The 72089-nt window shown below is 35.5% G+C and overlaps 2 protein-coding genes across 2 annotated transcripts in view; one reads left to right on the forward strand and one right to left on the reverse strand.

Annotated features, from left to right (window-relative positions):
• Positions 1-20894: 20894 nt before the first annotated feature.
• Positions 20895-42676, forward strand: ercc6l2 (excision repair cross-complementation group 6-like 2). The gene is made up of 18 exons (XM_073818918.1): positions 20895-21030; positions 21440-21855; positions 21934-22044; positions 22142-22335; positions 23247-23408; positions 23971-24178; positions 24274-24531; positions 24625-24744; positions 26216-26287; positions 26773-26918; positions 27034-27129; positions 28708-28807; positions 29784-29936; positions 30776-30847; positions 33248-33977; positions 34277-34428; positions 36661-36827; positions 39698-42676. Exons 2-18 carry the CDS (start codon positions 21583-21585, stop codon positions 40587-40589), a joined length of 3906 nt encoding a protein of 1301 aa, XP_073675019.1. The 5' UTR covers positions 20895-21030; positions 21440-21582; the 3' UTR covers positions 40590-42676.
• Positions 42677-58001: 15325 nt separating this feature from the next.
• The window catches only part of hsd17b3 (hydroxysteroid (17-beta) dehydrogenase 3), a 16597-nt gene continuing 2509 nt past the window's right edge, over positions 58002-72089 (reverse strand). The window contains exons 2-11 of the mRNA XM_073819440.1: positions 67711-67757; positions 67562-67637; positions 67371-67478; positions 67208-67275; positions 62857-62901; positions 60871-60905; positions 60701-60782; positions 60557-60622; positions 60248-60397; positions 58002-60155 (exon numbers count right to left, since the gene is read on the reverse strand). Coding sequence (XP_073675541.1) covers positions 60060-60155; positions 60248-60397; positions 60557-60622; positions 60701-60782; positions 60871-60905; positions 62857-62901; positions 67208-67275; positions 67371-67478; positions 67562-67637; positions 67711-67757 — 773 coding nt within the window. The 3' untranslated portion in view covers positions 58002-60059. The remainder of the gene's footprint in view (positions 60156-60247; positions 60398-60556; positions 60623-60700; positions 60783-60870; positions 60906-62856; positions 62902-67207; positions 67276-67370; positions 67479-67561; positions 67638-67710; positions 67758-72089) is intronic.

The following is a 72089-nucleotide window of genomic DNA, read 5'->3' on the forward strand; positions in this document are numbered from 1 at the left end:
AATGCCTGATCTGCTCTCCCTGTTGAAAAAAACAGCATATGCTGGATAGGTATGTTTTGATGCTGGGGTGCTGGTTTTAGCTGGTTTATGCTGGTCCTTTGCTGGTTTATGTTAATCCTTAGCTGGTCAAGGACCAGCATAAACCAGCAAAGGACCAGCTTAAACCAGCGTACCAGCATCAAAACATACCTAACCAGCATATGCTATTTTTTTCAACAGGGCTTCTTGCTTTGTTGATGTTCAGTAAATGCTCCATTACCATTCTTTGCCTAATTTTCACAGGTAAGTTCTAGTCATTTCAATAGGTATTCACATGATAAGGAGTTTCACAGCCTTGGCTGCTTAGCTGGTTTTAGCTGGATAACCAGGCTGGTTTTAGCTGGTCAGTAGGCTGGTTTTAGAGGGGTTTTGGCCACTTTCCCAGCCTGGTCTTAGCTGATCAGGCTGGGAGACCAGCTAAAACCAGCTACTTCCAGCTTAAACCGGCTAAGACCCGCCAACCAGCCTAGGCTGGTTTTAGCTGTCTTTTTTCAGCTGGGTTGATAGTGATTTCTGTGAGAGCAGTGCATGATATATCGCTACACTATTGAAAATAGTTTTAAAAACTCTGTTGTTAATTAATCAACCTGTCGTTCCAAACCTGAAAGACCTTTGTTGATCTTTGGAACACAAAAGATGATATTTTTGATGAACTCCAATAGCTTTCTGACCTTGCATAGACAAGAAGGCAACTGACACACAAAAATAATGTCTAATGACTCAAAATGTTATTCACTTTGATGTACTATGATCGCAATACTGGTGTGAATGCACTGACACGGAAGAGAAGAAATTGTCAAATAAAGTTGTTATTTTTGTTTTCTTTGCGCACAAAAAGTATTCTCGTAGCTTAATACAATTAAGGTTGAGCCACTGATGTGACATGCACTATTTTATGTCCTTACTACCTTTCTAGGCCTTGAACTTGGTAGTTGCATTGCTGTCTGTGCAGTGTCAGAAAGCTCTCAGATTTCATCAAATATGTCTTAATTTGTGTTCTGAAGATGAACAAAGGTCTTATGGGTTTGGAACGACATAAGAGTGAGTAATAGGCCCTTGTCTCACTTCCTGCTTCCGGAACGCGGAGTAGGGAAATAGAACTTCCGGTCATAGTTTCTAGCTTAACTTAACTACATTTCTCAGTAGCGTGGTGGTAGCTTCGCTGTTTTCTGAATCAAATAGCTTTTCAGTAGCTAAGCTATTTTTTTGATCAAGTAGCGTCAACAAAAGCTAAAAGCTATATATTTTTCTATACTTTAAGATCAAATCGGAAATATAACTGCTACGGATCACTGATCCTGGGTCAGTAAGCGACGCCACCGCCACTAAACCTCGTGACGCCATTGGCTCGTTAAACTGTCAGTCAAACCGTATTATTCCTCCCGCCTCTCTCGTGAATGAAGTGCGGCGCGCAGTTTGAAGCATTTCAGCTTGTCTGCAGACTTAAGGTAAATAAAGAACATTTATATTTTGGCTAAATGTCAAAAAAAAAACAAAAAAACTGAGCGCCCACGTAGCAACATAAAACTGCATAATCTGCAATGCAAATTAGTATTTCAGAATATAATACATGTGATTTATAGGCCTAGCCGCTGTGACCTGTGGGTTTAATTTTCTTCTCAAAGACTTACTTATGTTAGCGTGTTTTTTTTAAAACCTTCGGCAAACTATTCCTAAGTTTGGACGTTTCTACTTGAGAGTGTTCATTTACAATCCGAACCACGTCGTTGTAGGTGACTTCAGGCAAGTTACGGAGAGACTTGGTCCAGCGGTATTTATCGGCCTCCGCCATTGTAAAAAGCTAACCGGAACTGCCGTCTCCCCACTCAGGGCCTGTCCACACGGAGATGCGTTTCGCTGTATACGTATAAATTTTTTATCGTATTGGCGTTTCATCCACACGGATCCGGCGTTTTAGGAGACTGAATCCGCTATTTTTTTAAACCGGGTCCCAAAGTGGATAAATCTGAAAACGACACCCTCGCGGTTTCGTGTGTTCTTCGATATTCAATTGTTGCGTGACATAGGCCTATTGATGACAGAAGTTTCATTTTTGGGTGAACTATCCCCTTCAAGTCAGCCACACTGAATGTCATTCATCAGGAAATTCACACATTTTCTCAGCATTGTCATTCACATGATTCCCAGCATTAGGATTAGCTCATTCTTAACCTCCACTGTCATTTCTTATCATGGTGGGAGTGAAATGTGAGAAAATCTGATTGGTCTTTTTGATGTAGCAGTAAATAAAGCACTGTAGGATGAGCTATAATGAATGTTGAAAAAAGCACTGGAATAAACAGAAATAAAAATATGTTTCTTTTCAAACTATGTTTAAAATCAACACCAGGTGCTAATCATAAAAACATAATGATGATAATGAGCATTAGGACAGCCCAGAATAAATGAACTTCTTTTCATGTGCTTCAGGCCGGGTTTATCTTCAATATGGGGTGTGGGACTGACACAGATTCAGCGGAACACCTGGAAAGCTTCACTGACGTACCTTTTGTCTTTTGGTCAGATAGCTTACACAGAGAAGGCCGGTGCCAGAACTTGTTTGTATTATGAAAGTGATTATTCCTGACTGTCAAACACAGCATTCAGGAAGACGTATGGCCACATGTGCTGCAGGGGTGTTTGCACGTGGCAATGACCGAGAGGAAAATCTTGGGAAAATAAACACTTCATACATTTGTATTTGTTAAGCAGATGCCTGTCTTCTTTCAATCTGTAAGCACAATGAAAATCCTGATGGGGCCCCACAAAAAGAGTGCTGGCACTAAGTTTTAGACGCCTTTCATGAGATTTTTGATAGCTAAGTTCATATGTTACTTTTATAATTTAATTTACTTTGTAATTGTTTTCAATTTAAGGATTACGTCTTGGAAAACTTTAAAACTGATTGTTTCTGCAGTGGATTTCCAATTTTATCACTGTGATAACTAAGATTGTACTTTGTTATTTGTCTGAGTGCAGTCAACCAAAAGTCACCCTGAGTTAGCGTGTGTCTTCTTACGTGTTTAGTTCACGTCTGTGGCAAGCAGGTCTTTCCTGAAATTACAAGGATTGTTACTGACAGGCAGTTTAAACAAACACAACTCAGAATTACAGTCAGACTCTCTTGATTAACACAGACATGACCCAAGCGTGTGTTTGCATGTGTATGTATTTTATACATCCAGTTAAAATGCAACCTTTTCATAGCATGGATATAGTCTCTAGAGTCAGATATATATGACAAAATTCAAGGTTTGAATATAACACCATTTAACAGTGTTTACAAAGTTCTTAACAGTTCAAATATATACAAATGTGAATATTTATGTGCTTATTAAAGGGATAATTCCTCTAAAAATAACAATTCTGTCATCATTTCTGTTAATCCAAAACGGCACTGAACAAATTTGGTGATGATAAAACAATTTTCACCAAAGTGGCTAGTAAATGTGACCCAAGACCACAAAAGCTGAATAAATAAGATTTCCATTGATGTATGACAGGACAATATTTGGCAGAGATACAATTATCTGAAAATCTGGAATCTGAGGATGCAAAAAAAATCAAGATTTTGAGAAAATCGCCTTTAAAGTGGTCCAGAAATGCATATTACTAATCAAAAATTAAGTTTTGATATATTTACGGTAGGAAATGTACAAAATATCTTCATGGAACATGATGATTACTCAATATCCTAATGATTTTTGGCATAAAAGAAAAATTGATCATTTTGACCCATACATTGCATTTTTGGCTATTGCTACAAATATACCCATGCTACTTAAGATATTAAGATAATATTTTGAAGTAGAAAGTCTAAAGTAGTATTTTCTTGTAACATACTTCCAGAATCTTTTGAAAATCACCACTTTTTAAAGAATGAACAACAATCAAAATATCTTCTTTTGTGTTTCACAGAAAAAAGAGATGCAAACAGGTTTGAAATGAGGGTGAGTACACTTTTTACATTGTGATACTGCTTAAAGCAAGTATAATGTTTATTATACCATTTTCAGTGTGCGTACGTCTTGAGTATAATGGGTTAAAGACCCTTAATAACTGCTGTCAAACATAAAACCTCAACTGTTTCCCCGAAATCATTTCTTATGTTCAAAATTATAGACATGTCTGTGTTTGCATCCTCATTTGACACAAAAGAGACACGTGGTTTCTTTGGTAAAGACGAACATTCCTTTTATTGTGCTGGACTTTTTCCCCCTTCTTGGAGCCCAGGAGGAGTGCAAGCTCCCCGGAACAAGCCTGGGAGGTACGAGACCACACACCAAGCGGTATTTAGTTTACCGCTCATAGGCAGAACGCCTCTGCGCTCAGCTTGATATCTGGTATCAGTGCTTAAACGTGACCCGAAACATGAAATGAACTTCTGAAAGTCAGTAACAAAGTATAATATTTGTTGCTTTATGACCACCCACATGAGTGTATTTATGTAGCTGCAGGTCACTGACGCTGTCTTCTGTGGCGTTTATGAATGTGGAACCACAATGCCAGTCACTGTGTGACTCTGTACTGAAGTACTATTTGAGTTGGGTCATATAAAGGCGACTATGTTGGATGTGGTGAACTGTAGGACAGTGTGAACAACATAAAGAGGACACAGTTGATTGCTTGTTGTTTGCATTCCCCCTAGTGGCCAAACAGGATAAAAAATACAAAATGTGGTATCCCTCAGACTTATTTTTTGAGTGTATTGGTGGGCAGTTTTGGGTCATTGGAAGTTTTATAGTTCTTTGTTGCTACTTATTGTCTGTATTTTTGTGGAAATCAGAAAGTTTGGGGTAAGTACATTTTTTTAAAGAATACTTTTATAAATTGATGAAAAGTTACAGACATTAAAAATGTTACAAAAGACTTATAAATAAATGCTGCTCTTTTCAACTTTCTATTCATCAAAGAATCTTGAAAAAAAAGTGTAGGTTTCCACCAGAAATAATAAGCGGCATTATTGTTTTCAACATTAATAATAAGAACAATTGTTAATAATTAAGCACCAATAATATATAATAAGTGAGCACCAAATCATTAAAATGATTTCTTAAAGATCATGTAACACTGAAAACTTGAGTAATAGCTGCTGGAAATTCAGTTTTGCCATCGCAGGAATAAATTACTTACTTACATTAAAGGAGAAGTTCACTTCCAGAACAAAAATGTACAGATAATGTACTTCGTCACCTTGTCATCCAAGATGTTCATGTCTTTCTTTCTTCAGTCGTAAAGAAAATTAGTTTTTTGAGGAAAACATTTCAGGATTTTTCTCCATATAGTGGACTTCTATGGTGCCCCGAGTTTGAACTTCCAAAATGCAGTTTAAATGCGACTTCAAACTATCCCAAATCCAGTTTAAATGATCCCAGCCGAGGAAGAAAGGTCTTATCTAGCAAAACGATCATTTTTGTTTGTTTTATTACAATTTATATACGTTTTAACCTCAAATGCTTGTCCTGTCTTGCTCTGCATAAAAGAAAACATTTCAGGATTTTTCTCCATATAGTGGACTTCTATGGTGCCCCGAGTTTGAACTTCCAAAATGCAGTTTACTGTAAATGTGACTTCAAACTATCCCAAATGTGGTTGTAAATGATCATAGCCAAGGAAGAAGGGTCTTATCTAGCGAAACGATCTTTTTTTTTTGTTTAGTACAATTTATATACGTTTTATCCTCGTCTTGTCTTGCTCTGCCTAAACTCAGTTTTTTCCAGTTCAAGACTGTTAAAACAATTTTATCATCATTTATGTTGTTCCAAAACTGCACTGAAAAAAAATTTGGTGACAAGTTTTACCAAAATGGCTAGTAAATGTGACCCTGGGCCACAAAAGCTGAATAAATAAGCTTTCTATTGATGTATGATAGGACAATATTTGGCAGAGATACAACTATCTGAAAATCTGAAATCTGAGGGTGCAAAAAAAATCAAGATTCTGAGAAAATCGCTTTTAAAGTTGTCCAAATAAAGGTCTTAGCAATGCATATTACTGATCAAAAATAAAATTTTGATATATTTACAATAGGAAATTTAGGGTATGTCGAAAAACTCCCATTTCATTTTCTTCTTCTACTTCTAAACAGTCCTACATCGCTGTTTTACCTTTTTTGTTAAGGGTGTTGGATGTTCTTTGTATGTTCACTTTGCAAACACTGGGTTGGTACTTCTGCAGCGATGTAGGATGATTTTTGAAGTTGAGGGAGAAAACTTGATGACAAACTACAGTCAGGTCCATATATATTTGGACACTGACACACTTTTCATAATTTCGGCTCTGTATGCCACTAGAATAGTTTTAAAATGATACAACCAAGATGAAATTGAAGTGCAGACTTTAAGCTTTAATTCAAGGGGTTGAACAAAAATATTACATAAAATGCTAAGGAATTACAACCATTTTTATACACAGACCCCCCATTTTGAGGGGCTCAAAAGTAATTGGACAAATAAATATAATCATAAATAAAATGTTCAATTAATATTTTGTTGAGAATCCTTTGCAGGCAATGAGTCTTAAGTCTGGAACTCATGGACATCACCATAGACTGGGTTTCCTCCTTTGTGGTGCTTTGCCAGGCCTTTACTGCAGCTGACTTCAGTTGTTGTTGGTTTGTGGGTCTTTCTGCCTTTAGTTTTGTCTTCAGCAGGTGAAATGCATGCTCAATCAATTTGAAATCAGAAGATTGACTTGGCCATTGCAGAATATTCCACTTTTTTTACCTTTAAAAACTCCTGGGTTGCTTTTGCTGTATGTTTTAGGTCATCGTCCATTTGTACTATGAAGAGCCGCCCAAACAACTTTGCTCCATTTAACTGAATCTGGGCAGACAGTTTATCCCTATACACTTCAGAATTCTTACGGCTGCATCTGTCTTCTGTCAAATCATCACTAAACACCGGTAACCCAGTGCCACTGGAAGCCATGCATGCTCATGCCATTACACTGCTCCACCATGTTTCACAGATGATGATGATGTTGTAGGCTTTGGATCATGAGCTGTTCCAAGCCTTCTACATACTTTTTTCTTCCCGTCATTCTGGTGCACGTTGATTTTAATTTCAACAGTCCAAAAAATGCTTTTCCAGAAGTGGTCTGGCTTTTTTAAATATTTTTTGACAAAGTCTAATCTGGTCTTGTTTGCACCTTGTGGTAAACCCTCTCTATTTTGCTCTGGTGAAGTCTTCTCTTGATTGTAGACTTGACAGTGACACGCCTACCTCCTGGAGAGTATTCTTCACTTGGCTGGATGTTGTAAAATGTTTTATTACCATGAGAGGATCATCCAATCATCCACCATACTGTCGTCTTTTGTGAACATCCAGGCTTTTTTATGTTGCTGAGCTCACCAGTGTGTTCTTTTTCTTCTCAGAATTCACCAAACTGTTGATTTGGCCACTCCTAATGTTCCTGCTATCTCTCTGATGCATTTCTTTTGTTTTTGAAGCCTAACAATTGTCTGTTTTACTTGCATGCAGAGCTCCTTTGACCGCATGATGGGTTCAGAGCAACAGCTTCCAAATACAAATGGCACACTCAGAATCAACTCCAAACCTTTTACCTGGTTAATTGATGTATAGAAAAAATGAAGGAATAGCCCACAACTGTCCATGAAACAGCTTTTAAGTCAACTGTCCAATTACTTATGGTCCTTTGAAAAAGGGGGGAGGTACATATTAAAGAGCTGTAATTCCTTAACCTTTCTACCAATTTGATGAGACTGCCCTAAAAATTAAAGCTCAGAGTGTGCACTTTAAGCCCATATTCATTGTATAACTGTAACTGGAATATGTTTTGGTCAACAGCTAAAATAATAAAAAATTGTGTCAGTGTCCAAATATACAGTATATGGACCTGACTGTATATGTGATGTCTCCATGGCATTTTGTAAAAAAAAAAAAAACTTTTGCCAAAACTACAGCTTGCTTACAGAATAATGCACAATAAAAATCTTTATTTTGTGGAAATATTGTTGATGCGGTGGAAATAATATGGTCCTAAACAGTGTTGTGGGTAACGCATTATAAGTAATGTGAGTAAAGTAATCAGAGTTTTTCAACATACCCTAACTGTCTTGAACCGAAAAAATGTGACTTCAAACTATCCCAAATGTGGTTGTAAATGATCATAGCCAAGGAAGAAGGGTCTTATCTAGCGAAACGATCTTTTTTTTTTGTTTAGTACAATTTATATACGTTTTATCCTCGTCTTGTCTTGCTCTGCCTAAACTCAGTTTTTTCCAGTTCAAGACTGTTAAAACAATTTTATCATCATTTATGTTGTTCCAAAACTGCACTGAAAAAAATTTGGTGACAAGTTTTACCAAAATGGCTAGTAAATGTGACCCTGGGCCACAAAAGCTGAATAAATAAGCTTTCTATTGATGTATGATAGGACAATATTTGGCAGAGATACAACTATCTGAAAATCTGAAATCTGAGGGTGCAAAAAAAATCAAGATTCTGAGAAAATCGCTTTTAAAGTTGTCCAAATAAAGGTCTTAGCAATGCATATTACTGATCAAAAATAAAATTTTGATATATTTACAATAGGAAATTTAGGGTATGTCGAAAAACTCCCATTTCATTTTCTTCTTCTACTTCTAAACAGTCCTACATCGCTGTTTTACCTTTTTTGTTAAGGGTGTTGGATGTTCTTTGTATGTTCACTTTGCAAACACTGGGTTGGTACTTCTGCAGCGATGTAGGATGATTTTTGAAGTTGAGGGAGAAAACTTGATGACAAACTACAGTCAGGTCCATATATATTTGGACACTGACACACTTTTCATAATTTCGGCTCTGTATGCCACTAGAATAGTTTTAAAATGATACAACCAAGATGAAATTGAAGTGCAGACTTTAAGCTTTAATTCAAGGGGTTGAACAAAAATATTACATAAAATGCTAAGGAATTACAACCATTTTTATACACAGACCCCCCATTTTGAGGGGCTCAAAAGTAATTGGACAAATAAATATAATCATAAATAAAATGTTCAATTAATATTTTGTTGAGAATCCTTTGCAGGCAATGAGTCTTAAGTCTGGAACTCATGGACATCACCATAGACTGGGTTTCCTCCTTTGTGGTGCTTTGCCAGGCCTTTACTGCAGCTGACTTCAGTTGTTGTTGGTTTGTGGGTCTTTCTGCCTTTAGTTTTGTCTTCAGCAGGTGAAATGCATGCTCAATCAATTTGAAATCAGAAGATTGACTTGGCCATTGCAGAATATTCCACTTTTTTTACCTTTAAAAACTCCTGGGTTGCTTTTGCTGTATGTTTTAGGTCATCGTCCATTTGTACTATGAAGAGCCGCCCAAACAACTTTGCTCCATTTAACTGAATCTGGGCAGACAGTTTATCCCTATACACTTCAGAATTCTTACGGCTGCATCTGTCTTCTGTCAAATCATCACTAAACACCGGTAACCCAGTGCCACTGGAAGCCATGCATGCTCATGCCATTACACTGCTCCACCATGTTTCACAGATGATGATGATGTTGTAGGCTTTGGATCATGAGCTGTTCCAAGCCTTCTACATACTTTTTTCTTCCCGTCATTCTGGTGCACGTTGATTTTAATTTCAACAGTCCAAAAAATGCTTTTCCAGAAGTGGTCTGGCTTTTTTAAATATTTTTTGACAAAGTCTAATCTGGTCTTGTTTGCACCTTGTGGTAAACCCTCTCTATTTTGCTCTGGTGAAGTCTTCTCTTGATTGTAGACTTGACAGTGACACGCCTACCTCCTGGAGAGTATTCTTCACTTGGCTGGATGTTGTAAAATGTTTTATTACCATGAGAGGATCATCCAATCATCCACCATACTGTCGTCTTTTGTGAACATCCAGGCTTTTTTATGTTGCTGAGCTCACCAGTGTGTTCTTTTTCTTCTCAGAATTCACCAAACTGTTGATTTGGCCACTCCTAATGTTCCTGCTATCTCTCTGATGCATTTCTTTTGTTTTTGAAGCCTAACAATTGTCTGTTTTACTTGCATGCAGAGCTCCTTTGACCGCATGATGGGTTCAGAGCAACAGCTTCCAAATACAAATGGCACACTCAGAATCAACTCCAAACCTTTTACCTGGTTAATTGATGTATAGAAAAAATGAAGGAATAGCCCACAACTGTCCATGAAACAGCTTTTAAGTCAACTGTCCAATTACTTATGGTCCTTTGAAAAAGGGGGGAGGTACATATTAAAGAGCTGTAATTCCTTAACCTTTCTACCAATTTGATGAGACTGCCCTAAAAATTAAAGCTCAGAGTGTGCACTTTAAGCCCATATTCATTGTATAACTGTAACTGGAATATGTTTTGGTCAACAGCTAAAATAATAAAAAATTGTGTCAGTGTCCAAATATACAGTATATGGACCTGACTGTATATGTGATGTCTCCATGGCATTTTGTAAAAAAAAAAAAAAAACTTTTGCCAAAACTACAGCTTGCTTACAGAATAATGCACAATAAAAATCTTTATTTTGTGGAAATATTGTTGATGCGGTGGAAATAATATGGTCCTAAACAGTGTTGTGGGTAACGCATTATAAGTAATGTGAGTAAAGTAATCAGAGTTTTTCAACATACCCTAACTGTCTTGAACCGAAAAAACAGAGGCAGAGCAAGACAAGACGAGCGTTCAAGGTTAAAAAGTATATAAATTGCAATAAAAAACAAAAACAAAAAAACAATCGTTTCGCTTGATAAGACCCTTCTTCCCCGCCAGGGATCGTTTACAACCACATTTGGGATCATTTGAAGCCTCATTTAAACTGCATTTTGGAAGTTTAAACTCGGGGCACCAGAAGTCCAGTATATAGAGAAAAATCCTGAAATGTTTTCTTTACGACTGAAGAAAAAAAAGACATGAACATCTTGGATGACAAGGGGGTGAGTACATTATCTGTAAATTGTTTGTTCTGAAAGTGAACTTTTCCTTTAAACTAGAAATTGTAAAAATGTTCAACAAATTACTGCTCTTAAAGCAACTTTTTTGAAACATTAACAAATCTTAGTTATTAACCTTTTAACCAACAGTGTAGCATATACACTTTATCTCATACATTAACTTAAATCACAAAAAATATTTGTTACGTGCTCATTTGCATAATGTTCATTTGATTTTTCTTTACCCTTTTTTTTAAATTTTGCAATCATGTTTGATTATAGGCTGCGTAGGAAAATGATTTATTTGTAGATGGGCCACACACAAAGACGAAAAACAGAGCGAGCAAGAGAAAGGAGAGGGAGTATCATACCGTGAGGTACAAACAGTTCCCTTATGTGGCAATGATGTGAGAATGGGCTCTGAGAGGTCACTGAGGATGGTTATGTGTTGTGTAGTCTGATGCCAACGACTCTCAGTGACTCTCCTAAAACATCTCATGAACCTGTTTAGAATCTACAGCGTCACAGCACTTCTCTAACTAGACACTAAAGGTTATGTAGACTTTAAAATTATGTAGAAGTTAAACTCCCTGATTGGTTGAATGTCATAAGCATTTCCACCACAATGTCATTTACAAGGCCAAATACGCTATTGTGTTTCATAACATTCTGTGGTGGAAATTACATTTTTGAAATAAAATGTCTGACTCCTTTGTTTTGAGCAGGCAATATCTACTGTTTTGTAAATAAACAGAATTAAAAACCTTTTTTCATTTTTTCCCATAATTTGTCAAATTTACAGCTTGATGACAAACTACATGTGATGCTTCCATGGCATTTTGTAAAAAAAAAAATGCTTTATTTTTAAAAGTAACTTTGCCCAACAATGGTCCTAAATATATGTGTAAAATAGAATATAAATAATTTTCACCCCCCCAAAAAAAAACATTGGTTTATGCTCATTTTCTGTTTAGACTATCATAGTTTGTTTGTTTTGTTTAATTATTTATTTACTAACTAACTAATATTTTTAGGATTTTCCTTTTATGATTTTAAGCTTGCGTCTTAAAGGATTAGTTCACTTCCGGAATAAAAATTTCCTGATAATTTACTCACCCCCATATCATCCAAGATGTTCATGTCTTTTTTTCTTCAGTCGAAAAGAAATGAAGGTTTTCGAAGAAAACATTCCAGGATTTTTTTTCCCATATAGCGGACTTCAATGGGAACCAATGGGTTGAAGGTCTAAATTGCCGTTTCAATGCAGCTTCAAAGGGCTAATGATCCCAGCAGAGGAGTAAGGGTCTTATGTCATTTTCTAAAAACAAAAAATGGATATAATTTTTAACCACGAATGATCGTCTTGCACTAGCTCTGTGATGTGCATGATCGACTTCACACATTATGTAATCACATAGGAAAGGTCACGCGTGGTCACTTCGGTTCAAAAAGGTAGGGTAAGGTGAAAAACTCTGGGACATTTTCAGGAAATTTGAAAAATAGGTTGAATGTCAATTATTATTATTTAGACATTTAGCAGACGCTTTTATCCAAAGCGACTTACACCTTAAATGCACACTATATACACACTATACTCATTATATGCACATTATACTCGTTATATATACACACACACTACTTTTTATATGCACACACACACTCACACACACACTATACTCCTTATATCCCCACTCTAGCCCTTATATGCAAACTATATACACATTTTACTTGACATATCCACATTATACTCATATAATAATGATGCAGTATAGTGCTCCTGACTTGACAGACAGCTCTCGTTAAACCCGTGAAGTGAAAGTAAAACCCGTCTCACTTCCTCATTCCTGAAAATCATAGCTATTAGCCAACTTACGATAGCCATAACTTTCGTTACGTTCCAGCTATGGACAAAATAAAGGGCTTGAACCCAGCTTTCATATGGTATCAAAACCTAAAAAGGTAAAATTTCAACATGTGTTGGGTTTTTCTAGATCGCATCACATTTGGTTTTCTTTGCACGTTCGCTTTGTAAACACTGGGTCGGTACTTCTGCCTACGTCATGCGTTACCTTTCCAACATGATTACATAATGCGTGAAGTCAAGCTAGTCCAAGACGAGCATTTGTGGTTAAAAAGTATATAAATTTCCATTCTTTTTTAGAAAATGATAGATCGTTTCGCTAGACAAGACCCTTATTCCTTGACTAGATTTGTGCAGAGCCCTTCGAAGCTGCTTTGTAGTCCAAATGTAGTTCCTCAAAAACCTTAATTTCTTTTCGACTGAAGAAAGAAAGACATGGATCTTGGATGACAAGGGGGTGAGTAAATGACCAGGAATTTTAAATTCTGGAAGTGAACTAATCCTTTGATACTTATTCATATTTGTATAAAACCCACTAAAAAAATGTTCAATGAAGGACAAGGTTTCCACCCAACAACAATGTTATACAAAATTTGAAAGAAGTTATGATACAATATTTAGTTTAAATATCGTATTTTGCCAAGCGTAATTATCTTTTCCATCAGTTTAAATACTTGAGAGAATAATTCCCCTGCACTGAAGTCGAATGGTTTGTGTAACTAGTGGCCATATGTGCCAGGGCCGTGGACATTGGGTTCTGCTGAGCTGGTGCATTTCAGAAAGCCTTTGTTGTTCCGTTCAGTAATGCATCACTGTTGGTCCGATGTGCCACACAAAACCCAAGCCACCGTGCCAGTGCCCAACAGTGGCGGGAGAACGTCTAACTGCAAGCATGAATAGCCCATTCCTACCAACTGTATCAGAGCACTCCAAAAATGCCAACACCAGCAGGTTTTTCCACTGTTCTGGCATTTTGTTTGCTTATCAAATCAGTCTCAGACCAGTAAGAGGCCCATCGAGGCTTTTGATGATGGAGGATAAAGAACAGGGAGAGTTATATTGAATGCTTGATGTGTTTATTGTAGCTCAAGTCAACAAACAAAAGGGCCCTCTATGGGGTCCTGGCATAATGAGCGCCGCTTCAGTTGTAAATATGTTTTTTTTTTTTTCTGTCCAGTCTTTCCATCTCAATGCAGGACAAAAGAGACCAGCCCATCCAATTCAGGTCACTCTTGAATTTGGCGATGTAGCTCACTGAGCTAAATCATTTGTTGAGAGCTGATGGGAACGACGATAAATGAATAAATAATGTACTTTGTCAAGTAATTCTGTTATTCGCACTCGTTCTGCAACTAGTTTCTGTGCCTGTCCATAATAGACCCCACTTCAAGACGATCAGTGTGTGCTTTTCAAGTGTGTGCTTGTGGTTGTATAATTGCCTGCGAGAGAGACAAAGAAAGAGGGATAAAGGGGCTGGATTTAGTTCAAGAAGCTTGGAGAATGTTCAAGTATTGTACAACTACATTGAAACGCATGGCAGCACTCTATTTGTCGCTGTCTTGGATGTGGGCAACATCTTTGATAGCAAGTATATTCAAATAACCGCTGTTGACGTGTGGACTTTATATACAAATGAAAACAGGTAGAAGGAAGGAAAACGAAAGAAAAGAGAAGCCCTTTCCACCCAAAATGCATTAATATTCTAAGCCATGTGACATTTTAAATTAACAGCGAGAGTAAATAGCTGACAGAATGCGGCGTGCATTGCCAAAGTCGGGTCCAAAGAAATCACAAAAAGTTCTATGTAGTGGTTCCAGAAATGTAGAATTATTTTGCAAGCATGAGGCGCTGGTGAATTGGACCACAAATCAGCCGCTTATGTCTGTCTGAGACACGCTAGTAGTTTACATGAAAGTTTTAATTGTGTGCATCCTTACGGTTTTAATAGTAAGCAGCCCTAGACGCAGTCGCAGATCCTGACAAATCTGGATGGAAAAGAAGACTTATGCCTATGTGGATGAGGGGCCGGGAAAAAATATTACACTTCTATCAGACACCTCATTCAGACTGTTTGAAAGATTCAGTGGTGTGTCTGTGATGTTGACCACACAAACAGAGACGTGGGGAAATGACGCAAATCTTCTGGAATCTGCGAGAGACAGACCTCACACACAGCTGAAATTTCCAGCTCGGCAGAAAGGAGATTTTGTAACTCCTTACTGCTAATATGAGGAAACGCATCGCTGAGGAGCAGAGTGGGATAAGACTAAGAATGTACGCTTACAGTCACTCTGTTCATAGGATTTGAAAGAAAAAACTGGTTGTAGTAGTTATTTGTGATGGATTTTTCAGGGTAGACCGCATATTTGATTTTTTTATGAATGGAAACGAGGTTAGGAGGGATAAACATACAGTCTGTTTAATATGTTGCACTGTTGTTAACACTAAAACTAGTCTAGCCAAAAAATCCTTGTGTCAAAAAAGTCAGGAAAATGTACTAAAGAGATTACAACCTATTGAACATCTAGCCCTCACAAATTTTTTAATTCACTGAAAAGTAACACTGTCTATTCTGACTCTTGAGTTGATGGTCAGATGAAGACACATTCAGTAAATAGTGAAGGTAAATGTATTTATTTATACAGTTTACCCATTTATCTATTTATACAGGTTTACCCTCTTTATTTATTTAGTTTTACACTTATTTATTTATTTAGGTATGTATACAGTTTTACCCTATTTATTTATTTTGTTATTTATTTATACATACGTAAATGTATGTGTTCATTTTTTACATTTTTACCTGAAAAGCCTGTTTTATTCTGAAAGCCTATGTTTGTTTGTTTGTTTTTACAGGTTTACCGTCTGTATGTATGTATGTATTTATTTATTTATTTATTTATTTATACAGGTTTACCCTTTTAGTTTGTTTATTCATTTATTAATTTGTTCATTCAGTTTTTATTTATATTTATTTATTTATTTATACATTTCATTTTTACATTTTTAACTGAAAACCCTGTTTTATTATGAAAGCCTATGTTTGTTTGTTTGTTTGTTTGTTTTTACAGGTTTACCACCTGTATTTATTTATTTATACAGGTTTACCCTCTTAGTTTGTTTGTTTGTTTATTTATTTATTCGTTAGCCAGTTTTACCCTTATTTATATTTATTTATTTATACAGTTATACCATCTTTATTTATTTATTTACACATGTATTCATACATACATAAATGTATGTATTTATGTAATCGTTTTTAAGTTTTTACTTGACATCCTATGTTTGTTTGTTTGTTTATTCAGTTTAACTCTATTGTTATATTTATACGTTTCCTGCTTTATTTATTTATACAAGTTTACCCGATTTATTTATTTATGTATTTATTTTACATACCTACATTCATTTTACATACATAAATGTATTTATGTATTCATTTTACATTCATTTTTACCTTAATCTGAAATCCTATATTTTTTTACATTTTCCTACATTCATTCATTCATTCATTCATTCATTCATTCAGCTTTACCTTATTTATTTATACCGTTTTACTTATTATTTATATGTTCACCCTTTATTTATTTGTTTACTCTGTTTGTTTGTACGTTTACCCTCTTTATTTTTATGTATCTATGCAGTTTTACCCTATTTATTTACGCAGCTTTACTTTAATTTTTTAGTTTCAGTCTTTTTAATTGTATTTATTTATTTATATAGGTTTCCCCTCTTCATTCATTCATTCATTCATTCATTCATTCATTCATTCATTCAGTTTTACCCTCTTATTTTTTTGTTTATACAGCTTTACCCCATTAAGTAATACAACTTTTTTTTTAAAAATGTATTTATACAGTTTTACCCCCTTTTATTTATTTATTTATTTATTTATTTATTTATTTATCTGGTCTGAAATGTTACAGCTATAGTTTTTGTTTTTTGAATGCATTTTTTTCAGTTAAGATTTTTTATATATTTATAATGTTTGTAATGAGTGGAAACTGTATTTTATACGTTAAATATATACACTACTGTTCAAAAGTTTGGGATCAGTAAGATTTTTACTGTTTTTTTTTTAAAGAAATTTCTAATGCTCATCAAGGGTGCATCTATTTGATCAAAAATATGGAAAAAATTTAATATTGTGAAATTATGATGTAAAACAACATTTTTCTATTTTAATATACATAGCTGAATTTTCAGCATCATTTCTTCAGTGTCACATGATTCTTCAGAAATCAGTCTAATATGCTGATTTATTATCAATGTTGGAAACAGATTTGCTGCTTACTATTTTTTTTTTGGAACGTGTGATACTGTTATAGGATTCTTTGATAAATAAAACATTAAAAAGAACAGCATTTATTTAAAATAGAAAACTGTTCTAACAATATACACTCCTGTCAGTACATTTTTATTCTTTCGGGGTTTTTTTTTTCAAGAATGTGTTAAATTGGTAAAAAAGTGATAGCAAAGACTTATATTGTTAGAAAATATTTACATTTGAAATAAATGCTGTTCTTTTCAACTTTGTATTTTATTCATTCAAAAGTATCAGTGATTGTTGCCAACATCGATAATTCCAATAATAAATCAGCATATTAGAATGATACACTTAAGATGACACGGTAACACTTTACAATAAGGTTCATTAGTTAACATTAGTTAACCACATTAGTTAACATGAACTAATAATGAACTGCACTTATACAGCATTTATTAATCTTTGTTAATGTTAATTTCAACATTTACTAATGCATTATTAAAATGTTGTTAACATTAGTTAATGCAGCGTGAACTAACATGAACAAACAATGAACAACTGTATTTCCGTTAACTAACGTTAATAAAGATTAGTAAATACAGTAACAAATGTATTGCTCATGGTTAGTTCATGTTAGTTAATACATTAACTAATGTTTAACTAATGAACCTTATTGTAAAGTGTTACCGATGACACTTAAGACTGGAGTAATGGCTGATGAAAATTCAGCTTTGCACCACAGTAATAAATTATATTTTAAAGTATATTCAAATTGAAACCATTATTTTATATTGTAATAACATTTCACAATATTACATTTTATTTTCTGTATTTTTGATCAAATAAATGCAGCCTTAATGAGCCTAAGAGACTTCTTTAAAAAAAAACAAAAAAAAAAAACAATACAAGTCTTACTGATGCCAAACTTTTGAACGGTAGAGTAGCTGTCTTTTTTGTTAATTTTTAGAGATCACAATGGGGTCATCATCATATTTGGAGGTTTGTGCCATCAACAAACCTTTGGTCCAGCGTGTAGCACATTTATCTTCCAGTGACGGCAAGCCAACCCAGTAATAAAAACAATATCAACAACAAAATCCTTTTTTTATTTCCATAATCAATTCGTATGAAGTTGAAACTGTCATTTTTGGCATAGCTGTAATTGGTCTTGGCTTTCTAAGTTTGGGTGACTCATGGGAGAAAGTCTGTGAAACACAGATGGAGCATTTCCTAAGCGCAGGGAGAAGAAGACAAATCTCCCATTCAGCATCTGCAGTGAGGGGGAACTTCAGCGGTCTCTGCTGCCCGCCATCTCACACTGCTAATGAAAAATGCCCTTTACACCACCATATGAGACGACATAATGTGCCTGGAGCTCCAAATTACAACACTGTGGCCTATTGTAGGAAAGTCACCTAAGGGCATTTATTGCTCAGGAAAAGCTTGATGTGTCTCCATCTGAACATTACACCTCAGGAAACATTTTACCTGAACGCCTGAGGACATTTGTGGTAGAAACAATCAAGAGGGCCTATGTGAGTCAAAATAGAAGGAAACAGCCTGTCGTTATTGTTATCCGAGCTAAAGATGAGGAGGAAGTGGCGGATGGCCCGCGTTGTCCGCTCTGCTATGGTACACTGCAAGACAAAAATGGAACTTTCTGTTCCTCCTCTCTCAACGCTGGGAATTTATAGGGCAGCTGCTGCAGATGTTCGTATAAAGAAGCCCAAACAGTCATGACAGACGGTTTACATAGCAGTAGGCACAGCGCTGGGTCGCACACAACACTTGTTCTTCTGCCCGAGATGGGTGGTAATGGTGAGGTCAGTCAGAATGAATGCGTTAAAGAGATACGGACCACCCGCGCGCAAAACCATTAACCGCTTTCCTTGACCATAATTAGCAGATTTGGTGGCTCCCCAGGAAAGAGGCGCATAATCTAGTGAGAAGCTGATATACATTAGGAGGATGTCAAACAAGCGAGTGGAACTTTTCCAGTCTGAGTCGAGCTACCAATCTAGGTCATGTCGCTGCTGTGCTAATTTGCACTGGTCTGCTTACCAGACACAACCTGCTGTATTTAACGGCAATTAAACTTATTTTGATTTGAAGTATGGCTGTCAGCAAATGATTGATCAGGTGCTTAGGCAGAATATGTGCCTTTTTTATATCACATAGAGAACAATAAGGCCTCAGTTCCCACAGCTCGTGCATAGCTGATTTAAAAATGTTATTATGATGACGATGATGGTTATTGTTATTAAGACTAAGATGTTAGCCAATGTTGTTTTAGTATTATTAATTAATATTTGAAGATTTGTTTTTTTAATTTCTTTTAGTCAATTTCAGCAATATTTGTATTATTTTTATTTCATTTTATAATTATTTTCACCAGTTTTAATTAACAGAAACAACAATGATGTTAACATTAGTGTTAACTTTTTGCTGATGTAGGCTGTCCCTTCAAGTGATAAAAATACCAGTATAAATATTAAGAGCTGAAATATGTTTGATCTTAGTTTTTTAATTTAATATTTATTTTGACTGTAAATAACTCCTTTATTTCATTTTATTGTATTCCTGTATGTCACTTTTAGCCCCGTACAGAAAGTGCTACTCTCAACACAGATATATTTTTATTTTATTTTATGTTATTAATGTATTTCAATTTTAGCTCTTGTATGGAAAATGCTGATATTTAATTTAATTTAATTTAATTTAATTTAACTTGTACAAAAAGTGCTGCTTTCAACACACAGATATTTGTATTTTATGTTTTTATTTAATTTAATTTTGTTCATTTTTTGTTCACATTTTGTTCATGCATTTCATGATCTTAATATACAGGTATTTATTTAATTTAATTTTATTCATTTCACTCTGAATCCTTGTATGAAAAGTACTGATCTTAACACACATTTAATTACTTTTTTAATTTTTATTTAATTTTATTTTTAATCATGCATTTCCCTATTAGCACTTAGTCTCAACACACGAATTTTATTTTATTTTATTTTATTTATTTATTTTATTTTATTCACGTATTTCACTTTTAACCCTTGTACATGAAGTGCTGCTTTCAACATACATATATTTTTAAATGTAATTTAATTTAATTTTATGAATGTATTTCACTCTTAGCACTTGTACAGAAAATGCTGCTTTCAACGCACAGATATTTTTATTAAATTTTTTTATATAATTTATAATTTTGTTTTATTTTATTCATGTTTAATTTTTTCATTTCACTGTGAGCCCTTGTATGGAAAGTGCTGGTCTCAACAGACATTTAATTAATTTTTTAAATTTAAATTTAATTTAATTTAATTTAATTTAATTTTAATCATGTATTTCCCTATTAGCCCTTGTACGTAATGTGCTGGTCTCAACATACTGATTTTATTTTCATTTTAAACATGTATTTCACTTTTAGCCCTTGTAAGTAAAGTGCTGGTCTCAACACATTGATTTTATTTTATTTTATTTTATTCGTGTATTTCGTAGCCCTTGTATGTAAAGTGCTGGTCTCAACACACTGATTTATTTTATTGTATTGTATTTTATTCATGTATTTCTCGCTTGTCCCTTGTACAGAAAGTGCTGCTCTTAACACAACGATTTTTTTATTATTTTATTTAATTTTATCAATTATTTTTTTATGTATTCGCTTAGCCCTTGTACGGAAAGTGCTGCTCTCAACACACAGATATTTTATTTTATTTTATTCATATATTTCACGCTTAGCCCTTGTACGGAAAGTGCTGCTCTTAACACACAGATAGATAAATAAATGCGATTCTCTCTGTTGTATACCGCATGATGCTAAGTTGAAGAGAGTGAAATCGTATACGTTGGTCCTGCAGAGGGAAAACTACCACTTTATCTCACAGTCTCTTTATAATTTACACTACAGTCATAAGAGATACACGATCATCCCAGAAACTACAACGAAAGTAAAATGAATTCATGATGGTAAGAACAAACTGACTTCCACTCTGTAACAAATGAACTTAGAACAGCGATTTAAGATGTTAGCAACGAGCAAAGAATGCGTAAATATAAACAAATAAACATACAATCAAATGTATCATCTCAGTCACGTTATACTCGTCTGTTAAAGAACATTAGTCTATTAAGTTGATTTGTGTCAGACGAAACAGTATCACATAGTGAGAGTAGTTAAAGAGATAGTAAACCCGAAAATTACAATTCTGTCATCATTTACTCGTTTTACTGTTGATCCTAAACTGTATGGTTTGCTTTCGTTGATTATTTTTTCACAAAAGGTCAAACATTTCATTCATGTCTGATCTATTCTTACCTTTAATCTTTCAACATATGATTTTATTGAAATGTATTTTTTTGTGTGTGTGTTTTGCAGAATAAATGTACAGCTCCTACTCTGCTCACAAAAAAAATGTCCTGCCCTTTTGTGCTGCTCCAAAGGAGAAGCCTGTCACAGCTAAAGAAGACATTATCTAGTTAGCATCTGTATGTATTGGTGTGGACACTTTCCCTGTGGAGATGGAGGAAGAAGACAGGTCTACAAAGCACCAGGGTGCCAGAACGTCTCTTCGACAGTTTGAGGATGAGAGACCTCTCTTTCACAGTAATCAGACACCACCAGGACCTTCTGAGCCATTTCTTCTTTCAGGAAGTGATGTAAAAGTTCCATACACCATCAATCGTTATTTACGTGACTATCAACGAGAAGGCATTAAATTTATCTACCATAGCTATGCCAAATCTAGAGGATGCATTTTGGGTGATGACATGGGTCTTGGAAAGACTGTTCAGGTAAATGCACGCAAATCCACATGTTTACAATGTATAGAAACATGGTAAGTACTCATCATTTTTCCTTTGTTCTTGTAGGTCATCGGCTTCCTGGCTGCAGTTCTCCGGAAAACGGGCACATGGAAAGACGTTGAGAACAACAGGCCACAGTTTTTGATGTCACAGAAACCATCAGAACAAGTTCAGAAGGTATCAGCTTTTTTATGAATGTGACATCCTTACTGGATTATTGTCTCTTGCATAATAATAAAAACCCTTTCTTACTTTTACGTTTATCTGTATTCAGGTTTTCCTCATTGTGGCTCCACTCTCTGTTCTCTACAACTGGAAAGATGAGTTAGACACCTGGGGTCATTTCAAATTGGTGGTCGTGCATGGTGTGAGGAAGGATGAAGAACTGGCACGTGTGCAGAGAGGAAGATGTGAGATTGCTCTTACCACTTATGAGACCCTTAGACTTTGCTTGGACCAGTTCAACAGGTACATTAATATTGCTACTGAGTGTTTTTGTTTTATGTTTTACTTTGCAACATATGTTTTTTTAAAGAAGTCTTTTCTGCTCATCAAGGCTGCGTTTATTTGATTAGAAATACATAAAAACAGTAATATTGTGAAATATTATTGCAATTTTAAATAGTGTTTTCTATTTTAATATACCTTAAAATAGAATTTATTCCTGTTATCAAAGTTGAATTTTCAGCATCATTTCTCCAGGCTTCAGTGTGACATGATCTTTCAGAAATCAGTCTAATATGCTGATTTATTATCAATGTTGGAAACAGTTGTGCTGCTTAATATTTTTTTAAAGCTCTGATACTTATTTCAGGATGCTCTGATTAATAAAACGTTAAAAGAATATATATATATATATATATATATATATATATATATATATATATAAAAAAGAAATCTTTTGTAACAATATTCACTTGACAAGTTTGGGGTCAGTAATTTTTTCTTTCTTTCTTTGTTTAAAATAAATTATTACTTTTATTCAGCAAGGATGTGTTAAATTCATAAAAAGTGATCGTAAAGACTTATTTTGTTAGAAAAAAATCTGTTTTGAATGAATGCTGTTCTTTTTAACGTTTTGTATATCAACTATATCAGCACAACTATTTTCAACATTTTTCTAAAAACTTTGATGCATTTCTTTTTCAGGATTTTTTAAAATAAAAATGTTAATATTTTACTAGCACATTTGATTACTTTGAGTCCTTGCCAAAAAAAAGGTCAAATTTGATTTTTTTTAATCATATTTAACCATTCATATTACAGTGGTCAGTGTATCAAATTTTTTTATTTTTCTGCCTTTCTTTATAATTGAAAATTATGTTGACTCATCTTTTTGACATTACACATTACATAATGTGTTATTTGGTTTTGTGCAGTATTGATTGGGATGCTGTTATCGTTGATGAAGCTCACAAAATAAAGAACCATAAGTCCCAGATCACTCAGGCCATGAAGGAGATGAGATGTAAAGTCAGGGTTGGACTGACAGGAACAATCCTTCAGAACAATTTGGAGGAGTTGTGGTGTGTCATGGACTGGTGAGAAGCATTACTGATTTGAACCCTAATTGATGTGCTTACAGTTGAAGTCAAAAGTTTAAATACACCTTGCAGAATCAGCAAAATGTGAATCATTTTACCAAAATAAGAGGGATCATGATGCTCCAGAAGGAAAAACGATGAATTAAGAGCTAGAGATTTTATCTTTTGAACAGAATGAAGATGTGTACATTTTTCTTATTTTGCCTAGATATCTTTTTATTTTATTTAGTAATGCCCTTCAAAATCTACAGAAGATACTTCCATGTTTCCCAGAAGACAAAACAATTAAAATTTACCCTGATCTTCAAATTCAAAAAGTTTACACCCCCGGCTCTTAATGCATTCCTTTTCCTTCTGAAGCATCAGTGAGCATTTGAACCTTCTGTAATAGTTGCATATGAGTCTCTCAGTTGTCCTTGGTGTGAAAAGATGGATCTCAAAATTGGATTCGTTTGGATGGTGCTTCAGAAGGTCACAGTTTTTGCAGGCAGTTTACTAGGTTTTGAAATGGAAGTTATTTCGTTTTGTGCCATTATAGTCATTCACTTTCATATCACAGGGCCATTCCTGGATGCCTTGGTTCTCTGGCGGGTTTTAAAAACAGGTTTTCAGATCCCATTGAGCATGGGCATAAGCACACAGTGACAAAAAGAGCTCTGGCAGAAGGCCGTAAAGCAGTTCAGGACCTTGCCAAAAGACTCTCACGCTGGTTCCTCAGGAGAACAAAGGCCCTCATCAGTGGCCAGCTACCTAAGAAGGATGATCGAGTGAGTAGTTCAAGTCAAATACACCAACTGATCTAATATGATATCTGATATTACATGCTCTGATCTGATCTCCTTCTATTCTTTTCCCTCTTCAGGTGGTTTATTGTTCTCTCACAGACTTCCAGCGGACGGTGTACCGTGCCGTGCTGGACTCAGATGATGTGAGACTGCTGTTGCGGAGCTCCGTAAAGTGCCACTGTGGCAGTGGTCGTCAACGGAAGAAATGCTGCTTCAAACTGAACGCAGACGGTGTGCCGGTTAGACACCTGTACTTCAGTTATCTAGCCATCCTGAGAAAGGTGGCCAATCATGTTGCACTACTGCAGTACAAAGAAGGAACCAGCAAAAAACAGGTTAGTAACTGAAATTGCTTTGTTGATCAAGTACATATTATCATTATCTTTATCTTTCTGTAAGTATTTTTGTGATTTTTTTTCCAACCGCAGGAGAAATATGTGACAGCCATTTGTGAGCAAGTTTTTAAGAAATTTCCAGATTTCACAGAGAGGTGCAAACAAGCAGCTTTTGAAGCAATGTCTGACCCCATGTACAGTGGAAAAATGAAGGTGAGGCATTTTTCCTAATGATCAAGAACCAGATTCAGAGTTATATCACACAATAACTGTATGTTTGAATGGAGTACAGGCCTTTTATTTGTTCTGATTTTTACTTACCCATCCATTGTTTTCATTAGCCCCATTCAAGGACAATTTAAGGGATAGTTTACCCAAAAATGAAAATTCTGTCATTAATTACTCACCTTCATGTCGTTCCCAACCTGTAAGACCTTCATTCATCCTCAAATAAAGACATTTTTTATTAAATTCGAGAGCTTTCTGACACTGCATAGATAGCAATATAACTAACACGTTCAAGGACAAGAAAGGTTGTAAGGGCATTGTTAAAATAGTCCATGCGAAATCAGTATTTTCAACCATAAGTTTATTAAGCTATGAGAATACTTTTTGTACACAAAGAAAAGAAATAATGACTATTTAACAATTTCTTTTTTTTTTCTGTGTCGTTGTACATGAACGTGCTACAGAGACTTACATGGAAAAGAAGAAAGTGTTGAATAAAGTTGTTATTTTCTTTTCTTTGCGCACAAAAGGTATTCTCGTAACTTCATAACATTACGGTTGAACCACTGATGTCACATGGACTATTTTATTGATGTCCTTAACTGCATTTCCAGGCCTTGAATGTGGTAGTTCCATTGCTGTCTATGCAGGGGTCAAAAAGCTTTCAAAATATCTTAATTTGTCTTCTGAAAATGACAAAGGTCCTACAGGTTTGCAACGACATGAGGGTGGGTAATTAATGACAGAATTTTAATTTTTGGGTGAATTCTAACTCTGAATTTGTAAACACAGATGAGCTGGAAAACATTTGTATATGATGGAAAACATTGCTGATTTGTTTGTAGATTTTAGCACATTACCTTATTAGATCAATAAATCTCATTCTCATTGTTAAGTCTAATCGTACTTATCTATAGTTGCATGTTAGAGTTATTAGCATCAAGGGTGCTCAAGCTTCAGATGAACAGCATAGAAAAGTTACTTTGCCAAGATATCTTGGTTTCCAGTCCATTTTGGATTTTCCCTGGCAATATGGAGATTAATAAACCCTCTTGTGGCTAGCACTGGCCCTGAGCTGTCTTCCCTAGCAGGCTGTGGATACACTTCCTTGAGAAATAACAAGGACAGTATTTAACGTTTCTTCAGGCCTTCCTTTCAAAAGTTTTCCCCCTCCCTTTAGCTGGAGCATCTTGAGGGTGCTGTTATTGGCAGATACTGAGTTACTGGCATCCTCACAAGAATGGCCGCTGGTTTCTGAAACATCAGCAATAGAAAGAAAAGACACAGCCCGCTCTGTTAATCTCTACCCAGTGGCCACTGACTGACGTGTTATTTCTTGTTTTCTCATTACGATTTAAATGAAGACCCTTGTGTTTTCACATGTTATGATAAGCAAGATTGTCTTTGCACCAGTCATCATTTTGTGAAGCATGTCCTGTTTTTCTTCCTGTTTCAGGTTTTGCAAAAGCTACTCAACCACTTTATCGTGAAGAAAGACAAAGTTCTACTCTTCTCTCTTTCCACCAAGGTGAGGTAGTTTAAAAAAAATGTCTATCCCAATTTATATATACAGTATCTCACAAAAGTGAGGACACCCTTCACATTTCAGCAACCATTATAGTATTTCTTCTCAAGAGACAATACTATAGAAATGAAACTTGGATATATTTTAGAGTAGTCAATGTACAGCTTGTACAGCAGTATAGTTTTACTGTCTTCTGAAAATAACTCAACATACAGCCATTATTGTCAAAATAGCTGCCAATTATCAGGGGACAAATAAATCTATACTGCAATACAAGCTGCACATTAACTACTATAAAATATATCCAAGTTTCATTTCTACAGTATTGTCCCTTGAGAAGATAAAAAAATGGTACTAAAATGTTTGCTGAAATTTGAGGGGTATACTCACTTTTGTGACATACTGTATATAAATTCATATATGTAATTAATTTTAATTTGATTGACAGTCCTAATTTAAATAAGTGTGAATTCTTTATGCTTGAGCAGCTGTTAGATGTTCTAGAAAGCTACTGTATGGCCGAGGGTCTGGAGTACCACAGACTGGATGGAAACACCAAGTCTAAGGACCGAATTAAAATAGTGAAAGAGTTCAATAGCTCTCGGGATGTCAACCTGTGCCTGGTGTCTACCTTGTGAGTGTGGCTTATGAAGTTATCATGTTTCATTATGCCTAACATTTACAAGATCTCCCATAAAGTTATGACAGCATGATTCATAGTGACTTTGATCCTCATGTTTCTTCTCTAGGGCGGGTGGGCTTGGTCTCAACTTTGTTGGAGCGAATGTTGTCGTGTTGTTTGATCCAACATGGAACCCTGCCAATGATCTTCAGGCTATTGACAGGTGAGCAAACCTAAAAGAGAGGAAATAGTCATATAATTAGGTATTCACATTTCACAACATCATGCCAGAAAGATAGAGTAGTAAGCAATGAATACTGACAATCATTTTCACAATTCTGCACCAGTAGATAGACTACGGTTCAAAAGATTGAAAGAATTGAATACTTTAGTTTACCAAAGTCCCATTCAATTAATCAATAGGGACAGTAAACAAATTCATTATTTAACAAAATTTAAAATAAATGCTGTTCTTTTAAACATTTTATTAATCAAAGAAACCTGGAGAAAATCTTGTTCTTTTTAGAGGTTGGCAATATGCTGGTAGAAACGATTAACTGGTAGAAATTTGTCAACCAAAGAGATTTTGGACTATCACCTTTCATGGTTATTAGGCTCACGTGACATTGCTGTACTATGTGGTCAAGACAACTGAAAACAACTGCTTGTGTTTTTAAGCATTGCGATATAAAAACAAGTGATTGTAAGATGTTGAAACAAAATCGGCAGCAAAATAACTCATTTTGCTATATGCATGTGCTGTCTGACAGACTTTTATACTTATACTCTATATTTTTTACTCAGACTGTTTCTGAGTGCTGTTAGAGAGGCACATGCATGTGAAGACGGTGCTCATAGAGTGCGGTTATTTTGCCACTTTATAGTCCTTGAACACACTTGTTTGTGTCAAAATGCCCATCTTTGCAAGTATCCTCATAAGATAAAAGTAAAATAAAAGTAATTTAGGCCTCAAGTGAAAGCAAACAGCTGAAAAAGAAAACACATGAATAACAGTATATTGGATCCGGGCAGCTCTTAAAGTTATAGCAGTCTAATATTCCTGTTGTCTGTCATTCATGATAATCTAAAGAGAGAAAATCTCTCATTGCTCTTAACTAAATCACTTTTGTAACGTTAATAAGAAGAAATATATATTTAATTTACACAGTGAAGAATACGCAGTGTTTTTATACACTTGATTACTTTATATAATGTATGTAGCATTTCTTATTTATTTTGTTCTACTGTAGTTTTTTGTCCTATTGCTTGTAATAGCTAGTTTCTTATTTTTATTTAATCTCTGACTGTTCAAATTTTGATAATCATAAAGACCTAATTTACAGCGAAAGTAACTATATTGTGATATATATCATTACCGTAAACTAAATTATTCATATTGTGGTATAAGATTTTGGTCATATTGCCCACCCCACCTAGTTTTTAAAAATATTAAGCAGAACTACTGTTTTCAACATTGCTAATAGTATGAAATGTTTGTTGAGCTGCAAAGCAGCATATTAGAATGATTTCTGAAGGATCATGAGACACTAAAGACTGGAGTAATAAAAATTCAGCTTAGCTGTCAAAGAAATAAAGTACATTTTAAAATAAAATAAAAGACAGTTTTTTTTTAATTCACACGATTACTGTTTTGCTGTATTTCTTTTCAAATAAATGCAGCCTTGATGAACATTAGAGATGTCTTCAAAAAAGAAACCTTACCAGCCTCAAACTTGTGAATGGTATTGTACATTTAAGCCAAGTTGTATGGAACTGTAATCCTTTCTGTTTTTCTTTACAGGGTGTATCGTATTGGCCAGTGTAGAGATGTGACGGTTTTTAGACTTATCTCTTTAGGAACGGTAGAGGAGATCATATACTTGCGCCAGATTTACAAACAGGTAAAAATATATTATACCTGGGTGCATATATAGACCCATTAAAGAATTAGTTCACTCCAGAAATTTCCTGATAATTTACACACCCCCATGTCATCCAAGATGTTTGTCTTTTTTCTTCAGTCCAAAAGGGTTCTGAAGAAAACATTCCATGATTTTTCTCCATATAGTCGACTTCAATGGGGATCAACAGGTTGACGGTCCAAATTGCAGTTTCAGTGGAGCTCCAAAAAGGCTCTGCACAATCCCAGCCGAGGAATAAGGGTCTTATCTAGTGAAACGACTAGTCATTTTCTAAAAAAATAAAATAAAAATGTGCATACTTTTTAACCACAAATGCTTGTCTTGCACGCTCTGCATCCACATATTATATAATACCCTTTCCAAAAAAAGGTAAAACAACAATGTCGGACAATTTTCAACTTAAATTTTTCGTCCTACCTTACCTTTTTGAACCAAAGTACACGACAAAGAACTAACCACGTGTGACATTTCCAACATGATTGCATAACACGTGAGGTTGCGGACACGCATCGCAGAACTAGTGCAAGATGAGCTTTTGTGGTTAAAAAGTAAAGATTTTTTTATTTTTCTTAGAAAATGACTGATCGTTTTACTAGATGATACCCTTATTCCTGGTCTGGGATCTTGTAGAGCCCTTTGAAGCTGCACTGAAACTGCAATTTGGGCCTTTAACCTATTGACTTCCATTAAAGTCCACTATATGGAGAAAAATTCTGGAATGTTTTCCTTAAAAAAAAAATCGTAATTTCTATGTGACTGAAGAATGACAAACATCTTGGATAAGTGAAAAATCCTTTAACAATTTCATTAATAAGATAAGATAATAAGATAATTTTCTTATAATTGTAGCCACATACTCGAAAAACCTTTAGTTTTAGCTCCCTCGTCCTTATGCTAAAATAGCGTAAAATCTAACACTAATGTCTGTTTGTTTTTCTACTTGATTGTTTGACAGCAACTTCAGACGTCGGTCCTAGGCCGAGAGAATGCTAGACGCTACTTTGAGGCTGTTCAAGGTACCGACGGCCAGTCAGGAGAGCTGTTCGGCATGCGAAACCTTTTCCGTCTACAGACTGATGGCACCTGTCTGACTCACCACATCCTAGAGGTAGAAAGGCAAAAACTTTTCATGCTCTCTAACTCAGCATTCCACTCCCATATATATATCTATAATTGATATCTATTATATCAGTCAGTTATTGCAGCCTTAGGCACCGATCACACCGAACGCGTTTTTGCAGTTGGAGGCGCCTCTTTTGAATGGTTTTCTGTTGGCAAGTGAGCGTTCTGCGGCTGCTTATGCGCCTCGGGCGCCTCGCGTTTTCGCCGCCTGCTGGAGCGCTCTGAGCGCCTGAAGTTGAAAAAAAATCAACTCTGAGCGGAAAAACGCCCTACGTCATTCGTGTTCTTTTCCACTGTCCAATCGAATGAATGGATAGGCGGGCCTTCTGTTGTGGTGACGAAAGTTTACCGTTGCTTAAAAAGTCCGGAGACTGCAAGAAATGGAGGAGAAACCTTTGGTGTCTATCGTGGGTAACCCGGAGCTGTATTATTTAGGGTTTCTGCTAATATGACAGTTTACTTAACAGCAAAAAACTACAATTTTAGAGCGCTCGCGCTATAATCCTTTGATTTGACTGACAGGACAGCTGTTTTGGTCGTTACTTAGCAACACACGCAGCACACTGCTCTTTTATTAAAAGTCACCAAAAAAGGCAGTGCTGTGCGCCTCGCGTTTTTAGAACTAAAAGACGCGTTCGGTGTGATCGGGGCCTTAGTCTTGTGATATTAATGTAGATTTTTAGTGCACATTGTGGATTCAGAGAAGCATGTGGATACAATCCATTGAGTTTCTACATATCCCTAATGACATCCTTTTAATGAACTGTTTATATGAAATGAATTCCTTCTCATTGACATGATGGGAATCGCGTGTTTGGTTCACAGAGGGAGGGCCGAGTGGAGGTGGGGATCATGACGGCCAGAACTCAAGCTCTGGACGAGAGGCTGCAGGAGCCAGTGAGTACCTACCCTTTCACAGACCCGTGTCTGAAGCGCTTCTTTTCCCCACCCATTTCTCCCCTCTTCTTTCTCATCATCCATCTGTTCCCACGGCATGACAGGCGAACACATGGTCATAATCAACCCCCTCTCAAGCCCAATGGTGAAGACCACACAGAAACGTACTATCTATACCACATTTATTTACTCTGCAGAGGCCTTATCTAATTGTTCTTCTGGAAAGAACCTCACACATTGTTTTTCTGAAGAGGATGGGCACTGACTGCAGCGTCGCGGCTTGTTAAAGTCAATGTACTGCTGAGAACTGGATGTCGCTATCAATTAAAGTTAAATTTGATGTGTTTTAGAAGTTTTCAGTTAAGAACGGTTATATAAATTTCAGTATGAATTGATGTACAATATAAATTAATGTAAAATAGGATTTGTGATTGCTGTGTTTTCTACGAGGGTTTGTTTTTGCAGCATTTCAGTTGTATTTAAGTCATTTTGTCTGTTTGTTGCCTTTTTACTGTTTATTTTATTTTATTTTATTTTATCACCCAGATTACATTAAATTTAGACCACTAGCTTAAATATAACATTGTTTGGAGATGTAGCTTCTCTGTTGTTTAATACCAATAGCAGAAAGCTATTGTGTGTACATTGGTATATTGTGTATAGAGTGATATATTGTGAATATTATGGGAAAAGGGTAAATAAATTTGTATAAATACTAAATATAAATAAATGTTATTGTATAAATATTAAAATACAGAATATATACTACCAGTCAAAAGTATTTGAACAATAGAATTTTTAATGTTTTTTTTTTTTTTTTAAAGAAGTCTCTTCTGCTCACCAAGCCTGCAAAAACAGAACATTTAGAAATATTTTTACTATTTAAAATAACACTTTTCTATTTGAATATATTTTAAAATGTAATTTATTCCTGTGGTCGAAGCTATCTTAAATTGATCAAAAGTGATGATTAAGACATGTCAAGTCAAGTCAAGTCAAGTCAAGATTATTTATACAGCGCTTTTTACAATACAAGTTGTGTCAAAGCAACCTTACAGTATTAAAATAATAAAATGTCAATAAAAGTGCAAAAGTTCCATATTGCAGCAAAGTCAAATTGGAGAGGACTCATCTGGTTCCCGTGGCCTTGTGCCGGTGGCCGTTTAGGGTAGGAGTTCTTTCTGATGATCTGTCTCTGGGGCTCCTCTAGTTGACACGGTATCCGCTGACATTCGGCTGTAGGTGTTTATCCACCTCTTGGTACGGACTGGATCCGGGGGACTGCAGTGACCATCTGATCTGGATACGGACTGGATCTGGTGGCTATGGTGACCTGGGAATAAGAAACAAACAGACTAATATTAATGTAGATGCAAGAGTTCCAAGTTGCCACAAAATCAGATTGGAGAGGACTCATCTGGTTTTGGCAGTCTTGCGTCGATGGCCGTCTAGGTGATGAGGTCTTCACTGATGATCTGTCTTTGATGTGGTCTCTGCTGACATTCAGGGCTGTAAAGGATATCTCTGGGTGCTGATGGGTACAGACTGGATCCGGGGGACTGCAGTGAACGTCTGATCTGGATACATGATCGGTGGCTACGGTGACCTCGGAATAAGAAGGAAAGATACTAGTATTAGCGTAGATGGCATTCTTCTTCTGATGCAACGAGTACATCAGGTGTTTTAGGAAGTGTCCCTGGTTCCGGTTGACCTAAATAATGCAGCCTAACAATCCTTTAACGGATTTGGATGGTGAAATGTATTAAGTGTAGGCCAGGTTAAAGAGATGGGTCTTTAATCTAGATTTAAACTGACAGAGTGTGTCTGCCTCCCGATTCTATTTGAGATAAAAGCTGTTCTTCTGAACTCTTCTATAATAGTAATACATGTTTTTGAGCTTCAAATCAGAATATTAGAATGATTTCTGAAGGATCATTTGACTGGAGTAATGATGCTAAAAATTCAGCTTTGAAGTCACAGGAATAAATTACATTTTAAAATATATTCAAATAAAAAATATTTAATTTTTTTTGCTGTACTTTGGATCAAATAAATTCAGGCTTGGTGAGCAAAAGAGACTTCTTTAAAACATTAAAAATCTTACTGTTCAAAAACTCTTGACTGGTAGTTTATATATTTTGCAGGTTTTTGAACGATATATAAAGATTTTTGTTACAAATACAAATAATTCGAGAACCTACAAAATGAAGATAAAATAATAAAAAGGAACAAATAAAAATGACCAAAAATAAAGCTACAACACCTATTTAAAGAGCAACTCACTAAACTTTTGTGTTTTTATTCTTCATATTTCTATACAATCTAAGAAATATTGATATTTAAATGAAACCTCTTCAGCATACAGATCTTCAACTAACAGATCTTCTTGATTTACCTCAGGATCTTCAGTCAGCAGATGCTGCTACTGAGAAAGCAGGTGAATCAGCAGATGCTGGGTTTAAACCTGCTGAGGTGTTGGACTTCAGCAGTGCAAGTGAGGATGAAGATCCCTGCTGCTCAAAGACAAAGCCCTCAGGAGAAGAAGGGGGTGCTGGTGCTACCTGCATTGGCAATATAGGCCTGTATGGTCTGCTTCAGAGACAAATGGCTCAAAGACAACAGCAGGAGATGGACAGCGATGAGGACTCTAGTAGCCAGGATGAGGACAACTGTGAAAAACCCACCACAATTAAGGAACAAACATCTAAGCCACGGGATATGTCAGTTGAATCCAAGAAAGGGTTGGAGGGAGCCATTGATGGTAAACAACAGAAGAAATCAGCAGACCTTGAGATCCCTCCAACAAGATCACATAAACATAACAACGAGAGCGTGACTGATAGCAAGAATCATTTTCACAAAAAGGTGAAGTTTGCAGAAAAAAGGTCTGAAGATCATATCGATGATATCGATGATCTTGAACGCTTTTTTTTGTCAGAAGATGAAGCTCCCCAGGAAGACTTGAGATGTATGAAGGGTCCTTCTCCTCTGGACAATAAATCCTCTGGGAGGGATAACACTACTCAAAAATCTTTGGGAATGAAGAGCGGAAACTCACTGCAAACATCAGGATCTGACAAAACCCAATCCAGAGATGAAGATAAAAATGAAACACTGGACTTATTACTAGGTAGAACATTTAATAACTTGGACTATTCAATGGGAATCGTCTTATATAATTAATATCTTTATTGATTTTTGCTAATTACCACACACATAATATATCATTAGGTAATTCAGAAATAAATGTAATCAAACAATACATATATAAGAAAAACAAATAACGATTTAATAACATTAAAGTGTAGTCAGACTGTTGTTTGAGTCAAAAACAAGCAATTTGGACACTTTGAGAAGACTGAAATCATTTTGAGATTGTTCTAAAGCTCTTTTAATATACCTAAATGTATTTTCTGACTACTCTGACAGGTGGACTTCAACATGTGAGCTACACCCACTCTAATCAGAAGGTAGTGGGCTCCAGCAGAGCAGAAGACTGCCTGAGCCGGGCTGCCGTACGAGATGTGTTTGAACTCAACAAGCACTCGCAGCAGCTTGCAAACCAGCTGGACTCATCAGAGGTTTCTATATATATATATATTTCTTTTAAATTCGAATTCAACTGTTGCTGCACTTTTTGTGTGCAGTATTTTAGTGCAACAACAATAGTATTTTGGTATTTTGGTTTTTGTTAGTATTTTTTTTTTCTTTTTAATCAAAATATATTAAAATCTCTTAACTGTCAGATGTCCCCTCAGTGGGATGCCTAAGTTTACTTCACCATTTTACGAATAAATCTGAATCTAATCATGACAAACTATTTATCTTTGGAAAGGTCTAAGACTTCTAAATAGATATTTTACCACTGTTGTGTTACAAATTATGTAGGAAGAGCAATAGATAAATTTATGATAAGAGTGCACCTCAAAAATCTACATCATAATAGGATTTCTGACCTCACAAAAAGATTTTCTTCATTGTTTTTTTCCCTATCACGCTTTAGAAAATCATAAGAAATTATATATCAGTTGAAAACCTAAAATCTCAAAATTCATCCTTTGAAAACCATTTTAAAATCAGACATTGCATTACCAAGAGAAATGTACATCAAAATCATATTACAAAATGTTTTTGTTTATAAATTATAAAAATTGAAGTTTGGACAGTGTATTTTCATGTTAAATTTAAAGGGTTAAACTATTAAACATGTTGTTACTTAAGAAGTCTCTTATGCTCATCAAAGTTCCATTTATTTGATCAAAAATACAGAAAAAAGTAATATTGAAGTAATTGAAGTATTGAGTAATATATATGAAATATTGCAATTTAAAAAGGTTTTTTTTATTTTAATATACTTTAATATAGAATTTATTCCTGCAATGCAAAGCTGAATTTTCTGCATCATTACACAAGTTTCAGTGTCACACGATCCTTCAGAAATCATTCTAATATGCTGATTTATTATCAATGTTGGAAACAGTTGTGCTACTTAATATTTTTTGGAACCTATGATACTTTTTTCAGGATTCTTTAATGAATAAAAATGTTTAAAGAACAGTATTTATTTAAAATATAAATATTTTCTAACAATATAAGACTTTACTATCACTTTTTATCAATTTAACATGTCCTTCCTGAATAAAAGTATTAATTTGTTTTTAATAAGTTATTTCTTGCAAACTTTTCAGCATTGCACACATCATGATGTGATGTTTTGTCTTACATATGCTTTTCAAAAATGTTATAATAATTAACATATTAATTCCATATGTGACCCTGGACCACAAAACCAGTCTTAAGGGTCAATTTTTTGAAATTGAGATTTATTCTTCATCTGAATAAATAAGCTTTCCATTGATGTATGGTTTCTTAGGATAGGACAATATTTGGCTAACTGTTTGAAAGTCTGCAATCTGAGGGTGCAAAAAATCAAAATATTGAGAAAATCACCATTAAAGTTGTCCAAATGAAGTTTTTAGCAATGGAAAATCATCAAAGAGAATGGGGAAGGGTGTCCAAACTTTTGACTGGTAGTGTATTTACAGCAGAAAGTTGACAAAATATCTTCATGGAACATGATCTTTACTTAATTTCCTAATGATTTTTGGCATAAAAAAGCAATAATTTTAAAACACACAATGTTTTTTGGCTATTGCTACAAATATACCCGTGCTACTTAAGACTGGTTTTGTGGTCCAGGGTCACATATATGACTTTTTTGATTGATAAATCTAGAATTATTACGGAATAAATGTGACCCTGGACCACAAAACCAGTCATAAGGCTAAATTTTACAAAACTGAGATGTATACAGCACACGAAAGCTCAATAAATAAGCTTCTATTGATGTATGGTTTGTTAGGATAGGACAATATTTGGCCGAGATGCATCTATTTGAATATCTGGAATCTGAGGGTGTAAAAAAATCAAAATACTGAGAAAATCACCTTTAAAGTTCTCCAAATTAAGTTCTTAACAATGCATATTACTAATCAAAAATTACATTTTAATATATTTACAGTAGGAATTTTACAAAAAATCTTCATGAACATGAAGATTTACTTAATTTCCTACTTAACTTAACAAGACTTTACTTAACAAGATCTTTACTTAATTTCCTAATGATTTTTGGCATAAAAGAAAAATCAATAATTTTGACCCATACAATGTATTTTTGGCTATTGTTACAAATGTACCCCAGCAACTTAAGACTGGTTTTGTGGTCCAGGGTTACAAATTGTGATTTTTAGGAAAAGATTTGTTAAATGATTTTTAGAGGCCAATTCTAACTCTCTGTATTTATTGTGTTGCAGAACCAGTCATCTGATCCCATTCTTTCAGATGAAGTGGATGGAGGTCGAACACGGCAGGAACATGGCAGACCCCACTTTGAGCATCCGGTCAAACACAACATCAAAACCTCTTACCGCCAGAGAAATGTCACTGTCATTGTGGGCAACACACCCAGTAGCATGTGCAGGTAACTCTATTTTCTACTCCAAAATGCCTCTCCTCACACTAGGATCCAACTCCCCGTCAGCTCTGCACAAAGCAAATAATCCTGTCATTTGTACTAAAAACACAAACGCTAGAACAGCGAGTCAGTGAGAGGAAATTCCTGGTAGCGCAGGGCCATGTGCCAGTTCTCCCCACAGCTATGGTGTGCTGCCCCCGCCTGGCCCCCGGGGCTGCAGGAGAGAGGGAAGACCACCCCGGAGCTCTCTCACCCACCCATTTCCCAAGTTATGAGCAAAACCCTTTCTTTATTCTGTTTTTCTCCTTAGAACAATCTCATAAATGTACTGTTTGTTCATGTAATGGTGAAAACACACACACACGCATGCACGCAACTATATATTCTTTTCCTTGATGAACTGCTGTAATGTGATTCAACTCCACACAGACACATACTTAACGGTCTTGCTTCATAGATAGCTTTTTCTTTGTAACCACAAAGGGTGGCAACCACCATAGAAGTTACGCCACAAGCAGTTTATGAGCTCTTTTAGTTTCAGATTACTAAGGTTTTCCTTGAAGACACTAACGCTGAATTTTCTGAGTTGATGTTTTGTGCGTTTAAAATGAATTTGGGGTTAATCTAAAAGCTACAAAACACATGACACAAAACATACTCTTAAAGGGAAAGTTCACTCAAAAGTGACAATTTTGTCACCATATACTCACCTTCATGTTGTCCGAAACCTGTGTGACTTTTGCTCTTATGTGGAACATATTGATATTTGATAAAAATGTTGTATAAAAAAGTTATACAAGTTAGGAATGACATGCAGGGAAGTAAGTAAATGACACAAATGTCATTATGGGTGAACTATCCTTTTAATATAAATTAAAGAATTAGTTCACTTTCAGAACAAAAATGTACAGATAATGTACTCACCCCCTTGTTATCCAAGATGTTCATGTCTAAAAAGAAATTATGTTTTTTGAGGAAAACATTTCAGGATTTCTCTCCATATAATGGATAAGTATGGAGCCTCCAAGGTTTGAACTTCCAAAATGCAGTTTGAATGCAGCTTCAAAGGGCTCTAAACAATCCCAGCCAAGGAAGCATGATTGGTTATTATACAATTTATATACTTTTTAACCTCAAATGCTCATCTTGTCTCGTCTGTGCGATGCACATGCGCAGTCTGTGTGATCCGGGTCAATACAGGCATTTGATCTTCTTTGTATGTTCACTTTGTTAAAGGCTGTATCAGCGATTTCAAGCCTGAAACATAAAGTGTCACATTCAGCTTACCTTTCTTCACGATCCGCTCGCTGCCTGCCCCATAAATTGGCTGTAAAAAAAACGCGTCTCTGTGGTCAGCCAAGGGTCCGAGATATGCCAAATAAACAATCGGTGCTATCAACCATTCCACAGAAAAACAAACAGTGTTCCAACCAATCACTGTCAGGGGGTTGGTGTTGTGGACTTTCACTCCGCCTCCCTCATATCCCTGCACCAGTACGAAAGTCCACAACACCAACCCCCTGACGCTGATTGGTTGGAACACTGTTTGTTTTTCTGTGGAACGGTTGGTAGCACCGATTGTGTTTTTTTGGCATATTTCGGACCCTAGGCTGACCAGAGAGACGCAGTTTTTTTACAGCCGCTGATACAGTCTTTAACACTGGTTCGGTACTTCTGAAGAGAGAACTTTCCCTTTAAGAGCATGTTTTATGTCATGTGTTTTGTAGCTTTTAGCATTAAGCAAATCTTCTGGTTCTTATTATGTTGTAACTTATGGGCTGTGGTTTAATGAAATAATATACAGACTGTCATAAACCTGCTCCCTGCCTGTATTTTGCAATGCATGGAGTATAAAACGATCTCTTAGAACTCTACAGTACTCTAAATTTTTAACTAAATGGCTTATTAGTATTTCAAATTCCAAGTTGTGTGGTCTAACCAATCTGTAGAAACATTCAGGAACAAAAAAAAAACAGGAAATGATATATGAAGAGCGCTGTAGACCCTCATGACTGTGTGAAGGTCAATAAGTCTCTTAAAGGATTCGTTAATTTCCAAAATAATTTCCTTATAATTTACTCACCCCCATGTTATCCAAGATGTTTGTGTCTTTCTTTCTTTAGTCAAAAAGAAATTAAGGTTTTTGGAGAAAACATTCCAGGATTTAGTGAACTCCAATGGGGATCAACGGGTTGAAGGTCCGAATTGCAGTTTCAGTGCAGCTTCAAAGTGCTCTACACAATCCCAGCCGAGGAATAAAATCTTATCTAGAGAAACGATCTGTCATTTTACTTTTTAACCACAAATTCACACATTACTTAATCACATTGGAGACATTAGTTCTTCATTCTTCACATTGGAAAGGTTACTTCAGTGTACTTTTGTTCAAAAAGGCAGGGTATGGCGAAAAACTCTTCAAAATCATCCAACATCATTGTTTTATCATTTTTTTGTAAAAGGCGTTTGTCTTTATTTGCATGTTTGCTTTGTAAATACTGGGAAGGTACTTCCGTCTACGTCATGCGTGACCTTTCCAACGTAATGCGTGAAGTCGAGCTAGTGCAAGATGAGCATTTGTAGTTAGAAAGTATATAAATGTTGTTGTTTTTTTTTTTTTTTTAAGAAAAAGACCCTTATTCCTCGGCTGGAATCGTTTAGAGCCCTTTGAAGCTGCATTGAAACTGCAATTTGGATCTTCAACCCATTGACTCCCAATGAAATCCACGAAATCTAAATGAAGAAAAATCCTGGAATGTTTTCCTCAAAAACCTTAATTTTGTATTGACTAAAGAAAGAAAGATTTGAACAACTTGGATGATGTGGGTCTCTCTAAGATGAGTTGAATTGTGTCATTAAGATGATATTTGGTCTCGCAGACAGCAGGTGGAAGACATGGCTCAGTTCTTTGGATTCGACTCCGTGCGGGAATTTGCAGAAGACATTCTGAAGAACAGTTCAGAGCAGAGACTGAGCCGATTACAGACCTTCTACAGCCAGAACAGCCCTCAGCTCAAGAACATCATCAAAAATACCTTTTCTAAACCAAACATCGAGCCAGAGCCACCATCTACAGCCAAACAAAGACCTACCTCAAAAAGAACCTACCCAAACTCCACTTTTAAACCTCAAGTTGCAATACCAACCCCTGTGGTTGAGGATGGAAGTAAATCATTCAAGAAAAAGAGAATGGGTGAAACAGAAACCTCAAAGTTTCATCTTCATTCCAGAACAGACCTCGCAAACAATAAAATGAAGATGTCCTCCACAGACAAGTTCTCGTCATCATCAACTTCTGGACATGTTCCTCAAACCAGTAGCACCAGTGCACTAGTAGAAGAAAGTAAAACCAATATTACTACTTCCTCACAAACTTTCAAGGACAAGGAAAACCCTTCACGGTCATCTCACGTCTCCACAGATGATTGTGTTGCATCATGCTCAACCCAGACCAGCAGCTCCTCACAAATTACAGATCTTTTAGGTGACACATCCATCCTGGATGACTTGTTCAAGTCAAAGAGGAAAACCGTAGACCAACCTAGAGATAAGAAAACTTCCACATGTACAGAAAGAGCCAAAAGTAGAGGAAAGGACTTCTGGGATATTTTGAACGAGGGGAACGAGGAGAGCATTAACAAACTCACAGATCTGACAGAGGTGGAGAAGATCTGTAACAGCGCCAGTGTCTCGGCAAAGTCTAGGAGTAATGAGAAAACCGAAAGCTCACAACTTTGGAAAAAAAATGAGAAATTTCTCTGGAAACTATAGTTTTCAAATTTATTCAGTAATGTCTTTTTTTTATTATTATTATTATTTTATTGCAAGGGCAGGCTTTTTATTTAAGTGCATTTTTCCTTTTATATTTTGGTTTCTGAGGATTCATCCTTTTTAACCTTTTTTTTAATGATATTAGAGTTACATTTTTATGAAGGCACAAGAATGTAATTACATTTTTTCAAATGAAAGGAAAATTTTGATATTTGAAAAAAAAGAAAGAATTTGCAATAAAGTAACATCAACAAAGATGGTTCATTGGGGGTTTTGTTACAAATTTTGAAAGCGGGAAAATCTAAGAATATAATGTGTAATTGTAAAATATAAAAAAAATAATTCAATTAATAAAAATGTCTTTTAATAATGTACACTACCAGTCAAAAGTTTTTGAACAGTAAGATTTTTAAAGAAGAGACGTTTTCCAATTCTGCTCACCAAGCCTGTATATATTTGATCCAAAGTACAGCAAAAACAGTCAAATTTTGAAATATTTTTGCTATTTAAAATAACTGTTTTCTATTTGAATATATTTAAAAATGTAATTTATTCCTGTGCTTTCAAAGCTGAATTTTTAGCATCATTACTACAGTCACATGGTCCTTCAGAAATCATTCTAATACTACGATTTGCTGCTCAAAAAAGATTATTATTGTTGAAAACAGCTGAGTATAATTTTTTCAGTTTTTTTTTTGATGAATAGAAAGTCCAAAAGAACAGCATTTACCTGAAATAGAAATCTTTTGTAACATTATAAATGTCTTTATCATCACTTTTGATCAATTTAAAGCATCCTTGCTAAATAAAAGTATTATTTTTTGCATGGTGTAGTGTATAATGGTACAAAGCTTTTTTCAGCTTACTTTTGGATCTTTCAATTCATCAAAGAATCCTGAATAAAATGTACTCAATTGTTTTGAATATTGATAATAAGAATAATAATAAAAATACTGAACAGCAGATCAGCATATTAGAATAATTTCTGAAGGATCATGTGAAGACTAGAGTAATGATGCTGAAAAATTAGCTTTGATCACAGGAATAAATTACATTTTAAAATGTATTCAAACAGAAAGCAGTTATTTTAATAGTAAAAATATTTCACAATACTACTTTTGCTGTATTTTGGATCAAATAAATGCAGGCTTGGTGAGCAGAAGAGACTAAAAATCTTTCTGTTCAAAAACGTTTGACTGGTAATGTATAGTGAAAAAAACATCGAATATACAGAACATATAAAATGTTGAATGCTAATTAACCATTTTTAATTTATTTCGCTAAATATTTTACAGCATTTATTTTAGAATTGTAAACCGTGCAACATTTTTCCCCCCCACACAACCGCCTCTCACTTAGTTTCAGGCAGCTAAATAGCTTAAATAGTTGGTGGTCTTGGACCTCAAACCAAAAAGTGGCGTAAATAGTTTTGAAGTAGTGTAATTGCTTTGATAAAGTGGCATGAATCTCTCTCGCCGCAGTCTGTCTTTCATGGAAGCTTAAGGCTACTGCTGCTCGTTTCATCTCATCTGCTGAAAGTCACAGAGCTCAGCGCCTGTTGCTATCCTCATTACAGCTGCATCTTAAGTCTTCAGTGCATTAGCGGTGCCACTAAGAAAGAAATGACACATGTGACCCGCAGCTGTCGTCTCACATCACTCAGCTGTTGCACTGAGGTAAACAGAGGGTCTCAGGGGCGAATGGATAGGATTTTCACTCTTGATCTGCTCTCAAATGCTGAAATTAGAAAGTGTTGATAGCCATCAATACAAACGAAGACAAGTTGGGGCAACAGCAGGACACTTCAGACAGCCTCCAAACTTCTGGGAGGTAGAACAGGGATGGCATATCATCCTCACGCAACATTTGCTGCAATTGTTCGGATGGTTGGTTCACAAAGAATGAATGTAGATTTTTATCTGTAGTGTAAAGGCCTTTCAAAAAATAGTTTCTAAATTGATCTTCAGTTGTTTGTACTGGAGGAAATTTTGTTATTTGTAATTTATGTTGTTTACCAGGGTTTTGTAAAATACTGTATATTTATGTATACCGTTCAAATAAATGCAGCTATATGAGACTTACTTTAAAAAATGAATAAAAAAAGAACTACTTTTGAACAGCAGTGTTTATTTGATATATTACATAAACATATTTATGTGCACAACTGATTCAATTACTCAACTATACAACAGTTTTACTAGAATATTGTATAGGTTCAATATGTTTCTGTAAAACTTGTAGATGTTTATGTCTTTCTTTCCTCAGTCGTAAAGAAATCGTTTTTTGAGGAAAACATGTCACACTGTCAGAAAAAAAGGGTACGGTTGGGGTCCATTTGTGACACTTAGGGTACAAATGGTGAAGTTGTACCCTCGATGGTTCATAGTTGCACCTTAGAGTACTCATATGTACCATTTAGGGGTAAAAAAGGTACAGATATGTTTCCAACTGCCAGAGGGTCCACGTTTGTACCATTTAATCCCCAAAGAAAGGTACAATCACTTTTGTGACCAAAGAAGTAAGCCAAAGTGTATGAAATAGTCACCCAAAATTAAACATAGCAAGATAATCATGTTCATTAGTTGTTAGTTATTTGGAAGAGATGCACAAAATAACCAAATATGTTCAAGAGCCTTCATCTTTCTGACCAGTTCTGAACAGTACACACGCAAATTACATTTTAGTGTTTATGCAGAACATCAAGATAATAACTTTTAAACGTAAAGCATTTGTATTAAAGTAGGTCTGCATTTTTAATTGTAATTTTAAACTGATATAAGAGCTGTTTTAAGTTTGGTTTTTAATGCAGAGTTAAACAAATACACATTCTAATAGTAATTAGCAAAAGCACAATGTAGTATACAAAACTATTTAACGTTTATTAAACATTATATGGTGTACTACTTTGCCTCAGTTCAAATACATATTTTCGAAGCCAGCCTTTTCGTGTCATCCAATGAGATTGTAGCCCGCGCTGTGCATTTTGAAAATGAGATTGTGCATGACGCCGGTTATTCTGGACATCATTCATTTCTGACGCTGTCGACGGAGACACGGAGGATCTTATTCAAAAACTGAAAGAAGCTGCCTGGAATACATGTCACTGAAGACGAAGCACAGAAATTTAGAGGTAAGTTTAATTTTAAGTACTGTGAAAATCTGTTGGTTCCCTTTCGATTTTTGTTAACTTGACATTGCGTCTGTAGCCAGGCCTAACGTTATCTGATGCGTGAGGAAAACCTTTCTTCGAAAACTGACCTGACAAAACCAACGCATTGCCATTACATTTTAAGCTTATTGTTATTATTACAATTATTTTTTATCATTTAGCCGGAAATTAAGATATAATTTTTCGCTTAACTCATACTCCACCTAGAGATGGCATGAGACGCTGACAAAACAGCGGTGAAACGGCCATAGAAACAGCTCAGGTCTATCGCGTTTGTGTACCATAGATTTATAAATTCAGTTTACCAAAATGTTCTTACTACTCTAATCTTAACGTTACGTTAACCTTAACTTACCCGTGTTTCCTTCCGGACACGAGCGAACGCCTTTTATTTTAACGCCTCTCCTAGTCTTTCTGGAATTATATACCTTACGATTATTATCCATGTTGATTTATATCAGTTTTGTTTGGTAACGTTACATATTTAACTAACGTTATAAACGTAAATCCAGGAGAGTCCTAATTATTTGTCATGTCGTTTTGAGGCGTCGGTATCGAGCCCTTCCAAGGACAGCAAGTAAAATTGGTTTAAGTTACCATTATTTATCAAAACTCGTGAAATACGTTTCTAGTCTGTGAGATGCAAATTTAAATAATTTGGCTTTTAATAATACACTCTCAGTTAAAAAAAGTATAGTTCTCTGTTAGTTCGTTAAGTGTACATTTTGGTACCTTTTAGCTTTTGTACCTTATGGTACTGTTCCAGTGACAGTATTGTACCTTTTTCTGGAAGTGTATAAGTACTAACTTATTCTGTATTTTTCTAAATTAAAGCAATGTTTTTATACTGATGAATGTCCATTGAAAAAAAGAGATTTTATTGTTGCTGTTAAAACCTCAAGCTCACACAGACTATATGCATTTTTTTCCTTTTAGAAAATAAGGTGGATTTAACAAATTTGTACACAAGATGGAGGTGGTAACAGTAACACTAGTACCAGTGCCAGCAGAAGCCTATCAACAAACTTCAACTACAGAAATGTAAGTATAACACTGAGTTCTGTGTATTATATTTGTCCTATGTTTAACGGTTAACCGTATTGATTTTTTTAATGCCTGATGCCAATATTTTAAAAAGCAGGGTGGCCAGTCAGCACACACAAGGAAAGTTGGGAGAGTTAGAGTTAGTTTCATCAAAATTATTTTAAATTGTCTTCCGAAGATGAAGTCTTACTGGTTTGGAATGACATGAAGGTGAATAATTAATGACCAAACTAAACTTTTTGGCTGAATTAATGCTATAAGAAAGAAAATTTGAAAGACTAATAAGGTATCTTTAGTTCTTTTTCTGTTACCGGCTTGAAAACTTCGGGCAAAAACAAGGGATTCTCCCATTTTTAAACTGTCACCGATAGCAATGTAGTTGTAGTAGATTGCTGAAGTCAGTAGATTTTACTCAGTCAAAATACATTTATTACATTTAATATTTTGGCTTTTATCATTATGTTAATAAATATTGAAATTAATTAAAATATTAACAAAATTACAAATTTGAGCCAGGGAAAATAAGAGAGATGAACATCCTCAGGGGTCAGTGATATCACAGATTCTAAATCAGTTATTGGGTTAAAATGTTGAATGTCGATTTAAATAAACAGTATGCTATAATGATAATTTACAGTTAAAACAAATTTGTAGAAACATTGTAATTTTCTAAATCTTCAGGTAAACAAATATTTGTGCATTCAATCTTAGAAATATTTGTATATTACTAAAGGGAAATGGCAATGAAAGAATATTAAAATGTCTGATTTGATTGTTTTGAAGTATTTTTAGTTAATTTAAATGATTAACTTTATCTTTTTGTAAATTTTCAGTTGTGTGATGAAGCTGACATTCATCGACTGTCAGTTTAAGCCGGCACTTCAGGGATGGCTTTACCAGTATTGTGCCCAAGGTGCTTCAGCTTGTTCAAAGAAATGCTCCGTTGGACGAAGTCTACAAAAAGCAAGAGAAAAGATGCTTGCAGAAGATCTAGGTATTTACATAAACATAGTGGTTTTGTGATTATCTATTTATTGATTATCTATTAAGCTTTTTTAAATGATATTTATAAATGATATTTAAATGTTTTTTCTTTGTGTGAAAAAAAATCTTCATGCCTTAAAATTGCTCGAATGTAACTCTACACCTTGATTGGTTACAAGGTAGTTTATGGCAAAATTTTCACATCATTTGTCTTAAAACATTTAAAACAGCACATTGCATTGTTTTACTGATAGATTTTTGATGTTTTCTTTTCTTCTCAGTGTGATGCTGATACTTCATACCCAACCATATAGTTGGCAGAAACTGACTGGAAAATGGCTTTCTCCAAGAGGGTACAACTTTTCTAAGTGGATGGTGTGGAGTTGTGCAAGGAACTAGAAGTTGAAGAAAGGATCACTACAATGCACAGCCTTCAGTGCTTACTATTGTTTTCAACTTGGCTTGTCCACCCTACATGAAGAATTCACTGACTTTCTGGCAGCATGCCATAGCAAAGATAACTGAGGTGGGTGGCAAGCCCCTTCCAATATCTATCACCCGAATAATTAATATCCTGTGTTAAAATGCCAAATATACTGATACACAAGGGTGAAGATTTCGACATTCAGTGTTTCAAAAGTGACGATTTAAGTTCAATACATTTTAAATGTCAACAGTGTATATATATAATGTGGCAAGTTTTTTTAATACCAGTGTTGTATGATTCACAGTTCCATGCATACGCAGTAAAAGTTGACTTTGAATGAAGTGTTATAAAACCTGGGCAAGAGATGGACTTTCAGGCCCTTGCCGTATACTCTGCTTATGATAAATAAGTAGTTTGTGATCCTCAAGAATGTTTAAAAAGTTCCAATTAGTACTGTGTATTAGTGTAGTACTGCGTTTGGTAAAAATGGGTTTGTGATAAAAAGAATTTACACATATAAAGTTACAATTGATGAAATGTGTACTGTTGGAAAAGGGTTGTTTTTGATTCTTAATGTTTAAAACATTTTTTAGAAAATGTAGAATGCAGTAGAAAATTTTACTTAATGGGATGTATTGATTATGAAAAATTTAATATTAAGCTTAATATTCTTGATATTTGCAATTTTATAAAATGTTTTTAAAAAGTTAGAAATAGTTTAAACAATTGTTTTTGGAAAAAAGAATTGCTCAATATTTGCATCCTTTTAAGACACATTGAGGTAGAGCTTATTTTGTGATAAAATGTTAGGGTATAATCAATTAATGAAATGTGTACTGTTGGAAAAAATGTTTTGCTTTATAAGAACAGTTTTGAGTATGATTTTTTTTTTTTTTTTTTTTTTAAGTAAAATTTTGCAATATGCATCCTGTTATGACATTGTGATAGAGCTTAAAACATTCATCCTGTGAAAAATGTGAGAATGTAATGTTTTGAATGTTTAATAAATGTGATAAATAGCATCCTGGCCTTTTTAATGTGTTGATTGTAGTACAGATTTGCCACCATAAGGTACAAAAGGCTTGTCACTGGGGCAGTACCCTTAAAAAAGACAAATTTGTACCTTTTTTAAAAGTACATTATGGTACCATAGCACTAAATGGTACAATTTAGTCAGCAAAGGTACATATTTGCCTTTGTAAGGTACATACTGCAAGGGTACAGATATGTACCCATGTGAAAGGGTACAACGGGTGTACCCTTGAGGGTACTGCCCCAGTGACAAGCCTTTGTACCCCTGAAGGTACAAATTTTGCACATTTTTTCTGACAGTGCAGGAATGTTCTCCATACAGTGGACTTCTATGGTGCGTGAGTTTGAACTTCCAAAATGCAGTTTAAATGCAGCTTCAAAGGGCTCTGAAACGATCCCAGCCGAGGAATAAGGGTCTTATCTAGCGAAATAATTGGTTATTATATCTATAATTTTTTGTTCTGGAAGTGAACTACTCCTTTAAGTAAATAATTTAGATCATAGGTGCTTTGGCTGCCCAGAAAGGTTTAGAAATCTTGATTTGGCCTATGTGGCTTTGAAGTCTGTTGAAAATGAAACATTTTAATAAATTTCTGCTATATGCAAACTCAGGAACCGAACGTATATGACATCTGCTTCCCATTACACGTAGCACCCTTCATCCTGTTATTTCTTCATGTTCCACAAAGAGATATTCAGAAATAACTCTGGATTTGCTTGTTTTAGTAGCACCTCCATCAGCACTGCAGTTCAGCTTGGGCAGGTAGAACAAGCTGTTTGTTTTTCCTGATACAATAACCAAGACTGCAGTCACATATGAGATCGGCCTACTGCTGAATCTGATTTACTTTGCTTATTTTTTGATGTCACTGGGTGATTTGATTTGATTTGATTTTTGAGAGTGTGCAAACGAGCCCAACCCCTTCCAGACTGATGAAAAGGACAGCTTTCAGTTAAATGTCATTCTGTTGATGAAAAAAGTGATGACTGAATCATTAAGTCATCGCTTTTTTTGTGCTGGAATGCGGGGCAGTAACCCGTTACAGACATGACACTAATTAGAAATGGCCAACTTGTACCCCACAATGCTTGAAATTGATGCTGCTTTGTCAGTTGTTAAAGGGTTACAAAATGAAAATTTTGTCATTAATCACTTACCCCTGTGTTGTTCCAAACCACGGATGCTGTTCTGTGTCAGCTACAAACGAACGGATACATTTTCTATGTTTATTTACGCTTTGACACGAATGAAAATAGCGTATCCGCTTGACGCAGCTGACAGAGAACAGCGTACGCTGTTTGCGGCCAGAGGATACTCTCCAAAATGGCGCTACGGTGACACGGAGGAGACTGTTGAATGAAGTCGTTATTTTTGTTTTCTTTGCGTACAAAAAGTATTATCATAGCTTCGTAAAATTAACCACTGATGGCAGATGGACTATTTTGACGACGTCTTTCATACTTTCTGGGCACTGACAGTGGTGTTTACCTGGGAGTCAATGGGACAGCCACAAGCTCCCGGTTTTAATCCAAAATATTTTTGTGTAACGTTAACTGTTACACAATATAAATTGTGCTCCGAAGACGAACAAAGCTTTTACGGGTTTGGAACGTCATGGGGTAAGTGATTAATGACAAAATTTTCATTTTGGGGTGGAGTAACCCTTTAAGATGACAAAGTTTTAAAAATTAAATATTTTTGTCGAAATGACTGAGATCATGGCCAATCAAATCAAAGAAGGCGGGCTTTTCGGTTCATAGAAGCAGATGAAAATATGAGGTAGCCTAAGATATAAATAGATAAATATTCAACATTTGACAACTGTTTTACGATAGAAACGTTAAACGACCAACAGTAATATCCCGTGATGCAAACTACTTGAGTTTTTTTTTTTTTGCAAAATTTTGCCGTTTTGAATTGTAAATATGTGACCCTGGACCACAAAACCAGTCATAAAGAGATTTATACATATAATACATAAGCTGAATAAATAAGTTTTCTATTGATGTATGGTTTGTTTGGATAGGACAATATTTGGCCGAGATACAACTATTTGAAAATCTAGAATCTAAGGGTGCAAAAAAAAAAAAAAAAAAAATTTGTGAAAACCGCTTTAAAAGTTGTCCAAATTAAGTTATTAGCAGTGCGTAATCAAAAATTAAGTTGTAATATATTTATGGTAGGAAAGTTAAAAATATTTTTGTGGAACTTTACTTAATATCCTAATGATTTTTGGCATAAAAGAAAAATCTATCATTTTGACCCATACAATGTATTTTTGGCTATTTCTACAATTATATCTGTGCTACTTAAGACTGGTTTTGTGAGAAAATGAGATTGGAGTTTTTTGACCTACCCTAATTGTCTTGAACCGGAATGCACAGAGTAAATGCAGAGCTAGACAAGACGAGCATTTGAGGTTAAAAAGTAAATAAATTGTAATATTTTTTTAGAAAATAACTGATCGTTTTGCTAGATAAGACCCTTCTTCCTCAGCATTTAGAGCCCTTTGAAGCTGCATTTAAACTGCATTTTGGAAGTTCAAACTCGGGGGCACCATAGAAGTCCACTATATGGAGAGAAATCCTGAAATGTTTTCCTCAATTAAATTATCTGTAGATTTTTGTTCTGGAAGTGAACTTCTCCTTTAATGGACCTAGACAGCGATAAAGATCAAATTATAAGGTATATATGTGCAGATCCCCGTATATAAGCCCAAACTGTGAACGCAACGCATTTATTAACATGTTAATGCACTGAGACAGTGATAAAAAACACATTCTGGACACACCTTACTAATAAAGCATACTATGTGCAAAAACAAAATATGTGACCCTGGACCACAAAACCAGTCATAAGGTTAAATTTGACAAAACTGAGATTTATACATCATATGAAAGCTTAATAAATAAGCTTTCTATTGATGTATGGTTTATTAGGATAGGACAATATTTGACTGAGATACATCTATTTGAAATCAGAAATCTGAGGATGCAAAAAAATCAAAAAGACTGAGAAAATCACCTTTAAAGTTCTCCAAATTAGGTTCTTAACAATGCATATTACAAATCAAAAATTACATTTTGATATGTTTACAGTTGGAATTTTACAAAAAATCTTCATGGAACATGAACTTTACTTAATTTCTTAATGATTTTTGGCATAAAAGAAAAATCTAAAATTTTGACCCATACAATGTATTTTTGGCTATTGCTATAAATATACCCCAGCGACTTAAGACTGGTTTTGTGGTCCAGGGTCACATATGAACGTTGCACTACCAGTCAAAGGTTTGGACAGACTTCCCCATTAAAGAGAATGGGGAAGTGTGTCCAAACTTTTGACCTGTAGTGTATGTCTTAAAGGCGTCATCGGATGCAAAACTCACTTTTACATGTTGTTTGAACATTAATGTGTGTTGGCAGTTTGTGTACACAACCACCCTACAATGATAACAATCCACCCAGTGGTATTTTTTAACCTTTAAAAGTAATATCATGTTTTTAAAATCAGGTCATTCTCAGCTTCTTGTCGGTGTGATGACACACCGACAGAGGCCGCTCCCACGATAGTTGATTGACATGAGCACCTTACCTTAGACCCACCCTCACCGAGCTGAAACAGTCCGACTCCATTCGCCATTGTGTCGACTCAGGTGCGGGGGAAGACAAGAATGTCTCCGATTGAGCGATTGAGGTGTTCTGTTGTTGGATGTAATAATGAACATAGCAGTCCTCATTTACTCCCGACATCTGAGCCGCTGAAGACGCAGAGGATTAGCGCTACTTTCGTTTTTGAAAGGACAGGCCGGTCCCGATCTACATATTAGGGTTGCATCGATCCGATACTCTGGATCGGTATCGACGCCGATCCAAGCTTTTTGAATGGATCGGATATCGGTGATGCGTGACCGATCCAAATTCGATACGTTACCAGAGTTTGATTAAATAAATAGCAAGAAATAATAGTCTACTGTAAAAACTATAATAATTCATACAAGAACACAATTATTTTAAAACATTGCCTTGAAAATAAAATACATTTAAAATACGTTGCGCTGCTTACACAACCACACGTGAGTGTGACAGGCGAGTTCAGAGGGAGCAAAGTCTACCTCAGCGCGGTAAACATGTCCCTGATTTGGAAATATTTGACTCTTGATACAGCAGCTAGTAGCACTGCAAATTGTAATATTTGCAAAGCCAAAGTTTCAAGAGGTGGAAGTAGTGTTTCGAATTACACCACCACAAATTGAATCAAGCATCTTCAAAAGCATCACACAAAAGAACACAAGGACTTTGCGAACCGAGTGACAGCTCTTTCTTTGTAAATACTTTGTAGAAGTTATTAAATGACTTGCATTGTCTGACTATAACACTATTGCCTGATTTTGCTCTATTTCGTCGTCAAAAGTAGTCTGAAACAAGTCACAACTGAGCCGCTGCTCATCTCTATTCAAACAGCGGTGTTTCGTTTATGAATGAACGTGCGTTGGTTTTTAAACGAATCTAGTGAAATGATTCAATTTCCCATTCAAACAGAGTCACTTGCTTTATTCCTGAATGAACCATCCGTTCAAACGAATCAAATGAATGAAATGATTCAGTAATTAAATCAGTGTCTTGACGCCATCTGCTGGCAGATCTGTTCAGTTATTTATATCTGTAAAATTTCTGTTGTCAAAATGTTATTTTTAAAACATTAATCTTAATATGAATTTATGAATTTGATTGCACTCATGCATGTATCTCTTTGTTCCCCCTTTTTTATCTAACAATGTGCAAGCAGATTTGGTATCTCTTTCTTTACCTAAAACAAATAAATCTTAATGACGAAGTGAATTGTATACATTCTTTAGTTTTGAAGGTAAAATACCCCCACTGATATCGGCCTGGTATCGGTATCGGCCGATACTCAGAATTTTTGGTATCGGATCAGATCGGTTTTGAAAAAATGGTATCGTTGCGTCCCTACTACATATGTGTCTATGTTTGTGCAAATCTTTGTGATGCAGCTTCACCCACAGCAGAATGAATGTAAGGTTTTTTTTATGCATCATTGCAAATGGCCTAAATGTGGCTAAAGTAAACATTACGGCTGGTTATCCCACTGCAGAGAGGGGCGGGGTAAGCAGAGCTCATTAGCATTTAAAGGTACATGCAACAGAATAGCTTGCTCTAAAAAGGGCTGATTTTGACAAGGTAAATGAGTGTTTTTTACACTACCATTGAGAAATTTTATCCAAAGTATGTTATAGACTTCTTATTAAGACCCTAAAGAATCATATCAACTTGTGGAAAATGGGCATCCGATGACCCCTTTAATGCATAAACCAGCATTTTAATATGCTACAAAACGTTTCACATGCTCCTTGGGATTAGATTTGGGTCATCATTTGCTGAAATAACGCTGTTCACACTAATCAGATTCTAATCAAATTATCATACGAAGTGATAAAATACCCTTCCCGCCTGTAAATGATATAATAAATAATGTGAATATTTAATATTTAATAAAGTTCAAAAGGTGTTATTTACATCAAAAACAACTTTAAAGTCAGGTAATGTCAAGACAATAATATCATAATCTTCACTGGGGACACAAAAGGTACCAAATCCCAGGAATGACCCAAATATTAGAACAAATAGATTACAAAAAAAAAAAACTAAGCCTTTATTTTTTTCTGTATCTCATTGAATACATTTAAAGTTTTTACTCATTTTAATCCTTAACTCATTTAAGAACTGATTTCATGTGTGTTTCACACTTTCAGCTGGTCCACAAAAATCCCCTTACTTAATTTTATTAGGAAATTACAGCTGTGATTACCATTGCAAAAAGTCCACCATCATTAAGGTGAGCCCTCAGGCTTCAGCTGCACTGGTTTTCTCCCACTAAGTCAAACATGAGCAACGTATTGAATATCACACCTCACAAAACCATTGGAACAGTATAACAATAAACTCCCACTCAAAATGAAGGTCTGACCTCCGAAAAAAGTTCCCACACGCTTCTTCCTTACTTGACCTAATTTGAAGTGTTTGAGTACACATTTAAGTAAGCAAACATGGCTGATCCTACTTCCCACATAGTGTTATTAATGGTGTTTTCAGATGCGTTCATGATAAACACCAAAATAACAACAAATTTGACAGGGAAAAAGGCTAACAATTATACAAATAGACAGTTCAGACGCTCTATTTGTTTCCAAATTGTGCATGTTATGTCTGTCCCAGGCAATGACGAATGGAACTTTTTGATATATTAGGGTAAATATTTACCCATGAGGGAATACGGCAGATTCTCTGTTTGATTGCCAGAGTTCAGTGTCATTTGATCCATTGTTTAGAGAATTGAGAGCTTGGTAAACAATCAGTCCTTCTACATCTGCCTGCTGTTTATGTGTGTAGGGACTCTGAGCCCTTGAAGCTGGACCACACAAGCAAAGCTTATTGAGACTGCAAGCAGTCCTCTCACTTTCATGTTCGCATTGCTGATGTAAACACAAAGTATTGTGCTCGTTCATTTCAGCTGAAATATTCCAACATGAAAACAAATTGTTGGCACATGACTGCATGCAGCTGTTGAACGTTGCAAAATTTAGTAAACAATATTGCGGAAAACCAAAACATGTGATATTTTGCTCATCTATTTTCTAAACTGTCCCAAAGGTACAAGATTCATGTTTATGTTTCGCTTGTTTTAGACGGAATCTTCACAGACGAGACAATCCAACGTTGATGATAAACAACTGCTTTGACCGCAATGAAATAAGGTGGAAACTTCAGAAGTGATCTATAAACCTTCCTTATAAAAATGAAGTGTGTATAATGTGCACTTGTAGTGTACTTCAAATCTTAAAAGCTGTTTACTTACAGATAACATAATTTTATTGAAATAAAAGGCCATTTAAAGTATCATAACCATGTTTCTTAAACACATAAACACACTTAAGTAATAACGTCAAATTAAAAGTTCTACGTTATTCAATATTACATTTAAATATATTTTAAATGTACTAAAATGCCACTTTATTTTTAGAAGTGTTTTAATGGAAATGACAATAAAATACACTACCAGTCAAAAGTTTTTGAACAGTAAGATTTTAAATGTTTTTTTAAAGAAGTCTCTTCTGCTCACCAAGCCTGCATTTATTTGATCCAAAATACAGTAAAATACAGTACAATTTTGAAATATTTTTACTATTTAAAATGACTATTTTCTATTTAAATATATATATTAAAATGTAATTTATTCCTGTGATCAACGCAAATTTTTTGGGGGAAAGGAATTATAGAAATTAATACTTTAATTTAGCAAGGATGCTTTCAATTCAAAAGGTGATGATAAAGACATTTATAAAAAGGTTTCATAAAAAGTTTCAGAAATGCTGCTCTTCTGAACGTTCTCTTCAGGAAAACTGAAAAAAAAAATTATATTCAGCTGTTTTTAACATTAATAATTTTTTAGCAGAAAATCTGAATATTAGAATGATTTCTGAAGGATCATGTGACTGGAGTAATGATGCTAAAATTCTAATATATACACTAAAATTTTGCTTTGAAATTAGGAATAAATTACATTTTAAAATATATTCAAATAGAAAACACTTATTTTAAATATGAAAAATATTTCCAATTTTTATTGTTTGTGCTGAACTGTTGTGTGTATCAAAGAGCAGAAGGGACTTCTGTAAATAATATTAAAAATCTTAATGTTCAAAATGTCTGTTCATTCAGCAGTACACTTTAATTTTAAAGACAATAGTAAAAAAAAGTAATTATGAAATTAGAATTTTCTCTATTTCTGCATTAATGTGAGCCAAAACATCAGATTTTCGCACAAGTACTGAAAGCAGATAAAGAGAACCCAATCAAGCAAATGAGACAAAAATATTATTTATTCAGGAAAATGTATTATTCAGGATCCAGTATTGTATGAATGGCAAAAGTAAGTGAATCTCTAGGATTAGCTGTTCATTTAAAGGTGGAATAAAGTACATCCGAGTTGTTTTCAATCAGTGAGACGACTATCAGGTGTCATTGCCCGTCCTGGTTTATTTAAAGAACATGGATCTATCAGAGTCTGATCATGTTTGTGGAAGTGAATCATGGCACGACCAAAGCAGATCTCTGAACACCTCAGAAAAAGAGTTGCTGTTGCTCATCAGGCTAAAAAATGTGACCAAACCATCTGAACTACCAACACTACCAACCAACCATAGAATGGAGAAAATCCAAACCACTGTTAGCCTCACCAGGAGTGGTCCACCAACAAAGACCACTCCAAAAGCAAGACATGTAATAGTCCACAAGGTTGCAAAGGAACCCAGGGTAACTTCTAAGCAACTAAAGGCCTTTCTCACATTGGCTAATGTTCATGTTCAAGAGTCCACCATCAGGAGAACACAGAATGGAGAAAGCCACTGCTCTCCAAAAAGAACACTGCTGCCGTTTGCAGTTTGCTAAAGATCATGTGGACACGCCAGAGGACTATTGGAGAAAGGTTTTGTGGATAGATGAGACCAAAATAGAACTGTTTGGTTTAAATGAGAAGCGTTATGTTTGGAGAAAGAAAAACACTGCATTCCAGCATAACAACCTTGTACCATATGAAACATGGTGGTGGTAGTGTCATGGTTTGGGCCTGTTTTGCTGCATCTGAGCCAGAACGGCTTGCCATCATTGATGGAACAATAAATTCGGAATCATACGACCAAGTTCTAATGGAAAATGTTAGGACATCTGTCCGAAAACTGAATCTCAAGAGAAAGTGGGTCATGCAGCAAGACAACGACCAAAGCATACAAGTCGTTCAACCGAAGAATGGTTAAAGAATAACAAAGTTAATATTTTCAAAGTCCAGACCTTAAAGAATTAGTTCTCTTCCAGAATAAATTTCCGGATAATTTACTCACCCCCATGTCATCCAAGATGTTCATGCCTTTATTTTGTCAGTCAAAAAGAAATTAAGATTTTTGAGGAAAACATTCATTTTTCTCCATATAGTGGACTTCAGTGGTGGCCAACGGGTTGAAGGACCAAATTGCAGTTTCAATGCAGCTTCAAAGGGCTCTACACGATCCCAGCCGAGGAAGAAGAGTCTTACCTAGTGAAACAATCAGTCATTAAAACTTTTTAACTACAAATGCTTGTCTTGCACTAGCTCTGCGATGTGCATGTGCGTCTTCACGCATTATTTAATCATGTTGAAAAGGTCACACGTGGTTAGTTCTTCGTCTGTTCTTCAGTTCAAAAAGGTAGGATAGGGTGAATAACACCATCATATTTTCTCCTTTTATAAAGAGCGTTTGACTTTCTTTGCACGTTCGCTTTGTAAACACTGGTGTGGTACTTCTGCCTAAAAGTCACGCGTGACCTTTCCAACGTGATTATGTAATGCTTGAGGTCGAGCTAGTCCAAGATGAGCATTTCTGTTTTTTTTTTTTTTTAGAAAATGGCCAATCGTTTTGATAGATAAGACCCTTATTCCTTGGCTGGGATCGTGTAGAGCCCTTTGAAGCTCCATTGAAACTGCCATTTGGACCTTCAAATCGTTGGCTCCCATTAAAGTCGACTATATAGAGAAAAATCCTGGAATGTTTTCCTCAAAAACCTTAAAAGAGAAGTTCACTTCCAGAACAAAAATTTACAGATAATTTACTCACCTCCTTGTCATCCAAGATGTTCATGTCTTTCTTTCTTCAGTCATAGAGAAATTATGTTTTTTGAGGAAAACATTTTAGGATTTCTTACAATATAGTGGACTTCTATGGTCCCACCGAGTTCGAACTTCCAAAATGCAGTTTAAATGCAGCTTCAAAGGGCTCTAAATGATCCCAGCCAAGCAATAAGGGTCTTATCTAGCAAAACAAAAAACTAAAACTAAAAAATGTGCAATTTATATACTTGTTAATCCCAAATGCTCGTCTTGTCTAGCTCTGCGTCAATTCTGTGTAATCCGGTTTAAGACAGTTATGGTTAGGTTGAAGAACTCCCATCTCATTTTTTCCTCCAACTTAAAAATCGTCCTATATTGCTGCAGAAGATCAAACACCCTGTACAAAAAAACGGTAAAACAGCGATGTAGGACTGTTTTGAAGTTGGACTTTCCAACATACCCTAACTGTCTTGAACCAGAATACACAGAGTTGTATAACCAATCGTTTTACTAGATTAGACCCTTCTTTCTCAGCTGGGATTGTTTAGACACTTTTGCATTTAAGCTGCATTTAAACTGCATTTTGGAAGTTCAAACTCAGGGGCACCATGAAAGTCCACTGTATGGAGAGAAACCATAATTTGTTTACGACTGAAGAAAGAAAGACATGAACATCTTGAATGACAAGGGGGTTGAGTAAATTATCTGTAAACTTTTGTTCAGGAAGTGAACTTCTTTAATTTATTTTCGACTGAAGAAAAAAAGACATGAACATCTTAGATGACATGGAGGTGAGTAAATTATCAGGAAATGTTTATTCTGGAAGTGAACTAATCTTTTAATCAAAGCAGTTTGTAGAAGAAAAGAAGAAAGTGGTTTTGTACTGAGGAACAGACTAAAATTCCTACAAGTTATAAGAAACATTACCTGCAGTTATGGCTGCAAACTCAGGTCATACCAGATATTGAATGCAAATATTCATTCTTTTGATACTGGATCATCAAAGTATATATGTTTGTCTCATTTGTTTTATTTGGTTCTCTTTGTCATCTTTCAGGACTTGTGAAAATCTGATAATGTTTTGGGTCATATTTATGCAGAAAAATAGAAAATTGATTGAAAGTAGAGAAAAAAACACCATCTAGCAAAATTATAGCTCAGTGAAAGTGTGACTCTTTCAAGATGCAGAGTATAAGAGTAGTTTGTACACTGTTTTAAACCATAGGAAATTGTTTTGAGGTAATTAGTGGTTTCCCGCAGACTGGGGCGTCTTCACTTATCCACCACTTGTTTTTAAAAACATTAGATTTTCAGAAACCACTGCTCTAGTCAAAGCTAGATAGTGCGAAAGAAACATGATTTATTTTAATTATTGCCTTAGCCTTATACCACATAAATGTCTTTTCAGTTACAAGCAGTATAGCATTATAAATTAACAGTGGAAATTCCCTGTAGTAAAAACACCAACCCCTTTAATAAAAGTGAAAGCTGATAGTTATCCTGTCAACTGTATTTCAATCAGAACAGCTCGCTCAAGGGTGAACAGCTTTATTAACAACTACATCTGCGATGGAAATCCCCCATCAGACTGCACTTGTTTGTGTCCTTTACCTTCTCAGCATCTTCAAGACATTTGCAACTCGACACAGAGAATCCAAAATCTGCCCTCTGCTGGCTGAATATCAAAAACAAAACTAGATGTTCTTTAAAATAGAGCTTTTTTAAAGTAAAGTAAATGGAATCTACGGCTGCAAAAAATTGTGCGTTCTTGTAGTGCTGTCTGCATGTCAGTGTCTTCATAATGTAATTTTGCTATGGCAAACAGCGATTAGTCACATAAAAGTCGATGTAGTAGGATAACAACATTATCAAAAGCTTTAAAGATCATCGTGTCAACGTGCATTTAACCACTATGTGGCGCCAAATATCTGTTTAAAAGTGTTTTGTGGATATTGTTTTTATAAAATGTTCTTAAATGAGACCAAACATTTTCTAATCGCAAAATATAGACAGAAAATAACAAGGCTACATCTCTTACTCTGTCATTCGGCCTTTATGAGATTGACCTTCTGTTAATGTTATCAAGGTCAGTACAGCTCAACTATCTCCTGTCTACTGATATGATTATGATTAATAATGATAATGTGTTCCATTATGAACAGTGATATAGCATATTTTGAAGGACTGTGGGCAAACAAATGCCTGTCAGTTTCTCTTGCTATTCATTCCCAGCCTTATATTTTTGACATACAGCATTGTCATAATTAGCGCAAACGAACACAAGTGCATTCAAATATACACAATAGGGCCGGGACTTTAACGCGTTAATTTAGATTAATTAATTACACAAAAATAACGCGTTAAATTTTTTTTAACGCATTTTAATCGCTTTTGCACCGCGGAACATTTCTCACTGGATGAGATTCCGCGGACCGATTATACTGGAGCACCAACTAGCGTTCAGACAAGCTGCGTCCGTCCTAAATAGTATTGTATGTCCCAAATCGTAGTATGTTTAAAAAAGTATTCCAAAGATTCCCGGATGGTCTACTACTTAATGACCAATGCACACTCTTAACGGCTAATATTGCCCGCAACACACTGCGCCGTGAACGAGGATTCGATTAGAACTACAAACACGCATAAAAAGTGTTAAAAAACTACAAACATGGAGGATATACGCGACCAACGGACAGGTAGAGAAAGGGGTTTGAGTGATAAATAATCAGTGTGTAACCTGATAAAAAATATTTTTTAAATGTTATCCGCGTTATATTCCATGTGCAGCAACATTTATAATGATAGGTTTGGTCATTAACGTTTAAATGCATAATTAAGCAAACACAAGAGCAGAGTTCTCGGCATGAAAGACTCGTTAAAGAACGTGCCTCTTGCTACACTTAATGGCAATATTGCACTGGTCTGTTGGACTTGGTTGAACAAAAATAAACAATATTTTGTTGCTTAAGCTTATGTATTCAGTCATTATTCAATGGTATACTAAAAATCCATGTAAAAATCTTAATTCTCACTGTTCTCAGGTCAAATATATATATGCGATTAAAATGCGATTAATTTCGATTAATTAATTACAAAGCCTCTAATTAATTACATTAAATTTTTTAATCGAGTCCCGGCCCTAATACACAACTCTCAGCTTCTGACCCTCTCCTTTACATATTCCCTAAAATGATGCTGAAATGCTTCAGTCTGCAGGACCCAGGTGGGAATGGACTGCACAATCCCGCCCTATAGATCAATTACACGTTGGTCAGGGTTCAATACATTACATACTTAATAATAAGTCATTTGTATTCATTACCAGTCATTGAGGCCATTACCAGTAATGTATGAGTGACACTGCCATATGTTTGGTCACCAGCCTTTAGATACTTAAGTGAGCTCCTCACAAACTCCTCAGTTGTGAATGTGACCATATCTGGCTTCTGATGTCCTGTCATTGTGGTTGAAACCCCAAATGGAGCCACAGTCTGAAAACACAATAGTGAATGAGGACATTGTTATCTTACTCCTGACGAACATTTAATAGACATAAAACATTACTTACCTGATGCGTGGCTAGGTTATTTATGGTAAAGAGAGCAAACTAACTAGCGTTCATTTGCAGGCGTGAAACGTTTTTACTCTACCTGAATAATAATTCCATTGGATTTATATTCTGCTTGAAGACCCTGTGAAAATCTCTCAACAAAAACCTGTAGATGAGATGTTTTAAATTTGACATACAACATGAGAAAACACAATACAAAAATACAGAACCTTGTTAAATTTACCTTGGATGCTGCGTACAGGGTGTAAATGGGGCAGGGTATTTTAGCTATGCCCGAGGACACATTCAGAATGACTCCTCTTCCTCTAAGGAAATACATTTGGTCAGCGTGCTGGTCATTTTTAAAAGTTTGTGTGAAAAATCATGAAAACTGTTAAATAGAGAAGGCCAAACCTTTGCTGCATGCCTGGTAGGACAATTCTGCACATCTGAAAATGTAGAAACAATGTGAGTACACTCTTAAAGGGATAGTTCACTCAGAACATCAAACATTATCCCATGATTTGCTCACCCTCAAGCCATCCAGTGAATGGCTGTTGAGATTTTGTATTCCAATAAAGTACTTTAAAAAATACTCCACATGGCTCTGGAGGGTTAATATTTTTTTCTCAGATGTATATTTTTTAATGTACAGTTGAGGTAAAAAGAGGTCAGAATCTGCAAAATGTTAATTATTTAACTAAAATAAGAGGGATTATACAAAATGCATGTTATTTTTTATTTAGTACTGACCTGAACAAGATGTCACATAACAGATGTTTACATATAGATAGATAGATCTTTATTGTCATTGTCACAGGTACAACGAAATTTAAAGTGCTCTCTAGTCAGTGCATCATTCATTCAGTAACATCCTCTCACACATTCTTTTGTCACGCATTCTCCTGTCAAAATACGTTGATTAAACAGTGAATGTGCACATTATTTCTTAGCAGCATCATTTAGAACGGTTATTGCAGTTGGGTAAAAACTGTTTTTGAGTCTGTTTGTCCTTGCATTAATTAGTCTGTACCGCCTGCCAGAAGGCAACAGTTCAAACAGGGGGTGGCCAGGGTGTGAGGTGTCCTTTATAATGTTCTGTGCCTTTTTGAGACACCGGGAGCCATGTAGGTCTTCCAGTAAGGGGAGAGGGCAGCCAACAATCTTTTGGGCAGTGTTGATAACCCTCTGTAGTCCACAAGATAAAATAATAGTTGTAAAAATGACCCTGTTCAAAAGTTTACATACACTTGATTTGTAATACTGTGTTGTTACCTGAATGATCCACAGCTGTGTGTGTTTGTTTGTTTTGTGATAGTTGTTTGAGTGTCCCTTGTTTGTCCTGAACAGTTAAACTGCTGCTGTACTGTGCAGAAAAATCCTTCAGGTCCCACAAATTCTTAGCTTTTTCAGCATTTTTGTGTTTTTAAACCCTTTCACTGATGCTCCAGAAGAAAAAAAAAATGCATTAAGAGCTGGGGGGTGAAAACTTTTGAACAGAATGAAGATGTGCATATTTTTCTTATTTTACCTAAATATCTGTTTTTTTGTTAGTTTTTTTCATTTAGTACTGTTCTTCAGAAGCTACAGAAGATGAAAACAAAAATTACCCTGATCTTTAAAATTAAAAAAGTTTTCACCCCCTGCTCTTAATGTATTGTTTTTTTCCTCTGGAGCATCAGTGAGCGTTTGAATCTTCTGTAATAGTTGCATTTGAGTCCCTCAGTTGTCCTCAGTGTGAAAAGAAAGATCTCAAAATCATACAGTCATTGTTGGAAAGAGCTTATATACACAAAAATGCTGAAAAAACAAATTTGTGGGGCCTGAAGGACTTTTCTGAAGAACAGCTGGAAGTTTAACTGTTCAGGACAAAGAAGGGACTCATAAACAACTATCACTAAACAAAAATGAATAATTCAGGTAACAACACAGTATTAAGAATCAAGTTCTTTATATTTATTTTTATAAATTCAACTACTATTTTCTCTTGTGCACTATATGTAAACGCCTTTTATGTAAAATATCTATTCAGGTCAGTACTAAATAAAAAATAACATTTTGCAGATTCTGTAAGGTGAATGCAAACTTTTGACCTCAACTGTAACTTTGACTGGATTCGTCTGAAAGAAGAAAGTCATATACATTTAGGATGGCTTGAGGGTAAGTAAATCATGAGGTAATTTTCATGTTTGGGTGAACTATCCCTTTAAATCTCTTTTGCAGAACAAATGGTTCTCAACTGTTTTTTCTTGACTTTATGCATTGTATTATTTGCATTTAGAATATTTTTTCCTTGCTTTCTGCAATCCTGTCAGAACAGAGCTGAGTTTTGGGTGCTAACCACTGCCATTTTTGTATACGTAAATGGTGAATAGTTGGGTTCTGTTTGTTTGTACTCACCTTAACCATGGCTTTTACATTGCAGTTGATAACATCATGTATTCTCTAGGAAACATATAAACATGAAACATATAAATGACAATATCTGATAAACACTCCAAAACTACAACTATTCACCTTTTAAAAATATTGCCATCTATGGTTCCATAAAGAATCTTTAACATCCATGAATCCTTTTCAATGCACAAAAGTTTCTTCAGATTATTAAATGTTTTTCACACGAAGAAAGAGTTCTTCTATTGCACTGATGCAAGAAACCCTTTTCAAACCGTTATTTTTACGTTATTGAATTACTGATATTTGTGATCTTTTTTTACATATTTCAATGTACAGTCGTGGCCAAAAGTTGAGAATGACACAAATATTAGTTTTCACAAAGTTTGCTGCTAAACTGCTTTTAGATCTTTGTTTCAGTTTTTTCTGTGATGTACTAAAATATAATTACAAGCACTTCATATGTTTCAAAGGCTTTTATCGACAATTACATGACATTTATGCAAAGAGTCAGTATTGGCAGTATTGGCCCTTCTTTTTCAGGACCTCTGCAATTCGACTGGGCATGCTCTCAATCAACTTCTGGGCTAAATCCTGACTGATAGCAACCCATTCTTTCATAATCACTTCTTGGAGATTGTCAGAATTAGTGGGTTTTTGTTTGTCCACCCGCCTCTTGAGGATTGACCACAAGTTCTCAATGGGATTAAGATCTGGGGAGTTTCCAGGCCATGGACCCAAAATTTCAACATTTTGGTCCCTGAGCCACTTAGTTATCACTTTTGCCTTATGGCACGGTGCTCCATCGTGCTGGAAAATGCATTGTTCTTCACCAAACTGTTGTTGGATTGTTGGAAGAAGTTGCTGTTGGAGGGTGTTTTGGTACCATTCTTTATTCATGGCTGTGTTTTTGGGCAAAATTGTGAGTGAGCCCACTCCCTTGGATGAGAAGCAACCCCACACATGAATGGTCTCAGGATGCTTTAATGTTGGCATGACACAGGACTGATGGTAGTGCTCACCTTTTCTTCTCCGGACAAGCCTTTTTCCAGATGCCCCAAACCATCGGAAAGAGGCTTCATCGGAGAATATGACTTTGCCCCAGTCCTCAGCAGTCCATTCACCATACTTTTTGCAGAAGATCAATCTGTCCCTGATTTTTTTTTTTTTGGAGAGAAGTGGCTTCTTTGCTGCCCTTCTTGACACCAGGCCATCTTCCAAAATCTTGGCCTCACTGTGTGTGCAGATGCGCTCACACCTGCCTGCTGCCATTCCTGAGCAAGCTCTGCACTGGTGGCACACCGATCCCGCAGCTGAATCCTCTTTAGGAGACGATCCTGGCGCTTGCTGGACTTTCTTGGACACCCTGAAGCCTTCTTAACAAGAATTGAACCTCTTTCCATGAAGTTCTTGATGATCCTATAAATTGTTGATTTAGGTGCAATCTTAGTAGCCACAATATCCTTACCTGTGAAGCCATTTTTATGCAACGCAATGATGGCTGCACGCAGGGCTTAAAGTATTCCGGCACCGTGCCGGATCTCCGGCGTGAGGCCGTGAGGGGGAAAAAAAAAATTTTTAGAGCCTGCGTATGCGGTTTAATATTTTCGAGCCAATTTATTTCACCTACCAATCATATGAGAGGATCGCAGCTTTAACTAACGTTACAAGCCTATCAGAAGCAGAGAAGGGCGGGTCCTTGCAACACAGTATGATTGACACCCATACGTCAATGTCACGTTAGCGTTGTCAGAGAAAAAAAAAATGGAGCGCAAGTTTATGAAGCCTGGGGATGATGTGCTAGCAATAGTTAAAGGACTCAAAAATAAATGGCGCTGGGCGTGGATTGAAGAAAGTAGTGATGGCAAGCCTTTTGGCAGTTGGTGCAAGAAACTAAGAGAGCCCGGGGCTTGTTTCTGCACGATTTGCTCGAGGAAGCTACTGTATGCCAGCAGCGGTAAGAAAGTGCTTGCTCGTCATGGGCTGTATCCGAAATCGCCCCCTATACCCTATTCACTATTCCTTACATTAGTCCACTCATTCAGTTCACTTGAAGGAGTGAATGAAAACGAGAGAGTGAATTCGGACACTAAGTGCACCGGAAGGACTGCCCTTTTGCATAGTGTGTTTACTGTTTAATAATCATTTCAAATGGGCAGCTCCAGTAGTAAGATTAAATGATTTATCTTGAACTCTGTCACGGAAATTATGTATAAACCCTAGTTAAACAATTTAAGAATCAATTCACAACGAACTTGTACCTGTTGTACGCTGTATTACGCAGTGGACGAGCGCATTGTAAAATGAACGGATGGATGATTCAGCTGTGGGCGCCATCTTCTGGTGAGACTAGGGCTGGGCGATATGGCCTAAAAATAAAATCCCCGAATTTTTCACAAAAAATCCGATTTACGATTTAAATCGATTTTTTCCCCCCTACTTCTTTTAGCATGTAAAGAAACCCCAGCTTTTCCACAATATATATATGGGCACCATATATTTTGCAATAAACATTGCAACTGCATCAGTGCTTTCCACCAGGCTCCATTCTTATCATACCAGACACAGTAAATGTTTGTAAGACAAATAAATATGAGATGGGAGGAAAATATATATTGCCATGCTTTTCTCTTGCACTTATATCCTATACAAAAATATACAATTTTGAACACAGAAATATTAAATGATTTAAAAAACTGAAACGATCTGCCAGCAGGTGGTGGTAAGACACTGATTTAATTACTGAATCATATCATTCATTTGATTCGTTCGAACGGATGGTTCTTTCAAGAATAAAGCAAGTGACTCTTTATGAATGGAAAATTGAATCATTTCACTAGATTCGTTTAAAAACGCACGTTCATTCATAAACGAAACACCGCTGTGTTTGAGTGGAGATGCGCAGCAGCTCAGCTGTGACTTGTTTCAGATTACTTTTGACGACGAAATAGAGCAAAATCAGGCAGTAGTGTTATAGTCAGACAATGTAAGTCACTTAATAATAACTTATTGTTTATTTAACTGTTATAATAAATCAATATCTCGTTTACAAACTCTCTTAAAAATGATTAAAAGCTGTCACTCATCTTAGTTCGCAATCTCACAAAGCTCTATTATAATAAACGAAGCTACTGCCCATTCAGTCTCTTATTTACACTCTCTCTACACTTGAGATACATTAGTCAATGTGCAAAACACATAGAAACCTTTGAAGCTCCACTCAGCGCAAATACAAATATGCTGGTCGGGTCAGTCGCACATGGTGCTCCTAAATATTTTTTCATAGTCGCACGTAGTAGTTTCTTTTTGCCCTTGAACGGCTGGTCGCACCATTGAGAAATTAGGTCGCACTCTAGAGCCCTGATATGCAAATAATTCGCCATTGTCTTCAATCATCTCTCTACTCTGTTTATGTGGTAAGTGACATTGTATGTACTGTAATGTAACAGGCTAACTTGTTAACAGCTAATCATGTCCCCTTAGTGACTCGCGTTATTTTACCAGAACGCGTTGTTTTCCGTTCTGAATACATATATATTTTTTTATTAAAAAAATTGCGATACCTCGATTTAATAAATTAAATCGTCTTAAAACGTAAAGTCGAATTAATCGAAAAAATCGAAAGAATCGCCCAGCCCTAGGTGAGACGCGGATCGCGAATTCAATCGGCGCGCGACTCTCACAGTGCATTATGGGTTATCTCTAGCTGTTGAGTGTTCATCGGTTGTGCACTCGTATTTGCGGTGCGTTGTGGGAATGAATGAGTGCGATCGAGAACGTCCACACCTCCCCCCCCCCTGCAAAAAAAAGTTCAGGCTCAGGATTTTTATTTACTTTAACCCCTGTGCACGTGTTTCTTTGCAGGTCACCATGGTTAACAATGGAAGAACAATGATTTCAAGCATCACCCTCCTTTTAACAAGTCAAGTCTGCCATTCTAACTCAATCAGCCTGACATAATGATCTCCAGCCTTGTGCTCGTCAACATTCTCACCTGAGTTAACAAGACGATTACTGCAATGATCTCAGCAGGTCCTTTAATGACAGCAATGAAATGCAGTGGAAAGGTTTTTTTCGGGATTAAGTTAATTTTCATGGCAAAGAAGGACTATGCAATTCATCTGATCACTCTTCATAACATTCTGGAGTATATGCAAATTGCTATTATAAAAACTTAAGCAGAAACTTTTCCAATTTCCAATATTTATGTAATTCTCAAAACTTTTGGCCACGACTGTAGTTATTATAGGCAATTTTCTATTAATATCTTAAATAATTTTCAAAGACTGCTACTTTATTCATGAGAGCTGGCAGTAATAATGTTAATAATGACTGTATGAATCACTGGTGACCTTACTTCTTCCAAGTCAGATGTTTCAAGTAGCTTGCAGGGTATTTGGCTGGGTAGAATCCCAACATTGTTCACTGTGTTTAAAAAAAAAAGTAACATTGATCAGCACTGCTGAACATGCTAGAACTTTAAATAAACACTTTGACACATTGAGATATCTGATACTGACCTAAAATACCAATATCTAAACTCCCAATGTTTTCTTGAATGTGTCCATATATATCATCTTTGGTGAAGTCAGCAGCTATTACTTTGACGTCCCGGCCTGTAGTGAGCTCTGTCAGAACAAGAAAAGCACGCTGGTGAAACTAAGATTACAGACAAGTTAAGAAGCTGAAATTCCAACAGTAAACACTTTACCAATCTTCCTTGCTGCTCTGTCAAGCTTCTCTTGGTTTCTGCTGATGATGATCACACTCATACCTAGTTTAGAAAACTGCGGAGAAAGACAGTGTTACTGAAACAGCCTAGCCTGATAGTCTGTATTCAAATGGTGGTAGTGGAGTTACCTCTTCTGCATACGCTTTGCCTATTCCCTCTGATCCTCCAGTGACCACTGAAACAGGAAATATTCAGTATTAGACCTAGAATCATAAACTTTCATAACAACGTATCCAGAACATGATAGTCTGTCTTTCTGTTTCTTGTCACTCTCTCAGAGAATCTCAGACGCTTCAGGCGAAAGGCAGTTGGTGTCTGTTTGTTTTAACAGCATGTTCTTGAGCAGATTGTGTGTACCCACCAATTCACTAAACAAACAGGGAACATGGGGGGTGCGTATGTGCGAAAAGTCATCTTCTTTCCAACACTGTTAGTCCATCTGAGAAGATCACAGTAGTGGTACAAGGGAATGGAAAGAAAATGGGTATTGGAGGGCCAGTGGGATGACCAGTGTACAATATAGAGGAAATGATGTAAGACGTAATTACTGCCATCATGCTTTCATTACTTTTGCAGAATTTGGACGAATGTCTGTGTTGTCCTCTGTGTGGGAAAATGGCTTTTTTGTGTCTTTCGTTCTTGTTTCCCATGCTCTCGTTCTTTTTTTTGCATCAATGTTCTTGGTGTAACAAGAAGTACAAGTAGTACTCTGCTTTACAATCGCAGTGAAATCTCAGGATAAAGCGAAATATTTTGAATGTGTCAGATATGAACTATTCAATCTTTAGTTGGCTTGCCTCAGTTTTTATAATGTATTATATAAGTTTAATTGGAATAAATAAATACTATTAATTTATATGTATATTATTTTTGTTATGTTTTTAACACTTTTCAAGTGTTCCACTTGTTAAAGGATTAGTTCACTTCCAGAATAAAAATGTCCTGATAATTTAATCAAATTAAGGTTTTTGAGGAAAGCATTTCAGGACTTTTCTCCAATGGTGGCCAACAAGGTCCAAATTGCAGTTTCAGTGCAGCTTCAAAGGGCTCTACACGATTCCAGCCGAGGAATAAGGGTCTTGTCTAGTAAAACAATTGGTCATTTTCTACAAAAAAACAAAACAAAAAAACTATACTTTTTAACCACAAATGCTCATCTTGCAGTAGCTCTGCGATGTTCGTCTTACCTTCATTTAGGGCTGGACGATATGGCAAAAATTTATATCACATTTCTTAATTTCGGTCGATACGATATAATTCCGATATCGATATGGACAATATTAAAAAGCCTCAGGAAAAAACTGCCGAGGACACACACAATGGATGTCTGTACCTACAAATGTCTGCAAACTGAATTTGCAAAGTCTATAATACATCCAGGCTCCTCCTATTAAAATGATATAAAAACATTTTTAATAAAAACAATACAAAAAAAAAATAAGGTTCACTTTTTATTTTTATTTAGCCTTTACAAACAAGAAATGTGAAATAAACTATCACATAAATAAAACTCTCAGACTCAGCTTATTAACAATAATATATTTCCATTTAAACTAGAGCAGGCTGATTATTCATATAAATTTAAACAACAAACAAACTGCTTCAGCAGTTTTCAGATAAAGAAACAAAAAGAATAAAATAAATAAAGAGTAAGCAACGACAAAAACACATTGCTCTGGCCGGAACAGAAAAGGGGGAAAGAAATCATAATAAAAATGATGCCACTAGGCCAACTAATTATTAATCCTCTTCCAGAAAGGAGGTCAGGGCTCGCAAAATTTCTAAATCTCTGGTAGCCCTTCGGGCAGGTACTCTTCAGATTTTGGTAGCCCGAAAATTATTTTAACTAGCCCAAATAAAAAAAAAAAAAAAACTTAAATTTAGAAAATTAGATAGGAGTCTAAATGTCAATCAAAAATATTTTCAATACACAAATATCAAGGAATGAATTTTATTTCACTATTTACAGTGTATGCGGAATTTTTAAATATCAATTTGAGGCAATTTATGACCCTTTTTAAGAGCTGCACAAGTAAAATGAAGAGTGGGGTTGGACGATGTACGGTATTAAGCCATATTAAGCCATAAAATTACATGATTTACAGTTCAGATACAGGTTTTTCACAAAAAAAATCTTATAAAATGGCATTTCAGCCTTTATACCATTAAAAGGAATAAATCAAGTATATAATGTATTATATTTATTTAAAACACAAATATAACTGTCTTAATTGTTTAGATTTTTAGAAAGCACATTAACTTCTTTCACATTTACAACTCTGTGTTTGCTGCATAAAAAACATTGGTTGAGATTTGCAATAATCTGACCAGCTAAAAATGTGGACGTGCATATTCATTCTCTGTCACTAGGTGGCAGCAGTAACGCAGTTTTATCGGGCATGAAATGAAAATGTCAACGATACGTTTCTGAGGACAGTCGGCTCCCTTCAGATACATTCATGACTTTGAAACGTGCAGCGTGCATATTTATTAATTTACATCATTGCCTCTTAAAGTTTAATCCAGCCCTATCGCGATTGTTTATTTAACGAAGTCAAAGCCTTTTTGAAAATCTATTTGAAGCGGCCAGCGCTAATATTATGGCGAGTATTTGCATGAACCGTGTATAATTTACAAATGGCAGAGTTTATCCGAACTTAAAAAGCCGAACCACTTCCACACCACTGAATTAGTCTTTCCTCTCTTATCAACTATTTCGTCAGCCTTCTTTCTCGTGGAAGCTTGTTCATCCACATCTGTATTGCGGTCAGGGATGCTCATTTTGTAGCTAAAAACTTTCCGCAACGGAGCATAACCAACTAACGTTACTGCTGCTGAGCGCTAGCAGCGTGTCTTTGATGTACGTCATCACGCAATTCTGTTTTGCTCATTCTGACGGCAATATATATATGCAAAATGTATATCGAAATATCGGAAATGGGTTTAAAAATCGTATCACCGTTATTGAAAAAAATTCTATCGCGATATATATTGATTTCGAATTATTGTCCAGCCCTACCTTCATTAGGTAATCACACTGCAAAGGTCATGCATGGTTAGTTCTTCATCTGTATACACGAGTTCAAAAAGATAGGTTAGGGCAAAAATCTCAATTTTTTTTCCAACTTCAACATTTTTTTGTAAAGGGCATTTGACTTTCTTTGCACGTTCATAAACACTGGGTCAATACTTCTGCCTATGTCAACCTAGTGCAAGATGAGCATTTGTGGTTAAAAAATATATAGATTTTTTTTTTTTTTAAGAAAATGACTAATCGTTTTGCTAGATTAGAGCCTTATTCCTCGGCTGGGATCATAGAGCACATTTGAGCCCTTTGAAGCTGCATTGAAACTGCAATTCGGACCTTCAACTCATAACATCTTAGATGATAATTCAGTATACTTTAGTTTTGACAAAACATCCCATGTTTCAGTAGTGACAGTAATACTTTTTGTACAGAATTTTCACTTCCCAACTAAAACAGTATATTAAAACATATTAAATACAAGAAATGTGCATAACTGTAGTTAAATTTAGTTTATTTCTCCCAAATATGAGGATGTTTCGATTGTGACTATTACAGTAGTGACAACTTTATGGGATAACACCCCGAAAAACAAAGATGCCACTACAGAAACTTCACCAAATGTATCGGTCGTGACAATTTTAGATACTTTTGAACCTAGCTCATAGATGTTAATCAGCACAAGGTTAGCTAGCACAGTTCTGAACAGTGGTACACACATAAAAACTAAATAACTCAAAAAAGTGTGCTTAATTGCAGAAAAAAGGTGTTCGGTACTGACTTTCCTTAAAATGACACAGATTTTTTAGACTTTTGAACACATTTACCTCAAAATTATTATAGGGCTTATCTACTCATCATGTAGCTATGAGAGAGAGGGACACAGGAATATTTCCTGATCATAAGTGTAGAGTTAAAATCAATCTCAGTCAGTGGAGTAAAACATACACCAGTTCGGTAGTGACATGAAAATGCAGGACACATTTTTTTAAATAAAGTTTCCTATTCACAAAGAAAATATAAAATATATATATTTTTTGAACACTACCAATAGACAATAGAAGGATCTTAGTAAACATCTAAGATTTGAATACTTAAATGCTTTAAATGTGTTTGTTGGTTGTGGGACAGCAGTTTGCACCTTTTGTCTTTTATACTTACCAAGTCTACAACAGTGATATTGTGAAATATTAAATAATGAAATAACTGTTTTCTTTTTGCATGTACAGTCAAGCCTGAAATTATTCATACCCCTGGCAAATTCTGACTTAAAGTTACTTTTATTCGACCAGCAAGTTTTTTTTTTTTTTTACCGAAAATGACACAGGCTTCTCCCAAAAGATAATAAGACGATGTACAAGAGGCATCATTGTAGAAAAAATATTTCTCAGCTTTTATTTACATTTGAACAAAAAGTGGCATGTCCAAAATTATTCATACCCTTTACAAACTGTCACAGTCTATGGGAAAATCCAAAGTTCT

The sequence above is a fragment of the Garra rufa genome, chromosome 15, assembly GCF_049309525.1.
Source record: "Garra rufa chromosome 15, GarRuf1.0, whole genome shotgun sequence".
NCBI classification, from domain to species: domain Eukaryota; kingdom Metazoa; phylum Chordata; class Actinopteri; order Cypriniformes; family Cyprinidae; genus Garra; species Garra rufa.

Excerpts from the sequence above, each read along its gene's own strand:
- ercc6l2 (XM_073818918.1), top strand. The coding sequence starts at position 21,583 with ATGGAGGAAGAAGACAGGTCTACAAAGCACCAGGGTGCCAGAACGTCT. Across the intron at positions 24,179-24,273 it reads TACCTAAGAAGGATGATCGA|GTGGTTTATTGTTCTCTCAC; the intron begins GTGAGTAGTTCA and ends TTCCCTCTTCAG. Across the intron at positions 30,848-33,247 it reads ACGAGAGGCTGCAGGAGCCA|GATCTTCAGTCAGCAGATGC; the intron begins GTGAGTACCTAC and ends GATTTACCTCAG.